General features: G+C 38.2%; 6 protein-coding genes and 1 pseudogene across 7 annotated transcripts; 2 read left to right on the forward strand and 5 right to left on the reverse strand.

Moving 5' to 3' along the window:
• Window positions 1-3093: 3093 nt before the first annotated feature.
• On the forward strand, window positions 3094-8060 carry LOC147865504 (uncharacterized). Its single transcript, XM_087318331.1, has 5 exons — window positions 3094-3356; window positions 3983-4166; window positions 4255-6433; window positions 6523-6598; window positions 6989-8060. The coding sequence occupies exons 1-5, from the start codon at window positions 3183-3185 to the stop codon at window positions 7772-7774; spliced, it is 3399 nt and encodes a 1132-aa protein (XP_087174457.1). The 5' UTR covers window positions 3094-3182; the 3' UTR covers window positions 7775-8060.
• Window positions 8061-8890: 830 nt separating this feature from the next.
• On the reverse strand, window positions 8891-12236 carry LOC147865505 (putative pentatricopeptide repeat-containing protein At3g47840). The gene has a single exon (XM_087318332.1). It carries the CDS (start codon window positions 12205-12207, stop codon window positions 9637-9639), a length of 2571 nt encoding a protein of 856 aa, XP_087174458.1. The 5' UTR covers window positions 12208-12236; the 3' UTR covers window positions 8891-9636.
• Window positions 12237-19414: 7178 nt separating this feature from the next.
• Window positions 19415-23899, forward strand: LOC147865506 (uncharacterized). The gene is made up of 2 exons (XM_087318334.1): window positions 19415-20155; window positions 23059-23899. Exons 1-2 carry the CDS (start codon window positions 19451-19453, stop codon window positions 23701-23703), a joined length of 1350 nt encoding a protein of 449 aa, XP_087174460.1. The 5' UTR covers window positions 19415-19450; the 3' UTR covers window positions 23704-23899.
• An 883-nt stretch (window positions 23900-24782) lies between these two features.
• Window positions 24783-26044, reverse strand: LOC147865507 (Late embryogenesis abundant protein, group 2). Its single transcript, XM_087318335.1, has one exon. The coding sequence runs from the start codon at window positions 25963-25965 to the stop codon at window positions 25021-25023; it is 945 nt and encodes a 314-aa protein (XP_087174461.1). The 5' UTR covers window positions 25966-26044; the 3' UTR covers window positions 24783-25020.
• A 1798-nt stretch (window positions 26045-27842) lies between these two features.
• CIP111 (Cam interacting protein 111) lies at window positions 27843-41157 on the reverse strand. 2 transcript variants are annotated; one of them, XM_087318336.1, is made up of 12 exons: window positions 41009-41157; window positions 38015-38089; window positions 37775-37942; window positions 35841-36002; window positions 34778-35757; window positions 33742-33946; window positions 33165-33375; window positions 31583-31971; window positions 29301-29727; window positions 28863-28943; window positions 28467-28657; window positions 27843-28097 (listed from the first exon to the last, which is right to left on the reverse strand). In XM_087318336.1, exons 2-12 carry the CDS (start codon window positions 38078-38080, stop codon window positions 27975-27977), a joined length of 3003 nt encoding a protein of 1000 aa, XP_087174462.1. In that variant the 5' UTR covers window positions 38081-38089; window positions 41009-41157; the 3' UTR covers window positions 27843-27974. The 2 variants fall into 2 exon arrangements, 1 of the variants encoding a protein (XP_087174462.1); XR_015529658.1 differs by lacking the exons at window positions 27843-28097; window positions 41009-41157 and having other exon boundaries at window positions 28608-28657; window positions 29332-29727; window positions 38015-38155.
• A 3689-nt stretch (window positions 41158-44846) lies between these two features.
• Window positions 44847-45531, reverse strand: LOC147865509 (oleosin G pseudogene; annotated as a pseudogene).
• A 2224-nt stretch (window positions 45532-47755) lies between these two features.
• Window positions 47756-54868, reverse strand: LOC147865510 (26S proteasome regulatory subunit 4 homolog B). Its single transcript, XM_087318337.1, has 6 exons — window positions 54302-54868; window positions 53613-53858; window positions 51009-51178; window positions 49613-49829; window positions 49390-49530; window positions 47756-48012 (listed from the first exon to the last, which is right to left on the reverse strand). Exons 1-6 carry the CDS (start codon window positions 54788-54790, stop codon window positions 47929-47931), a joined length of 1347 nt encoding a protein of 448 aa, XP_087174463.1. The 5' UTR covers window positions 54791-54868; the 3' UTR covers window positions 47756-47928.
• Between the last annotated feature and the right edge of the window lie 17221 nt (window positions 54869-72089).

Raw genomic sequence — 72089 nt, forward strand, 5'->3', positions numbered from 1 at the left:
GAGGGAATATTCATGTGAGGGGACAACAAGTGATTTCTCACTAGAGCTTTTTGGACACCTTCGTAAACTATTAACCATCATCAACCCATAAGCAAGAGTTGGTAAGAGCCCATCTTTGTCTTCTTTCTCTCTTTGAAATTCCCAATCAAGAGCACAACCAAATCAAGATCCAACTACTACAACCCCAAACTTTCCATGAAAAGAAGGTAAAATATGATGTTTGCAAACTAAAGGACAAATCTACTCAAGATAATGATGGTAGAATATTTCAGCTACGTGTGTGAAAATTTGGCACCATTGCTTCCTCAAATATTTAACAGAGCAATGTGTAGTCCATGCAAGTTGGGTGGATCTACCATTGTGATTACATTCAAGTGGAGGCTCAATTGTCCTTATTGACCACTTGGACCATCATGGTTGGGCACACTTTGGCCACAATGTATGAATCCATATTACATACATCATTACTTCACTAAATTGGTCAAGGAACAAGATTTGTGAGACAAAGGGCACACTACTATAAATCGTATTTTCAAGTTAAGTACAATCATAGAGAAAGCACAAAAGTAAAATATATATCGATATTTTCTAAAGTTTCACAAGCATTCAAGAGGATGAGGGATTAGATATAATGGAAGCATGCGAGAATATGCAATGTGAGTGGACAATACAAGTATGCTCAGTATCCCCCACCATACTTGCCCTCTACATTGTATCAAAGGAGGAAGAGTGATTGTTGCTAGACTAGTGGGAGTGATGGTACAAATGATGTCGTGCTCATTTCTGAAAAGCACCTAGATGCTCTTCATGTCTTTTCTAAAGATAGAGATCTCATGTTGTTTAAATACAACAACATGGGCCAAAACTGTTTAGAAATGCTTTAGCTTTGGAGTACTTGTGGAATATCATCATGCGTATATCTACTTTGGGGTTATAGACAATGGGCCATGATTTCCTTGGATGGATGAATTAGGAGTTTGGTTGGCACATTTCCTTTCAAATTGGAGCATAGGGAAGAAAATGTGATTTCATAGAACCATGAACCAAGCTTTAGCTTTTTGATAATACTGGTAGGCCTAATCTCAGCTATATGCATGTTTGAAATTTGAGGTGTGACAAAAAACTATCTTTTTGAGACTGTATCATTCACATCGACAAAAACTACTAGATCAAAACAACCCACATTAAGAATATGACAATGGATTCGACCACCATACAAAATGGCTCTCCAAGTTGATATCATGTGTAATACAAGCCAAACCATCAGGTTCCCATAAGATCATTGACGCAAAGTTACGGGCAACATAAATGGTAGTTGAAACTCTATTTCAAGCCAAGATTAGAGCCAAGAAAAACTTGTTGTAGCTTCAATGGTAATAAATCAAGTTGCAACAAGGCTTATTTTGTGTCCAATGAGACGGTGTGAGAGAGGTTATACCATATGTGTATATGTATATGGCATCCTTGAGAAGAGTCTTGTATTTATACGTGAGTTCTAGAGAGAGGTTGTGTTTTTGTGTGTGAGAGGCATCTTGAAGAGGAGCTTCTTGTATATATATGTATATAAGACAAAACATGATTACAATTATATGCAAATTCATGTTATCCATGCTAGGAACAAAAATAAAAGCTAATGGTTTCCAAAAGATCCATTATAATGAACTTAAAGGCATGCTACGGAATGATTTTGGAGATTGTTTACAAACATGAATTACATAACAATATGTATGGGTTCCATAATGGTGTGAGGGGACATGGTATCTGAGGTTGGTTTGTGTGGTGGAGTGGGGGCTATGATGAAATTCACAAAGTGCATGTGGGTATTGTCGGGGAATATTGACGATCTTTATTGTCAACATTTTTCTGGTGCTCTCTATGGTGATTCGTCAACATGTTTCCAATCGAGACATTGGCCTAAGGAATAAGTTAGTAATGTGTGATTATTTTGTATCCCACGTGTTTATGTAGAGGTTGGTTCAAAATCCTTTTGAAGCTCGAGAAAGCTTTTGTGAAAGTTTCATGGGTCGGACAATTGCTTTCCAAGCCCTATGGGGCATGTAGATGTCCATGTACCTCGATCTCTCTACTCATGAATCCATAATGTGAGAAGTTCATGAAATGATCTTTACAAGAGGCCCACCCTTGTTGGACAAGGCTCCCTTTGGTGTGATCCAAGTCTTTTGGTGTTGGGTTTTAGAGTAGCCATAGAGTCTTTCATATGGAGGGACCTGTTTCGGGTTTCAACTACATCGTCGCCAACAGCAACCAACCAAACCATGGGCATTGGGCCGCAACTATACTTCTCTCTCGTGGCACATTTGTGCTGGTTCATTCCCCATACGACGAGCTTCCGGCTCGAGGCGGAAGGAACGGCACGTATATACGTATCATTAGCTTTTGTATTGGAGAGGCAGGTGCGAATGATGGATGGACATCTTTTTAATGTCCATGGGAGCCCAATAGCGATCAATGAGACGGGAGTGTGACCGGACATTGGGGGCGGGGTTCGGTCGGGACGGGTCAGGTGGAGAGGGCCAAAGGGGCCATAAAAGGGCCTAACTAGCAACTGACTATGTAGGTCATGATGGATGGATGCATGCAATGGTGTCTTGGACGGGCCATCCCATCCATATGGCCATGATGGATGCCCATTTCAACAAGACTCCTATGAATGGCCATAGCCATAGCTAGCCATAGCCATAGCCATAGCCATAGCCATGGCACATAGCTAAGCTATCTGTAGCTCCTCCTCCTCCTATCTTTACTGATTCCATCGCCATCACCATCTCTGTCCTTCCTTCACCATCACCATCACCATCACCATCACCATCACCATCATCATCTTCTTCTTCTGACAGCATATGATTCGATCATTCTGTCTCGTAAGGAACCATAGCTCTCTCTGTATCAATCCATCCAACGTACCCATTCTAGAAGACAGCCATTGCTTCTTCTTCTTTCTTTCTTTCTTTCCTTTTCCTGACACCTGAAGTTAATCATGGCTCGAGCCTTACCACAATAATCATTCATTTTGCAGTCTTACTGCCAGATTATATATTCCTCTGTAATCATTGTCCATGGTGGTGCACCATCATCATCATCATCATCATCATCGCCATTCTCTGTTCTTCGCCATCATCGTATAATAAACGACTACATATACTCTGCTGATACCATTCAAGATGGATACTCGCCGAAGCTCATGGCCATGGCGGAAGAAGACAATCAGTACTTCTTCTTCTTCTTCTCAGAGGAAAATATCGCAGTACCTCTTCACGCACAATGCATCTTTTGATTCGAACTTTTCTGATAATGGTGGCTCAGACAGATCATATTCTGTACACAACAAACACGAGGTAATTCTGTCTGCTTTTTTAGTGTCTGGTTTTTTTTTTTTTTCCTTTTTGTTTTTTTACTAGGATAATAACATCTTCTTCATTCAATACATCTGACCTGCTTTCTTCTTGCTTCCGCCATCGCCAGCTGCTAGCTATATAACTTGAAGCTTTTTTTTATTTGTACTCGAAATTTCACTGTGAACAGAACCAACCTTTTTTTTTCACCATTAAAGATCTATCTGTCTAGCGATTCTCCTTCACTCGTTACTACATAAGTATGGTGGATCTGTTGTACCTTTATGACCTTGATTTACATTCCATCCTTTCCATCATCTCCTTTCTGTTTATAACCATTTTAAGGTTTAACGCAGGGCTTATCTCTGCTAAGAATAACTTATTTTCTACAGTGATCATCTTCAACTTTCTTCTTCATCTCCATCTTTCATCTTCATCTTCATCTTCATTTCCATCTTCATCTTCATTTCCATCTTCATCTTCTTCGTTCTCATTTTCTTTTGTCTTCCTCTTCATCTCCATCTTCGTCTCCATTTTCTGAATTAAATTCTTGTTTATCCTCCGGATTACTGCCTTATAAAGCACCAATTTCTTATCTATTCCATGTGTGTATAACTGTAATTTTGCAGCAAGAAACCCCCGATCAAAGTGCACTGAAGATTGCTCTGCAAGCTATTTCTGTGAAAGATCAGCAAATAGACGAGGATAAAGTAAGGAATCTGACAGAGAAGCTCAATATTACTCTAGCAGAGTTGAAGATCAAACAGGAGACTTTTGGGCAACACTCAAAGGTAGCAGAAGAAGCTCTCACAGGTAAACAAAGCAAATATAGCTATGGCGGAAAATATTAAATCTACGGTTAACCGATGTCATAATTAGATTCTTCCATTTATTAATCTAGGGTGGGAAAGATCCGAAGCAGAGATAGCTTCGTTGAACCTAGAACTAGAAGGATTAGTAAAGCAGAAAGCTATGGCGGAGGCGAGAGTTTCTCAATTAGATGATGCATTAAAGGAATGTATGAAGCAAGTTCGTCAAGTAAGAGAAGAACAACAACAGAAGATTTCGGAGGCCATAGACCACAAAACGCAAGAATGGAGAAAGATCAAAGCAGAACTTGAAGCTCGAGAGTCGGAAATGGCACAGCGATTAATGGAATCGAACGCTCAGAACAGCGTGATGAACAAGTCTCTCCAAGAACGAGGTAAAGCTATGGTGGAACTTCGAGAAGCTAAAGCCAAAGCGGAGACAGAAGTCAAGCTTCTGCAAGTGAAGGTAGAATCGATGGAGAAAGCGATTTCTGCTTCTAAGTATGAACTCCATGTGTTGAAGAAGGAGCTTCATCTCTGCGTTGAAGAGAGAGAGGCGAATCAGAAAGCCATGGAAGCTTCTCAGAGGCAACATGTTGAAGATGCGAGGAAGATGGCTCGCCTTGAATCGGACTGTACTAGGCTTCGAGCTCTAGTAAAGAAGAAGATTAATTCTGCTGCAGGATTATGTAATCATAATTCACCTGCATCTGTTGGACAGATCATGAAAGCGGAGGCTGCAGATATATTCTATTATGGTGGGTCTTCTGCTTCTTCTTCTTCTTCAAGAAAAACTGGAGCTTTCGATCATAACAGTACTAGGCCATGGAGGAGAAGGTCCTATGTATCTGATCAAGGTATAACAAATCTTCACCATCTTCAAGGAGAAACTGTTATTGGAACTGTCAAGGATAGTAATAGTAATAGTGATATAATGGCAATGTCTGAGAGATTAATGGCGATGGAAGAAGAAACAAGAAAGCTTCAAGAGACGCTGGCCAAGAGAAACGCTGAGCTTGAGTCTGCGAGGCAGAATATGCCTACAAGTGTAGGATCAATGATTAATGGAAACGTTGAGGAGCAGTCTGTACTGACTACCAATAATGATCATCTTCCAGGAACAATGGAAATCTCTACACCTACATTACCTATGATTCCTTCTAAACAAGGCGGAAGCTCTGATCAGGACCGTGTTCTGTCTCAATGCGCTGAAACAATCAGCATTTCTTCTGAGAAATTGCATGATGATGATGAGCTGAGCTGTGCCGAGTCTTCTGGGGCCAACAGTGATGGTGCTCAAAATTCTCTACCTTCAATGCAATTTAGAAGTGCAGAAGATCCGCAGAGTCAGAAGGAATTAGTATTGGCCATGCAGATACAGATCAGTGAAGATGGAGCTAAAGATACATGTCATGATACCGATAATATGTTCGATGTTGATCATCACATCATCATGGAAAGAAAGCACAGACTGACTGACCAGGATCGTAGAGCATTACAGACTAATCTAGCAGAAATCAGACTAGAAACGAAGCTGCAATCGGCCAATCTTCTGTGTAAGGATGCTCTCTCGAAGATCGCTAGTTTAGATTGCAAAGACAAAGCTCATGAATTAGTAGACCCTGATGCGCCTGAGAGAATCAGTGGCTCTCGTGATATTGTGATCGAAGCTTATGGAATGATGGTGAAATTGGATGCAATCCTTGACGAGCTACGCATAGCTGTGGCATCTTGCAGTGGAGATAATAGCGACGAAGAAGATGATCACACTGCTGTAAAATATAGCTTAAACCCTAGTTTAATTGAACCTGACCATGGCGATGGCGATCGTAACATTATCAGATTAAACCATAGTGAGGAGGTACAGTTATCGGATAAATTAAGAGAAGCTAAAGATGAGATGGAGAAGGAAATCGCCAATGTGAAAGCACAGCTCACTCTCAGGAAGGAGGAATTAGCAGAAGCAAAGAGAGTTATCATGGAATTCGAAGCCCAGTTATTAGAAGTGAAGAGCAGAAGTACAGAGGAGAAATTAGCTCAACGTCAGGAGGATGAAAAATCCCTGAGACAAGTGGAGGTGGAATTGGATCGATGGAAGAGAGTAGCTTCTGAGGAGAAAACCAGGAGAACAGAGGCAGAAGAAGGGTTGAGGAAAGCAGAGGTTGAGGTAAGTAAGCTTCAGAAAGCCATAGCCACTCTGACAGTGGACCTCACAGAACGGAGGAAAGAATATCAGGAAGGCTGCGAGGCTCTGAGTCAAAAGCTGCAAGGGTAATTGTACTAATTACTGTGCTAATTACACTATTTGATTTGTTCATTTTAACCACTTAATTATGCTGAGGTGCATCAATTTTGCATAGATTTTTGCAAGATCGTGGGGTTGAAGATCGCAACTCTTGCCGATACGAATCGATCGAGCATCAGAGAGTGAGAAAGGTGATTTAAATTTCTGATTAATTACTGCTATATGAGGCAGGCTAAGTAGTAATTAGCCATGTACCATTATTATTGTGGAGTTAATTTGTTTTTTGTGAAATCAATGGACTGAAGTTTAGTTTAAATATTTCCGGCAAATGTAATTTCAAATTCATTGATCCTTGATCTATGTCGACCAGTAATACTCTTTAGTAATCAATAGATTGCGGGAGAATGTTATAATTTCAATTGATTGGCCAACTGAATGATTATAAATTTGATGGTGGATTAAACTCATTTGGAGCAATTCATCGATGCAATGATTTCATTTGGGCAAAAATATTTGAGAAGATCTGACAGAATTGTGTTTATAATTTCGTCCAATAATTGATTAATTATATACTGTGGCAGGATCGAGAGGTAGTGGCGGCAAAGGGGAAGTTAGCGGAATGCCAACGAACAATCTTGATGCTGGAGAAGCAACTCACATCATTAGGAAATAATAACAGCACCAAAAGTAACCTGATTAAGGAATCAAATGTAGCCAGTAATAATACACAAGAGGGCAGCATTATCAACAAGATTAGCTCAAATAATGGCAATCATATGGTCCATAATAACCCCCATGTAATTAACAATAACCATCAATGGCTACATAGACACCCACAATTAGTCGCCGATCAACCAGATAATCATAATAATAATTACAATAGTATTAATCCTCACTTAATCAATCATCAAAAACCTCTTCGTGTTCACTCTGATCACATTGGCTACCGTGGAATGATTAATGATAATAAAAATAAAAATAATAATCAATACTCTGTTGCCGACTATCTCCTCATGGACGAAGATCACCAATTAATCGAACATACTGCACCACCATTAATGCTTGACTATCATCAGATGAATAATAGTAATAATATGAGATCTAATTCAACAGTTCATGAGCGTATTACTTATCACAACATCAATCAAGTAAATTCGACTAATTATACCCATTCTCATAATCATGATCAGCGGAGCTCGAGTCTGCAACTTCGAATGATTAATGCTGACCCCAACCCTAACCCCAAAACTAATTCTAAACCTAACCCTAATAACTTACAGAGATCATCCATAGCCAGCTATCACACAACAGAGTGTAATCCTGGATTTGGAAGCAGATTCTTCAGCAGATCCAACACTAGAAAGTGATTACTATGAAGCTTGCAGGTCTCAGCTAATTAACCTAATTAGGCAGGGTTTCGTGAGCTAATAATCCATCATTTAGTTGTATGAATACGTGATGTGCTGTCTTTCTTCTAATTAATCTCCATGTACCATACACAGCTAGCTCAAATTTACAGAATGAGCTGTACTCCTGACAAATTGAAGCTACACTGTTTCTGTTTTTCTGTTCTCTGTTTCAGTGTTGAAGATGCTCTCTCAAAATGTACGAAAATTCAGCTTTCCCCACTTGAATGAAACAAAGTTCTGCAAACTTTTTGGGGGTTTTGTTTGCTTTCTGCCTTGTATGTATTTGTTTTCATGGGCCAATTAAATATCACTAACTAACTTTTGTTGGTAGGTACACTAAACATTGCTTTTCTGCTCTATGAGCTTTGGTGTAAAGGATAAGGAATTTTTATTTCTATCTAGAGATTTATAACGAAATTTTAATTCTATCTAGAGTTTTATATATGTATCTGAGACATGCCTCCATATTTGGTTGTGATTTCCATGAGGTTAGAGACTTAACAAACCTTTATGCTGACTGATTACATCAATTTGAGCCTTGTCAGTAAACTTTGTAGGCTCATTTGGCGGAAGTGCCCTTGTTATGCAGTATAGTTTTTTCTCTTTAATGCTATGCCTCCACACTTGTGATTGGCATGAGGTTAGGGACTTCATTCACAGCCTTATGCTGATTATATAAAATTGAGTGTTGTCATTTAAAAAATGCTGCATCATTTGGCGAATTTCCCTTGTTAGTGGTTGTGACATTCCTAATAGACTTATTTTTGTATATGAGTAACAAATTCCCTAGCCTTGGTACCTTCCAACTTGCATCTAGCTTCAGTCTCCTGCTCCTGGTTTATATGTGTGGTAAGTTGGTAACACATAGCAGATGCGTAAGTGGCTAGCCCAAAACCTTTCCATTCTTGTGAACTATACTCTTCAAAGTTCTTTTCATAATAAGCCCACGTTTTCCTCCTTCAATGATCTTATTTCACATCAACTCACTTTAGCATGTGGGAAATAGGTTTGAAGGTGCCAATCACTTTCCCCACTTGAAAAAGTTTCATGGTATGGCATCACATTCCTTGACAATGGATGAAAATTTTAATCAGAACATTGTCAAAAGGCCTAATGTAATGCATCAACAAATTAAAAGACTATATTGGTCAGCTCCACCAACCTAGTGCATGTAAGCTAGTTTGGGAATAGAACAAAATCAAACTCACTCTTCGCCAAGAAAGGTCTAGAATTGAGCAATGCATAATGGAAACCATTGTCTTTTGAGGACTTACCAATCAAATGATACATTATAATGACATCTTTAAGGGAAGAGACACATGATGGCACTTTTGAAGGCAACATGGGAACCATGCAAGGATTAACACAAGTTTGGGATCCTGATTATGCTTCTGATTGCCTAAATATTGGCATTTCCACCCCATTTTTATGGATTCGTTTGACATCCCAGAAGGCTCTTGGGGTATATATATGCTTTTTATAAAACAGCAACATATTGAAGTATTAAGCTCCTTCAAATACTTGGGAACTGAGATCATGACATAGCATTAAGTTGTGGCACTATATGGATTGGTATATGGATTTACAGCTTTGAGAATGGTGTGTATATAGTTCCTTTTTTTAAGCATCAGGAGAGTAGAGATTTCAGATAGAAATGTATCACCCTCCACATTGAATGAGAGTGAGCGAATGAACTCCTTTTAGTGCTATGGCATTAGCCAATGCCATGTTGAGAGTAGTATGCATGGGATGTATTGGCATCACATCAAACATGCTTTGAATCATTTTGCAACAGCAGGTTGATATGGATGGATTTGCAACTAACCTACACATGCCTCCTCCTCGAAGTAGATTTGAAACTCGACACTGTCAGCATTTGTTAATATATCCCCAACATAACTATCTTCAGGATCTACGCCAACATGTCCTTGCATCGTCATCATCACAGTCACAGCATCTTGTACCTTCCCCACTGCAGCATAAATACTAGAAAGAACCACATATGGGGAAGGGTTACCAGGATCTATCAGAAACACCTTCTCAGCAATGCGTTGTCCACGCACATAATCAAGAATGTTCCTACAAGCTCCCAACAAAGCCATCAATGAACTAGCTGTTGGCTTCACTGACATTGCATTCAACAGCTCCTCCGCTTCATCTAAACGCCCTGCTCGACTTAGAAGGTCTATCATACAATTATAATGATCGACAATAGGGGTGATACCATACCATTTTTCCATTGAATCAAAATGATGGCAAGCCTCATCAAGACGACCCACATGGCTACAAGCTGAGAGGACACTAATGAAAGTGACGCCCGTTGGCCTTATCATCTTCCATTGCATGCGGTTGAAAAGCTCAAGTGCATACTCACCTTGGCCATTCTGGGAGAAAGCAGTTATTAAAGAATTCCAAAGAACTACATCCTGTTCCGGCATGCTATTGAATATCTTCTTCGCCTCTATCAAACTGCCACATTTCCCATATAAACTTATGAGAGCACTCCCGACAACCTTATCAGGTTGGAATCCCCTATTCTTAAAGAGTTTGTGTACTCTCTTACCTTCAAATAATAGACCCTGATTCGCACACATGCTTAAAATACTAGAAAATGTCAACCTATCTGGTGTTATTCCCTTTTCTTGCATCTCTTCGAAAAGCTCAAATGCAACCTTATCTTTTCCATGCTGTGCATAAACACTAATTATGGTATTCCATGTCACTGAGTTCTTTGGTGCCATTTTCTCGAAAATAGAATGCATGTAATCCAGGTTTCCACACTTTCCATACATGTTGACAAGTGCATTGTCAATCTGGATATCTCCGCTCATGCTAGTGACAATAGTAAGAGCATGAAACCTCTTCCCTTGGGTCAGGGAATCCCGGTTAGCGCTTGCTGATAGCACATTAACAAATGTTGCTTTATCAGCAACAAACCCTTCTTGTTGCATTTGTTCAAAGATTTGGCAGGCACCTTGCAAATGCCCATGCTCGGCACAGGCTCCAATAATAGAATTCCATGACACCAAATTGCAGTCAAACATTTTGTAAAATACCTTCAAAGCATCATCCATACAACCGATCTTACCATATAGACTCACAAGCGCATTTCCAACGGCCACATCTAATGCAAAACCACTGCAAGTTATGCGGGCATGCATTTGCTTTCCTTCTACATATACAAACTCTATGGCACATCCAGAGAGAATACTTGAGAGTATATACTTGTTTGACAACATTCCTTCTTGGAGCATTTGCTCGAAGAGTTGAATTGCACCACGAACGTGGGCATTCTCGGCATAAGCCGAGATCATAGCACTCCATACAACCTCATCTAGGCATGTCATTTTACTGAATATCTTTTTTGCATATACTAAGCCCCCACATTTCCCATACATGTTAATGAGGGCTGTTTGAACCATCATATCAGACTCAACATCACTTCCCATGATCCGACAATGGAATTCTATGCCTTTTCCTAGCACTACTTCACTGCCGCATGCATCAAGGCCATGAATGAAGGTAACCTTGCTTGGAGTAACACCTTGTTGTTCCATATGATGGAAGAGTTGAAGAGCATCTAATCCTTGATTGATCTCTAAGCAAGAAGAAATCATCACATTCCATGCAATGGCATCGAGCTCGGCCATACCATCAAATATCCAGTTTGCATGATCTCTATTACCACACTTGATATACATATTGATTAGGGCTGTATTTGTAGCAACATCTGAGCCAAATGAAGTGCATTGGAAGCGAGAATGCATCCTTTTTCCTTCTGCTATGTCCACATGACTGCAACATGAACTAAATATGCTAATGAAAATGCGTTTGTTTGGCATAACTCCTTCTTGATACATCTGCTCAACTGCTTGTAGAGCTTTGAGACTTGAATTATTGCGAGCAAATGTTCGCAAGATGATAGTGAATACAAATTCATCACGGAAAGGCAAATTGTTGAACACGTCATGGGATTTCTCAGGAGATCCGCAATCGCTATACATAAGGATAAGCAAGCTTCCAAGATAAAGATCTTCTTCCAGACCATTTCTTACTATGTGGTTATGAACACGCTTACCATCGTGCAAGTTCTCTGTTTTTCTGCAATAACGAAGCAATGAAGTGTACGTAGTGAAGTCAACGACAGTGTCAGGATCGTCGAGTCGAGTTAGGATTCTTTTCAAAGAGTGATTATCTTCTGCAGAAAAGGGTCGAGGAAGCTTGGGAGCTCCGAGGGAGAAATCTCGTTTGAGTGATCGGGAGCGATCTGCTGTGAGAGAAGCGAGGAAGCGGGAGGAGCTATGGTGTGGCGGTAGCTTTAGGGTTGGGGTGAGGGCAAGGGTGGAAGAGCGTTGCAGGAGTAGCCTCCCCTGCTCCTTCGTCTTGAGCATAGACAGACAGACGATCACGCCCTACGCCATTTCTGGTTTCAGAGCTTCTTTCTTTCTCTTTATGTAAAAGACTGTTGTATCAGAATCCCCTGTTTTCTTATTTCCCAAAATGCCCCCCCCTCTCCATCAATCATTTGTTTCAGAGTTTCTTCTTTCTCTTTATGTATTTTGTTACTTTCAAAAGTAAAGACTGTTGTATCAAAATCCCCTGTTTTCTTATTTCCCAAAATGCCCCTCTCCATCAATCAACTACACACGCAGTCTTTGTGTTTGTGTTTGTCTCTCTCATGGGATGTGTTCTGTCTAGGGGCATTTTGAGGAAATAAGGAAAATATGAAAATGAGTATAGAAGGGCAAGAGCCTTAGGGGTATCTTCCAAGACATCTCTCTCTCTCTAGGTCTCATAGGTCATATTTGACCTCCGAAGACGAGAATATAATCTATCTATCTATCTCTCTCTCTCAATCTTCGGCATATTAAATTGGGTTTCGAGTTTATGGTAGAAGAACGAAACTCCTCCCGAGATCTCGTTGCCTTCCCCATATGTCCCTCTCCGCCAAATAGTAAGGTTGGGCGAGCCCGCCTTACGACCATCGGCCAACTCTAACAAAGATTGGTGCAATCGCCACAATTTCAGTAAGGGTTAGATTTGCACAACCAAATTCTGATGGAGAGAAAATGAATTCTCTCCCATGTCTTTCTAGAACCTCCCTACAATGTGTCTCCTCTTTGGGTAGAAGGAAACTACTTCCACCAATTGTTAAGTATTAGTCAGAATTCTCACCTCCGATGTTATAACTCGAGTATACCCTTAAAGACTCCTTGCAGAAGTAGGCTAATATAAAGGTCATATCTATAAACTTTTATAATATTGTTAAATAAAGAATAGGGTTCTTCCTATCTGTCTCTACCTCTCTTCCCTAAATATTTTTCGTAATTATAAGCTTTAAGACTAATCATTGTAATCGTTTTAAGCTTATAACGACCTTAAGTGTGGACTAATGGAAGTTAAGTCATTTTGATCATTTCTTGTCTTGTTGCTCTTCTTATATCGTCTGTTCATATTGTGGTAAAGTCTCACTTGATTTAAGTAATTAATTAATCTTGTGTATGTGATTAAGTCATAGAGTAAGATAAGATGTTTCTTTAGTGGTTAACTACACATTAATAGCCCAGAGCGATTCATACTCCTTCTCACTTCTCTCACAAACAAAAGGGTAGATAGTGGTACATTCCTGCACATTGACCTCAAAGTGGTTTTTTTTTCCCATAAAAAATATCCTCCATTGGTATTAAAATTAAAGGAAACTATATACATATATTGTGTTGCATCTGTTCAAAACTAATATAGTCTCTATAGCCTCTTTTTAGTGCATTCCATGAGACAATATTTGAAACCATAATTGTGCTAAATGTTTTCTGCACGGTTTCTCCGTTTGAGCATATCTCGACATTAAACTAGACCATTCAAAAAGACTTCTTGCTTATTTTATGGCAAAGACTTGTTAAGCTTCAAGCATACTTCTCAATAAGATAGTTGTTTGTGTGACCTCCATGTATTACGAGGACATTTGAACATGGAAGTTGTTCCTTTTCTATATATCTCCCATGTTGCCACATGCTTTCAACATACCAGAAAATGTCATCATATTAGGTAAGAGGCCTTGCACCAACATTTGAAGATAGAGTTGTGTAGCATCCTCATTCTTATCATGCTTAGTATAGCCCAATAACATGACAGTTCATTGTATCTCCAACCAACAATAATCCATCAAAAGGCTCTCGGACTTCAATTATTGGTTCACATTTACTGTACCAACAAACGGATCTTTTTCAAATCCTTCTTTTGCATTATCACCATGTAATTCCCCTCCTCTTGTTAGAGACTCTATGCCGAAACAAGCTTTCAAGAAGCAAACAAATCAAGCAAATTTCTTCTACTTGCATTTGTTCCAGACCATAAAACAAATGCTTTTCGAGCCCATAGTCAGTATATCCAGATGCAATCACATTCCATTATTAGACTACATTTGATGTACATATCAATCAAAGAGTCCCACAAGCATTTAGGATATGTGACAGTATCTGGGGTAATGCCATCATTTTGAATCTGTTTAAAACGGTCCAACTTTGTGGCGTTGACCTTATTTAGCATATTCAACAATAAGTGTAGTCCAAGAGACTATACTCAAATAGGAACCTGTTGAAGCACTTTTTAAGATTTTACAAACTCTCCATATTTGGCATGCATTGCTATAAAAAGGAGAGTGTTGTCTCTCTCTCTCACTATATCCATGTTCCACATGTTCTATAGTCACTATATTGCATGAAATTGCATCTTTCACAGAAAGATCATAAAAAATTCCTGTGTTGTTTAGAGGAAACCACATTTGGCCTACATACCCACTAAGGTATTAGCAATGATATTACACTAAGGTCGACATGTATTACAGTACATTGATTGATGTCTCGAGTATCACCACAAACTTTCAAGCCAGAAACAAGCACACATGTATTTGGCAAGATATTATGTGTTTGCATCTCCTTCATGAGGTTTAGTGCTTCCTCACCATGCTCATGTTCTACAAACAAATTATTAATGCAGTCCATAGGATCACATCTTTGACTGGCAAGTTGTCAAAAACTTGACGTGTTACTTAAATCATCCAATTTGGACATACATATCAACCAATGTATTGCCAATAAGAAGATCTTTGTCGAATCCTTTCTTAATTATCTCAACATGCATTTGCTTGATGAATACTAGACTATTATATGATTTCATGTTGCAAAGTAATGGTATAGTGACTTGAGAAACACCTTTTTGTTACATATTCTCAATACAACATATTACCTTCTCAACATCCCCCCATTCAGTTGTTGAGTTTCTGCAAGTATGCTATATTTAGCATAAAAATCATTTACCCAAGTACCACTAATAAGGAGCTCCTTTTCTAATCCCGTGAGGATAATTTCAACATATGTTCATGAAACATCCACAGTGTCTCCATTCCTAACACAAGCTTTCAAGACACAAGCCAGTGTAATGTCATCCAATGGCACGTACAACTCACATTTTCTCATAGCACATGAGTGTCTCCTTATCATATCCATGCTCACTGTCATTTTGCCTTGTGTTCAAAAGGAGTCCATGCTTTCTGGCCAGATCTATGTTGGGATGCATTTCAAGAAACCACATACATCCTGAACCAGGAGCCCCTTGAGCACTTTATGTACTATTCATAGTTTATCACATTTAGCCTACATATCCAAATCGTTACATTTGGCATACATGTCAATGAAAGAAACATTCCCTGAAGCATAACATTGTCTTGCAATAAACTTTTACAAATTATCTCATCATGGATTCATTAAACCTTAGAGATTCCCCAAGGGCACCACATGCTTTCAAGATACAAGTAGTCATAATGCATCACTTCTTAACATTTCAACATCCTTGCCACATTGATAGTGAACTATTTTTGCTTTTCTAATTCACCACATTTAGCATACATATCCATCAAAGCAAAATAATAGCACACCATGAGACAACATCTCGAACTTGAAGCTCCATAAACACTTTATAGGCTTCAGTCTAATCTTTGTAGGTGTTGATTCCCATCTGGCTTTGCTTTTAACCATGTTTTGTGTACCTTCCACTATCTGCTTTGAACCATTTTTACATTGACATTAGCCATGACGACGTTTGCTTTATCACAACCTTAAAAAATGTGCTTTGACCCCCACACCATCTTCACTCATCCTTATCTCACAAAAAAATTCTTCATCAAGTCCGCATCAACCATGCCGATAACCACCACATTCCATATGTTGGCATGTCTACTCAAGTGCTAGCTTCACTAATCTTTATCCCCCACACCATCTTCACACCATCTTCACATGCTTCACCCCCCCCCCCCCCCCCACCACCATCTTCACTCATCCTTATCCCACAAAAACTTCCATATGCTTCAATCCCTACCACCACACCAACATCACTCATCCTAATAATCAACATAAATCTTCTGCGACAACTCAAACTCGCCAATCATCTTGCCATCTCACCGATTTCCATCAAACATCCTGTATAGACAACAAAAATTTAGTGTAAATAATTTCCTCACCTACTCATAATATTTTGCTTCACCCCCCACACCATCTTCACTCATCCTTATCCCTCAAAAGAATTTGTTTCTTAAGTCCACATCAACCATCTTGCCGATTACCACCAAATTCCTATACAAATAATAGCAAAATGATTATAAAATGTTTCCTCATCCCCTCATATATTTGCTTCAACCCCACCAACATGGTCTAACTCAACATAAAGTTTCTCTCGAACGCCACCAAATATGTGAAGAATGGGAGGACCTTAGTGGAATTATTAGGCATGGACAATTTCCAACCATAATCTGCAGGATCCCACTGCAGATCACCAAGTGGCCTAGAGTGTAAAACCCAAATATGAGATGCATAGTTAGCAATTACGGGACTAGGGTCAATAAATAATTTTTTATCCAATCTAGCAATTACTCGCACTGGTAACTGCTTTGCAGCGGACATAATTGGAGACTCGTCATCTACTAATACCAACCTACCATTATCCAACACTTCATAAAGTAGTAGAGGCTTCCATTTTGATGATATAAACGAGCACCTATAAGTATATTAAGTGTCGAAAACACACCGTACCAACTTTGAAAATGATCGAACTGCAAAGTTGGCATTGTGACCTGATACACCATTATGTTTGCCCCTCTTAAGTTAGGTAACCTATTCTTTCAGTCCTGTGCAGATGTCTGCAAAAACTTTATCCAATCCGCAATTGTACGGGATGGACCATTGTCCATTACAACCCAAGATAACCTAGGCCGTAGACCCAACACACATGCAACTTCATCCATAAATAAAGGGTTCCATATCAAAGGTTGACGCATGAATTGAGGATAACTTTTCGGTGGCAAGAAAACAAGTGCTTGACGAATACTTTCCCATGCTCGAAATATTCCATTAAAGAAACTTAACGATCCAACATTAGACTTAGGTAATGGAAAATCTGCATTGAAAAACCATCTAAGACTATCATTCCATTGACCACCTACTGATGGCTTGACCTTATGTAAATGCCGAATCCATAGCTTTTTCTAAAACTCCTCTCCTGGCAATAAACTCCTAACAAACTATTTAGAAAGTAAGGCTTTACTTTGCATAAAAGGATCAATCAAACCTAGACCTCCTTTCTGCTTAGATTGTATAAGAATCGACCAAACTACCTTTGCTACCGAATTGTTTGACATGTTGTTCCCCCAAATAAAATTTCATATTAGACGTTGAACTTTAAGCATTATTGTCCTCGAAAATAGCCATGTAGATGCTATATACCAAATCGAGGACAAACGCACCGAATTAGCTACAACTATACGTCCTGCTAATGATAGCTTTTTCTTATTTCAGTATATTAGCTTATTCCTTAATCTTAACAACAAGGGTGCAACCATATCCTTTGCCTTTAATCCCAAACCCACTCTACAGCCTAAGTACCTAATGGATTGACCTTGAGGTATCTAGGTGAATCTTGAAGAAGGCACATTAACTGGCGGATCTCCCGGAGCAACCCAAAAACCTGATGACTTATCCCAATTTATCAATGCACCCGATGCATCTGAGAAATTGTCCACAGCCTTTTGCACCTGTGCCAAATTTAATTGTGAGGCCTGAACATATAAAGTTGTATCATTAGCAAACTCGCTATCCATGACAGCATACGACACTAGTAGTGCTAACCCTTTAATATTTACATATTGAGAATTTAGATGTACAGAAAATGTTTCAGATACTAGTAAAAACAGGAAAGGAGCAAGTGGACATCACTGTCGTACTGATCTTGAAATCGAAAATCTCCTACCAATATCCCTTGCATGTATCATTGATGGCAATGTACATGGCAACAATGTTGATGGAAACACCTTAGACCCAATTACGTTGTATTAAATGACATTATCTAGTCTCTTGTTATTTCTTCCTCTTTTACAAATATTTTGTAAAATTTGAGTATACTTTTGAAGACCAATAATACATCACTCAAATCCAATCCATTTTTGCTTATTCCATCAATCTCTTCATTCCAGATTTGCAAAAGTTAAAACCAAGTGGGAGGTGAGCCTTAGATGAGTGTACATATATTGTTGTCTTTAAAGAAGACCAAGTCTAATGCTTGGTGTTGTCATAACAATCAATGCAATGACATACAAAGTCTTGATTCGAGTTGGATTATCCCCATTGATTTGGACAAACTTAATATTATCCCTAGTAGGGCTCGATATCGGTTGTACTAAATGCTAGACTCTTTCCATTAGCATACTAATGTATTTATGGATTTGGAGTGCGACTCCTTGGTCTATGTTGGGCATTGGTGTTGCGCAAGTGATGACTAAGTTTTGGTGTATTGGTCAAATTTTGATCTAGGTTAGTTAATTGATGTTTGTACTAATGCCAACTTATTAATGAAAATTCATTGTACATCCATTTGGTGACCTTTTTGTGGAGTTGATTTTTAGAGAGAAGGTTGTAACTTTCACGAGTGGTGAAAGAGGCTTCTATTAGAGAACACGTGGAGTTGTTTCTTAGAGAGAAGGTCATAACTTTCCCATCAGAGGCTCCAAATTGAACGATACTTGGTATATACTGGAGTTATATCATCGAGATCTTTCTGGGTAACATGTTAAATATAGGCTTCTCCTTTACGGACAAGGATATTTTGGGGGAATAACGGATTTAGTCACCGATTTCAGATATGTTTCTTAGAGAAAAGGTCATAACTTTCCCATCAGAGGCCCCAAATTGAACGATACTTGGTATATACTGGAGTCATATCACCAAGATATTTCTGGGTGACATGTTAAATATATAGGCTTCTCCTTTACGGACAAGGATATTTTGGGGGAATAGCGGATTTAGTCACCGATTTCAGATATCATACCCACACACCGACAGATGTGTTTGGTTTGTGTTTGTCTCAAATTCATGATGGGATGGATATCATCATGATTGAAAGGGGGGGGGGGGTTTAAATTGGGGAGGGGCATTTTGGCGAAATAAAGAGGAAGTTGGATCATTCACGAAATCGAAGAAAATTACAAAAATGACCCCCAAGCTTTTCTTGGAAATTACAGAGTTGCCCCTCCCCTTCCCCTTCGTCTCTCTGTTTCTCTCTCTGTATCTCTGTCTCTGCCCCGCCCGAGATATGGAGGTAGCAGCAGCAGCAGCAGCACTCTGCTCTACCTTCACAACAGCCCTTCCTCTCCCCTCCCCGCCCAGAATCAGCTTCAGATCCACCAGAACTATGGCCTCTCCTCCTCCTTCTTCTTCCTCAGTACCCCTTGCCTCCTCTCACACAGCCGTACCTTCTTGGGAAGACCTAGCAGAGCGGCTAGGACCGCACAGAGAGCCCCCGTTCAGGCTCTCGCAAGTGAAAAGAAGAACATTCGTCCAGAAAGATGAGGAGCCAGCCCTAACCTTCTACAGGGATAACTCGTCCTGGTGCCCTTACTGCCAACGCGTTTGGCTGCAGTTAGAAGAGAAACGCATACCGTATGTTGTGGAGAAGATCAACATGAATTGCTATGGGATTAAGCCGGAGTGGTACCTACAGATGATGCCATCAGGTCTGTTACCGGCCATCAAGATTGGGGGCGGGAAGGTCATCCCAGAATCCCTCGATATTATGATGGTAATCGAGGACACATTTCCAGGCCATAAGTCTCTGTTGCCGCGGGATAAGGAATCTGTGGTGAACTCTTTGCTTAAACAAGAACGGAAACTCTTTGGGGCGTGGCTTGGTTGTCTACGTGGAGGGATGTGGGGGTCGATGGATGCTTTCCAGAAATCTCTGGATGCTGTAGATGCCTCTCTTCGGCAATTCGGCGGGCCTTATTTCCTAGGAGAAGAGGTAGGCAATTGCAATCTTGAGTAAGTCCTTCGTGTGCATTTTCCTATTGCATGCCTAATTTTGTTTTCGGCATGCTATCATTACTGATACTTTGGAGAAGTGGTAGCTGTGGCATTTGTTTTTCTATGGTGTATAGTGTATACCTTGTATGCTAATATCTCCAATGCACCACTGTAGAAGTAAGAGTTATGCAATGGCATTGAGATCTTTGTCTGTATTTTTGTCTGTTGTCTAAGTTTGTATCTTAGCATTACCAACAGTTCCGAGCAGAAGAGCCTAGAGGGTAGACATGGCATTGTGATGCTTTTTGTTTTCCTATGATGCCTATGATGTTTATTTTAATATTACCAATATTTCCTAGGAAAAGAGTACTATGTATTGTACAAGAAGAGAGGTTATTTTGGCATTTAGATGGTCCTAGGAAATTTACTTTTTTATTACATTGTCTGGTCTAATTTTTGTATTTTGTATGCTTTTCTAACCTTGGCTAAACCCAAATCTACATATGACCTTATATATGTCTGCAATGCTGTCAAAATTTGAACTTTATACATTAGTGAAACCAAATACACATGTGAATAGAATTTACACTTGTAAAAAGGGAATAAAATATTTTGCTAGAACATCTGGGGATGAGTGATTCTGTTGATAAGATGGAGATATACTAGGAATATTATGTTACATTCATGCTCCCATAGTAACTCTTTGTGTCATGTTCATTTTGTGAGACCATTTTGAGATGTCCTAGGATGTAGGTCCGAACTAGCAATAGAACTGTGTGGGCAAGGGGGTGGACATGTACCTTATTTTGGGTGGGGGAATAAAATCCTATGAATGGGACCAATGTTGCTTTTTGATGCTTGTTTTGACCATTTTTGTCCATTTTGACAATTAAGTAAAAACAAACTTGTTAGTCTTGATGACCATTTATTTGTAACAAGGTCAAAATGAAAGCTTAGAAATTTCCTAGGACCGTAAAAAAGTTCTTTATTTATTTTAAACAGATTTGAGGCATTCTTTTGCGCAGACATCAAGAGAGAACCCTCTTTGAGCACGCTATACCGTTCTTTGTAGACATTGAGAGGGGTCTCTCTTGAGTCTATATCCCTTTTCTCAGACCTCTCTTTCTTGCTCTGGCTTTTGCTTTCCTACCTTGTAGTTCCTTTCCTGCATGGTATCACCCATGCAATCCCATTCATGATCCCTCAATTCTCCTCGCATGGTTCGTTCATTCTCTGCCAATTGTCTGGTGTTGCTCTACTACCCTTGGTTGTCCTGGCGCCTTGTTCTCCACTGCTTGTAGTCTTCTTGGCTGTTTAGCCTGTGTGAGTGAATTGTGATGCCATTATAGTTGAAACCTCAAGGGTTGGTGGCATCAATCTTGTTTCATTTCTTGTTCAATTGTGATTCTTTATGTTTTCCTTTATATTCCCATGTAAATATTGTTCTGGTAAACATTTAGGCAAAATATTGTTTGGTCATTAGTGTTTTTGTCAAATTTGTTGAAGGCCATGACCTCTACATTGGAAGTATGTAGCATAGACAAGTAGGTGCAACTCAAATCCATTATCAATGCTTTCATCTAGCATAAAAAAAGAGTAATACGGAGAACATATCACGTTTCAAGTTTGCATACCTACTAGATGTTTTCCAAAGTCATACAAAAATTCATTCCTCCTTATCTACCTTTATATAATGAATTGATCTGTTTAGGCATAGCCAAATCACACAATTCTTGATATGTAGCAATAGAAAAATCCCTTTTGTAACAAAATACACGAGCTTCATAGTTGTGATAACAGTGTTTTCATTTGAATCATCCAATTGTGACACATGCATTGGAATAAGCATTTTTAGTGCATCATCATCCACTTTGTTTGTTGATAATATGATCATTTGAATTAGCGTGTGTCAAAATAACATCAATTTGCAAATTACTACATCCAAAACCAGTGCCCCGAGGTTCTAGGCTTGCATATTCCTGTACAGTTCATGCATGTTTTATCTCTGTGCATAATGAATCGCAACCATGGAAACTTTTCGCTCTAATCATCATAAAATTTCTTTTTAGTTTTTTTTTGTTGATGGTTTTAGATGTTTGAATCTCTTGAGTTGGATTTTCTATATCTACCCCTCAACTATTTGATATTCTTATGTAAAAACTTCGTGCATATTGATCTCATTGTCAACATTTGATGGTGTTTTCCAAGCAAACATTGCGCTAACAGTTGGTTGGCATAATGCTTAACAAATAATAGATAACGTTTTCTAAATAGTATATATTTGACAGAAACACTATTTTACCTCAATGTTATAAGACTAATATTTATTTGAGAATATAAAAGGCAAACATAAAGAATAACAATTGAATGAGAATAACTATGCGTGTTGTCTTGGACGTCATCATTCTGCAGAAAAGACTCTTGCAACATGGCTATTAATTATCTTGCAAGCTGTACATTTTTGCACTAAAATTTCTACCCACCCTCTAGGTTCATCTTCTTAAATCTGGAAGTGTAGTTCTCTTATTGCTATGTGGACTTAAAAGTTTGGAGTCACCTTTATAAGCTCACTTTATGAGACGAGGACCAAGTTCAAGAGAGATCAGTAAAGACAAATAAATGTTTCGTGGTGGGATTGGGATGTGTTGTTGATTTTTGTAATATCTTTTCTCTTTCTGTAAAAGATACAAGTATTATATCCAGATACATGTGATTGATGTTGCATCCATAAAATATACTAACTTCACATATTTTGTCCTGTCAAATTATGCACAAGATTAATCCTACATTGTGCATCACAGCTAAAGCTTGATATATGGCTTTTGTTAATGTTGACAACGCCACATGTATTGGCAACATTAAATTATCTGAAAGAAAAAATGCACTTGCTTTGGGTTACAGTTTTCACTGGTTGATGCAATTTATGCACCATTTCTTGAAAGAATAGCTGCAAGTGTTCCCTATTGGTTAGGGCCTCGTGTACGAGGAGGGAGATGGACAGCCTTAGACTCATGGTTCGATGCAATGGACACTAGACCTTCATACCAAGCCATAAAATCTGATGACTTCACTATAACACACACTCTGGAGCCTCAAATTGGGAAGTGTAGAGTTCTTCCTGAAGGGGAAGCCTATAGAGCTTTGATTAATGGCAAAGATGGATCTTGGGATTTGCCATTAAAACCAGAAGTAACTGCATGGGGAAGTGATGATGGGACGGGTAAAGGTTTTGCGAAAGAAGAAGCTGCCAGTTCACTTATCAACAACCATGAAGGTATTGTTGGTTTTGGTTTACGAGCCTTTAAGGACCCAGAAACTTCTACAAAAGCTATGGTGGATCTAGGTTTTAGGTATGTATCTCATGCTTTATTGAGTGGTGTGGAAAATGTTGGAGAGCTTCCAGTTGGATTATCTAAGGAGACTGCAGTGAGTTTGGCTTACTTGAGAGATAGAGTTGGGGTTCCAAGAGACCTGACTTATCCTGCTGCAAGACAGTTACGTGCCCATCTGCAATGGCTGGTTAAAGGATTAGGCTCAGATTTGTAATAAAGGTCTGTATATGAAAGTATCCCAGAAACGTTTGTATAATGAAGAGGATTGGACTCATATTCATGGCAAAACTCTGTATTATGGGAATGGATTAGGGTCAGATTTATAACAACATTTTGTATAATAATTATGACATTCATACCAACTGTATGTGTACTATAGGTTATTATTTTATGAAGGACATCAAGAAAGCCTACTTGTTTTATTATTTTATTATTTTATTATTTTATGAAGGTCTACTTGTTTCATAGCTGTGAATGAAGGCAATATAATATGGTTTTACATCAATAACTTTCATTCATGGCCAAGTTCACAAGTTAAGGAAGCTCTATGGTGTTTATATGTCTGCATATCATTGCCGTAAAGGAAATGGTGTGGTTGTTAGAGGGCTTTGAAGGTTAACATGTTTGACCAACAGCTTTGAAGGTGGAATTAAACATGGTAAATATTGCCCACTGGAATATCTAATGACAACACGTGTAGTTTTTTCTACGAATGCATTTCACCTTTTGCTTAGTATTTAACTTTAATATTTCATACTTCACCATTCAAAAGTGCCTTAGAGCAGTCGTGCTCAAAGAGTGCTAAAGAGTCTGTGGTGTATGAGAGATTGTTTAACAAGTGGATAGTGTATGAGAGATTGAAGACAGGAAATGGCGTGACCTCAATAGTCTGTGGATACTTATATGAGAGCCCATCGAGGAAAGGCTATCTTTCCCCTTGGCAACAAGATTTGGGAATTGTAGGCATTCTTCTCGAGTACAATTGCATGTAACAATTATTATGTAAGCACTCATTCTCCCCTTAATGTAAAGCACTTTAGAACAACTTTGTTACTTCAAGTATATTATTCCGTATTCCACATGTCATACTTGCTATGAACACATCACTATCAAATAATGAGAGTATAGAGTTCTACTATATTTTGCTAATGATAAGAACCTTGAATGGTAATCAGCTACAAATATTCCAACAAATCTTGAAGGTTCATTCAAATATTGTCATATGCAACCCTTGATCCCTCTCTTGTGTATTCTCACACAGCACTTATGAGAAAATCTGAAGAGGCAAAGATATAGAATAGATCTGATGTTTGTACCATAAAATAACATTTAGCATTTGTAATTAGTTTGTCTCCTACAAACCTTAGGACTTATTCAACCCAGCAAAAACCTGGTCACGGTATAACATACGATCAATAAACATGGTGGAAACTTGGAAAGTTGCTACCAAGAAGCCACAAATGACTTCGTTTACAAACCTCATGGTATTGAAAGTTTTGAATGACATTTATTTATCAAACTTGTATATATTTTATACGGTCTCATCGGCATCCATGGCTCTTGAACCTGATTTCCTTTTTAAAATTGTCTTACCACCTTCTTTAGAAAATGGTAGATGCATTGGCCCAAAAGGGGTATCAACTTCGAGTTTCCCAGCCATACTATATCCAGCTCCTTTACCACAGATAATTCCCCACATGGCAGACCCAAGATCTTTAGGTCGGAAAGAAATGGGTATCTCAAGAGAACCCACACCTTGTTCTTCAATAGTCGAAGATTTACTCAATCTCGTGCTCGCTATGGGAGTGCCTGCCAATCCGAAGCTATACTCAAGCTCTCTTATACCTAACTTAAACTTGTTCCTATTGCCCACTTTAAGATGCAAAGTAGCTGATGACTCTTCAACTGAAAGTTGGTTGAATTCAACATGATCAACATCAACCTCCGGTTTGTAAGGAACAGGAATCTCGCCCGTTTTCTCGAGGGGCAAGGTGAGTCTGCCGAACACTGGCACATCAACAATAAGCTCGACCTTAACCTTATAAGGGATGACATCACCGGGATGTATGTCATGGTATGTGTCTTTGATGTCTTTATATATGATCGTGGTTTTGATGTTGAGGGTCTCAGATCCATGGGCATGTAGAGTGCCGGCATCGGGGATGGTTCCAGATGCGAGTTTCCGGCCATTGCTTTCGATATCATAATTTATGTCCACCAGGGGTATGGGGATAGGGTTAGGATTTGTAACCATTACATCGACAACCACATCTGCTTGATCTAATGTTATGCTTGGGAGATGGAAACCTGAGACATGAGCAGTAGGCTTACCGAATCCAATGTTTTCCTTGATGAACCCTTTCACCTTTCCAAAGAATCCATGGCCCTTGTCTGATCCATCTTCGGAACCTCCTCCTCCTTCTTTTTCTTCTCCTGCATTGTTGGACCAGAACAGAGCTCGGTCGCTGTCTGCCATGGCAAATCGCCCAAAGTCTTTGTATCACAAGAGAGGTGTAGATGGATTCATGTCAATGGAGACATTTGTTGTGTTAAAAATTGGAGGCATGGTCCCAAACCATATTTAAACTTAATATAGTCACAAAAAAACATGGCCCCAAAACTTAGTATAATGTGCAATAACTACTTGAGGTGCATGAGTAGTCATGCATGACACATTATATATCATTTTGTATTGATATCATAAGTTAAACACACGCCATATGGTATGTAGGTGTATACTAGCGGGGTAAAATTTACAGCTCTATTATTTCGCACAAGAGTTCATAGGAAGGTGGAAGGGGGCGTATGCAATGGAAAACTAATGGTTTAATGCAAACACGTGAAAGGTAACACCTTGTATTTCAGTTGTATGAACATGAAGTATGAATGATCATTTTTGTTGTTGTCCTACTAGAACTTCTATGGTGATCGATACAAATGAGTTATATGAGGCGAATTTTGTCTATTTGACCTGAGTTGCCTATGGAGTTGGTGCATGGTGTAAGTACGTTGGTACTTGGCAATCTATAACACATTGTTTTAGAATAGTTTAACACTCTAGATCCCCCCCTCTTTAAGGCGGGGACTTTGAAATGAATGCACATCTCTATCTAGTCTTTTCATGGCATTGTCCTATCTAAAAAGCCTAGGCTAATGTTTTGTAAAGCACCCTCAATAATAAAACATTATATTATGTCTCTTTTTCTTGTTATTCCTTTTTTACACAGCCTATACCCCTCTGCCCACTCCAACAAGTAGTTTGAGTACCATCATATACTATAGCATGGAAACACTTCAGGATTTTTTTATGCTTAACTTGATATATAGGATCTGATAATGACTGTTGCTCCTCTTAATTAAATCAAACATATTTCACTCATTTAATGCAGACCATACAAACCCAACAATTATCTTTGTGAGTTATTTAGTATGTTGTACCTTTAGACATAGTAATGTATGGGTTACTACGATGACTTTTAACACACAATTTAATGCAACAACATATAGCATTATCAACACAAGCCATGTCGCTCCATTAAGTTATACAATTTCAAATACATAATTGTATGAATCTATATGCAAAATTTGAGAGAATATCTAAAAGCCCCTTATTATATGTTGTATGAAGCTTGATGCATTCACAACCTGTCTTTATCACATAAAAATCTTGTCCTCATAAAGAAGTGGTTTAGTTTCATTGGAAATTTCAAGGAAATGATCCCCACACAGATCCAACATAGATTGGAACCCTCCTACTTTGCACTCAATCTTTATTGACCATCATCTATAAGCAAAAAATTTTAACGTCATACTCATAATTTAATGAGACAAGTTTTCAAATTAAGTCGTTAAATGATCCCTTGTATCATTGCAAAAAAATCATATTGTCTAGTTGAAGGTAACAAAATGGTAAAACAGGAAGCTATGGCAGTTCTAGAGGTAATGATAAAAAGTCCAAGTATAAAAACAGGATAGTTTAGACAAGAAAACTCCTGAGTTCTCATAACAAAAACGAGATGGATTAAGGAATAGCAACCAAAAAAGCTTTCAATACATTATAAATCACACATTCAAATTTAATCATTCACTTGGAGCTTCAGTTAAACATCTTTGACACTCAAACTTGCTTCTTGAAATTTAATCTTAACTTAAGGTTAACTGAACATAGTCCGCATTTAAAACAAAAATATTGAAATTCAATCATCACTCACGAGGTTTGATGCAACTTTTTTGGCACTCTAAATCAGATGTTGAAATTCATATCACGAGGAGCTGTTCTTCGAGATTAAATGAGTCAATGCTTTTGAAGTTTTCAACCTTTGCATACAAGCATTGCAATTATTTCCACCAGTGTTAAGCTTCCTACGCATAAAATAATTTCAAAAAAAATCATCAATATAAACCGAGTGATCCATTCTACAGTTACAAATTGCAAGAGGAACCCAGAGCAAACACTTGCATTCATTGTGGTTTTTTTGGATTACATTAAATAGAACTACGGCTAAATTGCCGATACATGGATTCTGAAACTTCTGAAACACTACACCCCACTGTTTTTAGAGCTGAGTTGAAATGTCGCATGCTTACTTCTTTTGAGTTGAGATCCTCCTGCATATTAATTACAAGACAGTTAGTTCCTTAATAACAAAAGAAACTTAAAAATAACCTAATACTGGAGTCTCCGTTTCCTCAAAAGCACCTAATAGAGGAGTTTCCATTGCCATTTCAGGAGTTGACCAGGGCATACCATATGAGAAAAAAGAAAAAGCCAAGAGCATTTCAAAGTTTTCCCTATCAAAACTTAATGCAGAATGAGAAATATTCTACAATATTGTATACTTCCGATATATTGCAAATTGTCTGGAATATTGTATACTAGTATAACTACCCCTCCAAGAGCAAGAACTCAAAATGATCCATTTTGACTTCCTATTTAATTCATATTTACTCATCATTAACTAAATGGTGGAACCACACCTCTAGAGCTGCCATGGCTGCCTCCCTGCAAACACCTGCAATATCTGCGCCAGTGTAACCTTTTGTTTGCATTGCAAGGTCTCTTCTATCCACATCTAATGCACAAGGCATGTTCCTTGTATGTATTTTGAAAATTTGTAATCTTGCAGTTTCATCAGGTGGACCAACATAAAGTAGCTTATCAAAACGACCTGAAGATTCCCGCAAAATAAGTGGCATCACATCAATATACTGATTGTAATAAACTAAATAAGGTTGATAGTGATTCTTAGGGAAAGATGATCACTCAAGTACTATATTCAATTCTTGATTATGATAAAATTTATGTTATATACTCTCTAATTTGCATGGAAAACCCTCATTGATGTTATATACTATTATCTTTTCAAAACTAACCTGGACGTAATAAAGCAGGATCAATCTTATCAGGCCGATTCGTAGCTGCAATCACAGTTACACCATTCCTCGTGCTTAATCCTGATCATTTGATATTGAATAGATCAAAACTTTAAGATTATGAAGAACTGCTTAAAAACAACACAAATTATTTAGTATTTATCCAATTTGGATTTGTGCATTAGTTCTTTCTAACTGTATAAGGCTTGTAACTCGTTCACTGTGGATATAATTATACAGTTATTAAACCTCTAGGTTAGTTTATTTTTCATCAAGTCTATCATATATTGATGTTAATGTCTATTAGATATTAGTTGAGCATAAATAGCCAACAACATTGTAAGCAAATAACTTCTTGTATTTATTTACAATTATATTAAGCTGAGTTCTTCATTTACTTTTGGCCTTTATTACTTGTTAGAGCTCTGAATTACATACCATCCATCTCAACTAATAGTTGACTCATTACCCTATTGCCAACAGAGGCACCATCATGACCTGAATCTCGTGAGACAGCCAGACCATCTAGTTCATCAAAGAATACAATAGATGGGGAGGCTACTTGCGCTCTCTGAAATAATGAATGCACAGCCTTCTCTGACTCTCCTACCCATTTGCTGAACAATTCAGGACCCTTAACTGCAATGAAATTAAGACCTGCCTCAGTTGCGACAGCTCTAGCCATTAGAGTCTTGCTGCATCCAGGTGGACCATATAATAATACTCCTCTAGGCGGTTGGGTGCCAATCCGAGAAAATGCATCAGCGTGCTTTTGTGGCCACTCAACTGCCTCTCGAAGCTGCTGTTTGGCTTCTTCTTGTCCACCAATATCCGACCAATTCACCTTTGGCACTTCGAGCATAACCTGCCTCAAAATTGGACAAATATACAATGATTACGGTGAACTCTTATTTCAAACTTCAACTCAGAAAATTAGAAAAGAGTTATACTATCTTGGTTTAATGCACAAAACCATGATTTTAGCATACGGTTATATTTTATTTTGAAGAATGGCAGCCCATGTAAATTAATTATCGAGTTGGGTGCTGCCTATGCCAACAGTCCATCTTACCTCGACCATGGTATGGTAGCAATGCTCTCAGAAATAATGATGGCATCAGAAGGCCAGACACAACAGGAAGTCCTAAAATAGGGTCTGATCAGCTGAAATGTGGAATTTCCACATGCACATCAACCAATATTCAGGAAGAACCCTTGGTCTCTAAAGAACAAAAGACAGCAGATTGGCCCAACAAAGGAGGCAAATGATGACTCCACGTACTGTGAGAGGTTATTTCAAATGAAAATCTATGAGGCAGAGAGCTGCTTAAAAAGGCAATCTCAAAGCCCACGAATCTCTCAGAGTTGTAATATATGTAAATGTTACTATTAGGACTACTAGAGGAGATGGATGCATGCATACTCTTAAGCAATGTGGGCGACTGTGAGGCCCCATAGGATAAGCCTCGCCTCTACCAATATATAGAGGGCCTGGTGCTTAAGTTTGTATGGGGAAAACATTATGAGAAATATCTAATGGATTGAACAATTGGATCCATATTGTGTCTCTTTTCTCACTTCCCTCAATGTTTGTTGTTACTCTGCCTCCCTCTCTCATATTCATCCTTAAATCATCATATGTAACTTCATTGTGAATCCATCAGTGGAAGTGTTATTCCCTTGCATAACGGTCCTTAATCATGATATATAGCTTCCATTGTGAATTCATGGGTGGAAGATTCTGCACGATTGACCAAAATGCGACAATGACACTTTTGACTGCAAATATTAGTGCCTTCAAACGATTGCGGAGGATAGAGCAGAGTTGCATGACACACCATAAGAGGATGCTTTTGGTGCAGAATTCCACTCTGTATTTTCAAAATAGGTTTCCCTTAATACAAGACATCTGCCATCTTATCAATATTTTCAATACCCCAGCACTGGCAACTTGATGTGACCATAAGGCGAAATCAATCTCTTCATCAATTTCATCATGTATGGTTCCAGTCTGTGAATACAATCAATCATCTATGCAAACATTTTCAGTAAACCTAGGTATTTGATTCTCGAGAACTTTATGATAAATATAGAGAAGCCAAATGAAATTCCTTACACTGCAAGCATATGAGAGAGCTAGATATGAAAATTTCACATGCCATGAACCTCACTAACACAAAGCTTATACATATCCCTATTCTTGTACTATCTTTTCTAGCTCGTTTATTTACAACTAGGTCTATTTGCCCCCGAGTCCTAACAGGTTACTAGATCTGCAATTATGTGACTCATGAACAAAATACTTCGCTAACACACCCTGGTATCTAAGCATCTAATAAATGATTTTTTGAATTTCTTTAATCTCCCATAACTGTATAAACAGCCAAAGACCATGGCTCCAAATACACACTCATGAACAAAATACTTCGCTAACACACCCTGGTATCTAAGCATCTAATAAATGATTTTTTGAATTTCTTTAATCTCCCATAACTGTATAAACAGCCAAAGACCATGGCTCCAATTACACATTTTTATTTTTGGTGACACTGACCAAACACAGTTGGAGTTTAAACATCAGTCAGAAAATAAAGCAAGTCATGATTAGCACTGTACTTATCAGTACAAATTAACAGACATTAAATCTTTGAGCACCTTGAAACGTTTCTCATCCAGCAGGCTATATATGATAGTCATAAAATATCCCCCATTGTACTCACCTCACGCATTCCACTAGGCCGTACTTTTGTTTTCGCTTCCTCAAAGTCAACCACGGTTATTCTTAAAGGATCACCGGACCATCCCAATTCAGTGGATATATTCAGGTTTCCAAAATCCAATGTAACATCTGACAGCTCAGCTGATACTGAATTCTCGTTCATGCAGTCACTGATCAATTTCTCAAACCTTGTTTCATTTTTAACAATCTCTTGAACGTTACGACGTAAAGCTACCAATGCTGCTTCATTGCATAATGAACTGAGATCGGCACCTACAAAACCATGTGTTGCAGATGCCAATGTTTCAATATCTGCATTTGTCAATGCGTGCCTCATCCTTGAAAGAAGGGATAATAATATCTCTAGTCTACCAGATGGGGTTGGAACACCTGCATAAAACCAGAGAGATATCACGAAATTTTGAAGAAAAATATAAAATTTATTACCAGTTATTTATATCCACAATTCAAGGTTAAATTCTATGGAAAGAATCCAGAAAGGTCATAATATCCTATTCACGGACCTTATCATAAATTTAGAATATTATGCTTTTACATATTGCAATATTTTCAATCAAAAGTAAAAGAGGAAGAAAATTGTTGATACCCATCTTGATTGATGCACAAAGACAATCACATATCCTAGTCTTCTTTGGTGTTATCAACCAGTGCTTCATTGTAGTTAGATGCAAAAGGACCACAGAAATAGTAATGCACGAAATCGCTAACTTTCATTCAGAAAGCAACCTTTACGCGTGAACCGCACTTTTTCATGCCAAGATAGCACAAATCAAGAGGAGTGTTATGTAACATGCATTATTCCAAAATCCAACAATAAGATATTCAACTTACACTCACTCTGAAGTACTTACTACTTACTGCAAGGGAGTGATGACACTCTGCATGCTAAAGACATTATTAGGAGACTGGGTTTTGGACGTGTGAACCTCACTTTTTCATGCCAAGATAGCACAAATCAAGAGGAGTGTTATGTAACATGCATTATTCCAAAACCCAACAATAAGATATTCAACTTGCACTCACTCTGAAGTACTTACTACTTACTGCAAGGGAGTGATGACACTCTGCATGCTAAAGACATTATTAGGAGACTGGGTTTTGGACGCGTGAACCTCACTTTTTCATGCCAAGATAGCACAAATCAAGAGGAGTGTTATGTAACATGCATTATTCCAAAACCCAACAATAAGATATTCAACTTGCAATCACTCTGAAGTACTTACTGCAAGGGAGTGATGACACTCTGCATGCTAAAGCCATTATTAGGACACTGGGTTTCGGAAGTCGGCCACATCTTGAACCTTGTTTTACCACAATAAAATGTAATCCTAGAATACTGACGTGAAGATCATTAAAAAAATTCTCCTACCATATCCTAGGTCTAGATGTCTTGTGGATCTTTGGTTCTTCACCATTGCAAGTCAAAAAGAACAATCACACCCAATATAAATAAGTATCTTTGGTTCCTCTTGACACTACAAGTGCAGCTCAGCTGAATCGATGCAAGCAAACAGACAAAAATCAGTGTTCTCTATTTAACTTCCTACCTAAAATAAACATACCAATTTCAATTTCACGATCAAACCTCCCAGGTCGGCGTAAAGCTGAATCAACAGCTTCAGGCCGGTTTGTCGCTGCAACAACCAACACACGATGTAGGTACTTCTCACTTCCATCCATGATAGTTAATAATGTGGCAACCAATCGCCTTCCAAGATCTTCAGATCCATCTGACCGTTGTGGTGCAATTGCATCCAGCTCATCTATGAAAACCTTTTGAGATATTATAACACTGATATATATTACGGAAAAACTCCAAAATACCAATGAGTTTTTATTCATTCTGCAAATGTCATGAAGTTTTTTCTTTATTTCATTGAATACTCTTGGCCAGCCGCAAAAAGAAGGATTATATGTGCCATTTGAGCAATTGCATGGTAAATTCGTCACCATTCTTTCCATTACATGCACTATTTGAGCAGTTGATGGTCATAGGGTTGACCAAGGGCATTTGAGAAAATAATGAAAATTTATGGGTATTTGGGGAAACAAAGAAAAACTCAGAGGTATTTAAAAGTTTTTCCTTATGTATTATATACTCAGAGATTGAAATTGCTCAAACATGAAAAAAATAAGTACCACAGATGGGGCTTCTGCTTGAGCTGCTGTAAATACTGATTGCAGAGCTGCCTCACTTTCTCCATAGTACTCGGTTATTATTTCGGGTCCATTTATAGGAAAGAATTTAACACCAGCTTCCTTAGCTGCAGCAAGAGCCAGAGAAGTCTTCCCGGTTCCTGGTGGCCCATGAAGAAGAACACCATGTGGGGGCTGCAGACCTAAACTGACAGGATTGAAATTCAAACATATGTATGTTGAGCCTTGAGGTTCTTTCCACATAACAATTCTTATTAAGTTGTAATTGTAAACGTGTTTTCACATATTTTGGTCAGATTGAATTTAATACAACAATGATAAAAATGGAGCTTTAAAACAAAATAGAACTTGGAGATAAGTTATGAAAAGATGTAAAGTTTTCTACGCTATTAATAAAAATTAAAAGAATAAGGAGAAATTTCCCAACCACCCTGGTATTTGGGTAAATAAGAAACTGGCTCTGTTTTGATTAAAAAAGACCAATGCCAACCTCAAGACATTGACTGCAACTACAAGTTGCCCTAGAAACTTAATTTCTTTCGAAGTTTCATGAAGAAACAAAATAGCAGAAGTATGCTCTGAAATGATTCATGAGACTGTAACCTGTAAAGCTCAGAATAGGAAAAGAAAGAAAACAGGGGACTAATAGCTGAGAAATGATCATTCTTGTGACCATGAATAATTGACAAGTCATCACTTCCTAAAGCTATGGCTGCATTCAGTATACATGCCGGTATTGAAGCTTCTCCAATTATTTCCTAAATGTGTACCACAAAATAATAATCCTTTTGTAAATGTTCATCTATACATGCACTACATGTTATGTTCATGTAAGATGTATTAAGCTGTATTTATTTAAATATCTAATTACTTAACGTTTTCTCAAAAGTCTTATATCTCCCCACAGATGCACTGTATTACCATAAAAAAGAGCTATATGCACAAACAAGAAATTCCAAATCTTGATGTTTATTAGAGGAATTACCGTGGATAATTAAAAAGATTGAAATGCACCTACCTTATTAAACGGTCTGGCTGTAGAAGAGAAAATTTTATTATTTCTTTCAAAGTAGATATTTGATCTGACAGGCCCCCTAGTTGTGAATATTCGAGTTGCTTCATAGGTACCATCATATTTTGTGAGGATTGTATGCTCTCTTTCACTTGATCTTCATTATCATTCAAATGCATGTGGTTAACAGCTTCTGTAGAAGGTATGATAAAAACAATATGTGTATTGCTTTCTATATGCAGTATGTTAGGAACTTCAGTCCATGGAAATCCAGAATTCTGCTTAGCTTTATCACAGACATTTTCTTGATTTTTGGATGGAACTTTAGCATCAATAACCTTGAACACACAATACCGTCCACATACCAAGATCCCGACAATATTTCCCTTCATTAAATATCGACCATGCAGCAGTCGACCAGCAAACCTTTGTAATAATTTGGAAGCTCTGCTATTCTCATCAGCTAATATTTCAGACAAAGTAGCCTCATCCTTTTTTTGCCACATATTTTGAGCTAATTCTATCTTTTGTAATAGTTTCAATTCCCCACAACCACCATGTTTACTTTGCGAATGGCTTTGATTCCCCGCGTCACGTTTAGACTCCCTAAGTGAAGATGTTTTCTTGTTGCTTTTCTGAACTAATCTCTGTTGTTCAGGTGTCACTTCCAACTCATCACTCTTTGATGAGGATGTTTTCTTGTTGCTCTTTGGAACTATTCGCTGTTGCTCAGATATTGCTTTGACTAAAATGGGACTTTGAAATGTATCAGCATGCTCATCTTTCACATCAATTGGACACCATCTAAGAACAAGTTCCTGACAATCATGAATATTGGCATCCATTGCTGTTGCTCTATTAGGCTTTAAATTTCCACAGTACTCTAACACAGAAGAAGTTATTGCGATTGTGGAAATGTGTTTCCCGGGCTGTGGACAGCCCAGCGCATAAGCTAGTTGTTTTGATAATCTGACACCATCCTTAAGCTGTAAAGTTATATGTACATTCCATTTCAGCATGTCCGTATGGAAAAGAAGAAATTAATGAGATATAATGCCAAAAACTTTACTTTGCGGCATGGCCATACTGTTGCAGTTACACAGTAGCTTCCAGCTTCATCAACTAAACAGTCATTGCTCACAAAACCAAATTCCCTACTGCAACGTTCCTCCAGATTTTCTACATGGGAAGCTTCAGGATGATCAAACAAAACAGCTTCACACACAAAAACCTGCAATAGAAATATTTGATGTTTATTACATAGTCAAATTACAAGTCCATAAGATGTGCACATAATTCTCAGAAATTCTAAATGTAGACTGATATTAAAATAGAACTTATATAATCTGATCTATGCCAGGAAGTACATAGGAAGCTTCAAGATTGTCAAGGACAATATTTGACACATATATGACCTGCACTAAATATTAAATGTTTATATAATCAAATTCTAAGCTGTGCATATAATTCTCACAAAAACTTTCAATGCAGGTTAAACTGAGGATACATGCTTTTGGTTCTATGGAAGGGAATCATAGACATATAATGACCTGTTTATGAACACTATGAGAAATACAAGCATTGTGAAACAAGAAGACAACAATAGTCTGGGCAAAACGTTACCTAAAGTTAGAAAGCTCCTTCCCCAATCCTCAAACTAGGCTCAACTACTCTCAGTGAATAAATTGAAGTATGAGAATACACCCTTCCGATAAAGTAAATCGCACTATGTTAAGCAAAACAAAACCACAATGAACGAGGCTGGCAGTATCTGAAGTGCTAGCCCAAAGTCTATAATGCAGTCAGTCTAAATTTAAAAATACAAGCAAACAACTATTTTGGAGGTCTGGACTATACCAAACGGTTCTTCAAATGTAACTATATCTTTAAAATCACCACCTTCATAATTTATCAAAATGGGCTTTCAGAAGTTAATGTTAAACCATTTAGAAATATCTTATTGCGAGTTCAAACCACAACATTGATAGATTGAGATTCAATAATTGCAAAACCTTTCAAAATTTTGGATGTGCCCAAAGCCTATAATGCAGTCAGTCTAAACTTAAAAATACAAGCAAACAACTATTTTGGAAGTCTGGACTATACCAAACGGTTCTTCAAATGTAAGTATATCTGTAAAATCATCACCTTCATAATTCGTCAAAATGGGCTTTCAGAAGATAATGTTAAATCATTTAGAAATATCTTATTGCGAGTCCAACCACAAGATTGATAGATTGAAATACAATAATTGCAAAACCTTTCAAAATTTTAGATGTATACCATATCTGTAATAGGCTTCTTTAGGCATGGGGGATAGATAAGTGAAAGAAGTTTCTGATGTTGCGTAACAAGAGGGAATGCAGGGGAAGAGAGACAAGAGTCAAGAAGAGAGAAACTGACTAAATTGATAGAAAATCGACTGTATAAAACATTGAGGAAAAGAAATATAAAAAATCACAAAAATAAATGGCACTGGGTAATAATGGAAATGGAAATATGCCACGCTATGCCATGCTACCCCCTCTACCCAGAAGAGTCTGTAATCCATCTTTACAAGGTACGCCATGCTACTCCCTATACTCAGAGGAGTCTGTAATCCATCTTTACGAGGTTCTCCATGCACTTGTTGTCTACTCAGGAGAGTCTCTCCATGTCCATTGGAGATGGAACCAACACTCAAGAGTGATATGTATGCCATAGCACTCTCCATAGGTATATCTTTACAATGTCTTGTCCCTACTCTAGCTGTGGTGACAAAGTAAATAGTTGACCAATAGCACAATTCAGAAAAAACTCTAAGATATGGATATTGTAGTATGAAATCATCCGCAATGCTGTGAAGAAGATGGGATCTATAGAAGTTCTCTTTGTCCCAGCTCTTGACAACGAACTGCATAAGATCTTTTCCAATCCTAGAACTCTCTGACTGTGTTCAAGTAAAAGAAGAATGCATCCTAGCAATACTGAAAGGAAAGGTAATTTTTCTATAGAGACACTTACTGCAACAAGTTGAGATGTTGAAAATGAACAAGACACCATTGAAGATTCAGGCATCCATAGAGTGGGAGTGAAATCACCATCTGTGATTTCTACCTCGACGACATTATATACTTGTAATGGATATTTTATAGCAATTGTGCTTGTTACAGGGCATTTCGACCTGGGTGTCTGCATCATCAAGTTCTTTGCATCAAATATGGTTCATATGGGCAAGAATATACACGAAATGACATTATATACCTGAAAAGAGCTTTCAATGGCAGGTCCTATGTTTATTCCACGGCTTTTCAACTCGGGCGTCAGCATCAAAAAGTTCTTTGGAGCAAGTCAAATCCATGAGGATAAGAATATTTATTAAGAGAAATTGACGTATATGTAAGCATACAATAGTATATACACACTAATACTCTCACTCACTAATCGATCTATTAAATTATGTGTCTTAAATTATATCTAGGAGAGAGCTTCACCCCATATATTACATATCAATGCTATCAACGTTTACCTTATATAATCTTAAAAGTTAATAACCTTAAAATTGCACTATACTAGCCACTAAAACATATGAAAATGTCCACGGTATTATCAAAGAGGGAAGAAATGTATAACATAGGTTCTAAGATCACATACTCCCAAACATAATGGTATTCTATATTGAAGTGACGTTGGGTGCACTATCACCAAATGGCATGATTATGATTGGGTTGGAAACACCAACTACTTACAACTCATCTACTGATCTCAGCCAGTCACATGGCCTAGATGCGGCAACAAATGTCAGCCAAGAGTTTCTCTTTCAAATACCAAACTACTTCTTACACTTCGTGTGGTGTGATCTAGCTACAATATCTCCTAAAGATTTGTTATGTCCACAATCTTGCACTACTATTCTCCTCTGTGATAATCAAAATTGTGTTTCTATTGTGTGGAATCCAGTGCTTCATGGGCAGGCATCAAACAATTAAGGTCCAATAGCATTATCTTCAGAACCATGTGATCATCGGAGAGCTGCTTCTCAAATGACTGAATGAATATTGCCTGAAGGAAGAGAGCTGCATTGGGCCTAAATGCACTTCAAAGTCTCAACCCTTCTAATGTACTGGAGAAATTTGGATGTAGATAAAGATGTTATATTTTCCTCTGTGAGATCATATGGTTCATATGACTAACATGAAGTATGGCCTATCCCTTCCATGCATAAGTCTCAACCCTTCTAATGTACTGGAGAAATTTGGATGTAGATAAAGATGTTATATCTTCCTCTGTGAGATCATATGGTTCATATGACCAACATGAAGTATGGCCTATCCCTTCCATGCATAAATCATTAAAATCCTTTTCAGTTCGTTGAAGCAAAAACTGAAAATAGAGAATCCCTCGATTAGTAACATATAATGGCTTCTCACAATGGCCAAGATCATATGATTTGACATGTTGGAACCCCCATTGAGTTGCCAGCACAGTTGATTGCATGGGTTCTTTCGACCTACCAGAGATAAGAGAGTTCACTATCTCAAGTAGACCTAATGGCTTGGCAATAGATCATGGAAAATGTAAAACGGATGTCAAAAGGATGTATATTATAAGAACAGGACTGGGCATGCTAACTGCCAATTGGTTGATTTGGATCCTTTCACCTTCCAAAAGGAAGGTACATAAGGGTTGTCAAAAAGTTATTGCATTCTGCACCCATATATGGTAAGTCATATGACAATAGCATACCATTGTACTGATCTTCAAGAGTGGAGATCCCATGAAAATAGCAACTACAGGACAATCATGATTGGCCCTTCATTACTGGACAAACTATATGGGTTGATCTGAGAGTCCAAGTTGAATGTATGGGCAAAGAGAAATGGTTGCCGCCCAGCTCAATACACAAGTATTCACCACGTTGGATCACACATTGACCCTTTGAGCCCTTAATGAGGAAGGAAAAGACCTTGTTTTGTGGGTTTCTGAAAAGCCTTAACATTGTACACATGCTCGGCTCGTGAAATAACTAGAGACCCTTGGAGTCCTAGTAGATATGCAATGGAAAAACAATGGACTATATAAATAGGTGTCAAAAAAAGTCTACTAATGTACCGAATGTCATGGCTTCCACAATTGGAATGAAACAGAATACCCAATATCATAATTACATAGAGAGATTGGGATGCTCAAGAGCATGCCTTGCAGGGACAGCCATATTGATATACTATATGTTGATGGCATTGTGTTGATTTCAGACCCTCCAGAGACTATAAAAACATCTAGATACTTTAAGTTATTTTTTACACGCAAAATGTTTTCAGTAAGCATTGGCAAAACTGAATTAATTGGGCACTAATCAATATTAGCGACGGATTGGTCAATTCGGAATGAATAGATTCATGCTCGCAGCTCAATTAACATAAGTAATTATTAATATTCCTAATCATATGGGTTGGATCAGAAAACTATTCCATATGAATCAATGGACGAGTCTAAATCCCATCTTTGGAAATGACCAATAATTAGAATTTATGAAGTTATGAGTGACCATCTCTTGAATTGGAGGAGCATTGAAAATTTACATCTCTTGATATAGATTCTTATACGTCGAAAGTGGGCATGCATGGGTAATTCACCTCTCATGAGCTATAAGGAACCATTTATATGTTAGGAGTGGAGGGGCATCTATAATAAACATCTTCTGAGTTAGGGGGGACCATTTTATATGCAAAAATGGATGTGAATGGGCAATGGATGTGTTCCAATCAATAAGATGCGCCCAAGGTGGAGGAGCATCAACAAGTGAACATCTTTATATCGATAAGGAAGCATTTTATACACTAGAGGGAACGTGGTATCAACAACAAACATCTCATGATCTATACGGAACCATTGTATATGCCAGATGAGGAACGAGCATTGGCAGCAAGTATATTCCGAGCTACAAAGGGATCATCTTATATGCCATGAGTGGGCTACAAAAAGGAGTGGCAGGGCCTTTGGTAATTATTACTCTGTTTTTCCATAGAACAGAGGCATCCCAACCTATTACATGCCTATGCATAGGTACATGTATCTGAAAATGTATCTGTATATATATGTATATATACATAAATGTCTGTAATAAATTAGAATGTATATAAGTGATACGTATATCAAAGACTGCATAATCTCCTCTCTATTTTCCATATCTAATCTTATGATTCATGAATATAGCCATAGGTTACGTGTGTGAGAGAGAGGGTGTTTGATTCATACCTGTGTTATAGCAGCAGCAGCAAGACGAGGTTGAGGTAGAAGAGTGGATTGGAGTATGGAGGTGTGATTCCTGAAGAAAATAGAACGATAGGAAGAGGATGAAGTGGCTGTTGCCCCCTGCACAGTGCACTTCCTTTCTGTTCAACAGTAGCTACTAGGGGTACGTTTGAACCTATAAACCTATAAACCGAACCAAATAAACAGAAACCGATAAACCGCCAAATTCAAAACCGAACCCAACCAAAACCAAACGAACTAAAACTTTTTAAACCAAACCAAACTGTCTATTTACATTTGAACCGATAAACCGTTAAGCCACGGTTTAACAGTTCAGTTGGGTTTGAGCTGAAACCATGCCCATTGCTATTTAACACCACTAAAATATGGGTAACAAGGTCCAAACTGGAATTCCTACACATACCTAGGTGTAACATTCACAAAATCTCAATTCTCCTTATGGAGGGCTTTTTGTGTTTGACTTTCTGATGGATATGCAGCCCTTGGTGCCCTTGAAAGACAATGTGCACATATACAGTTCCAATAACAAAATGGAGGTTATTTGATAGACTTGTAATCTTTACTCTTCTTTCAGGGTGAGAAACTTGGAACTGGGCCTTTGTGAAGAGATTGGAGAGATTTGGAGAAACGTTTACCCTCAATGATTGCCTGCATGTCAAGGAGCAAAAAATTGATGGCCCACGAGACAAGTTGAGCTGAGATGGGAGAAGCTCCAAAGTTGCCAAAGTACTATTCTATCTACTGCCTTATATACAGCTTATTTGAGGGCTTCTAAAGCTATGATACTCAAGATTGGCTAATATGTCATCAAAACGATTGGCAGAACATGGAGATAATTATTTCGGTATGCTGAAATAAAAAATTGTTTGAATTTCATAATATAAATATAATACACCGCCCCTTTGCTAACAAGAATGTATGGTACTTTACGCAATTTTACTAATCTAGTTATGCACATTTTGGTTTGTCATTCTTAAAGATGAGACAAGATTATAAGATGTATCCTCTAAATTCGAAATATGGATATGCACACACTACTAAGAGAGACTAAACTTTAAAAGACTAATTCATATGTATCACTTGTAAATTTATGTTACAGAAATGAAAATTCCGAAATTAGTCAGAAAACATGGAGCAAAAATCAAAATCAAATAAAAAAAAATACAAGTCACACAAAACTTTTGCTAAAAAAATTATTAAAATTAAAATTATATTGCACAACATGGATAAAAAAAATGTCGCCTAAAAATAAGACCAAAACTAAGAAATTATTTTGCTGAAATCATGGCAAAAGAAATCAATCAATTGGACCATGTTGCTCAAAATGATAATAAAAAAATGTTTTTTTTTTTCCTAACATTCGAATGAATAATTAGGATATAGTGTGAGGAGATATGGTTACGGAGCAGGCAATCAATTCAAAAGATAAGAAGTAGAAAAAATCTTCCAAAAACAGAAAGGAAGTTAGAAACATGCCTTAAGAGACAGACGTCCGGGCGCGAGAGTTGAAACTTGAGAAGCGACTGAAGGAAGGTTGCAGCAGAGAGGTGAAGGAATGAGGGGTTTTAACGAGGCTTTTCCTGCGCAGGGCTAAAACTACAGAAGTAAAGTGTGTGCAAAAAACAAACAAACAAAATGGAAGTATATATGTACATATCGGAGGAGCTTAACAAGCGCTAAGTTCTCCGAATTTACCAAAATAGCCCCCCCCCCCATTTGAGACCTCAATTGCTAACTTCTAAGTTCTCTTCTAGTTTCTTGAAAACGAGACATTGGAAAACTCAAGGCCACATTTAGCTTTTGTCTAGACATTGGAAAACTCAAGCCCACTCTTTCCAGAGGGGCCCGTTTCCTTAGCTCAATAATCTCTACGATCAGAATATAAGTGTGAGAACTTAGAGCTTATATGCAGGTGATTCGCTTGTTTCCAATGTCTTTTAATTCAATTGTCGCAAGCATGTGCGATATGATAGATAGGAAAGGCAACAAAACAGTTGTTTTTGTTTGGATTTGTTGTCCATTGTCAGAGTCTGGAAACTCTCGATGCAAAGCATAGATAGGCTTGTAACAACTACACATTTCATGTTTGATGTATACCTAAGTTTATACCACTAGACCTTTAATCGATTGATCTCAAGAGTCTATACCCAACTTACCTATAAAGTTGCTTTCATGATGATGGTGATTCTTCTTGTTCAATACCTTTATGTGTTAGGAATTCTTGCGCCCATAGTTATTGACTTAGCATGAATGTTATAGAGAACAAACAATGAGCTAAAGGGTCACCATTAATAATGTGGCAAGGCATTACCTTTCATTTTAGGAGACTTCAAGGTGTCTGGATTTATGATCAAAATTTCATTCAAATAGTCTTATTTATATTTCTACAGTTGCATCTCCCGGTTATCTTATGACATGCCTTGGGTATCAAAGTGAGTACTTGACAAAAAAATATCTCCTCATTGGTGAAGAAATGTCTTCGAACTCATATATTATTGTAGATATTGCCTTTGGTGTTCATTGCCCTCTACTTCTCATCAATAAGGCTCCATTCGAAATTTATTTATAAATCCACAAAATATGAGAACTTCTTCAATTTCAAAGATATGAGAATATGAACAAGTATCAAGGGAACCACCTATGAAGGGCTACCAATTTTGTAAGAGCTAATAGAGTCTATCTCAAATTTTTAAGAGCCAATTGAGAGCAATTTCTTACCCTCTCTACCCCCCTCCATAGTATGAGGAGAATTAGTGTAACTTTCACTAGGATCCTACAACTAAGTAGGATAAATGTCGGCATTATCCATGTGTGTGTGCGAAGGGAGATAAATTGACAATATACACCAAAGACAGTTTTTAGCAAAATGGGGTTGAACAATATAATGATAATGCTACAAAATCAATCGTATGATTTAATGCACATATGTGCAAACACATAAGACCAAAACTCTCAACGCATTTGCAATGGAAGTTTCAGAATGCTGGTCAAGACTCAAGACTAGGCTTTCATAGAAAAATTCTCAATGCATTTGCAATGGAAGTTTTAGAATGATGAGAACACTGGGACATCCCTCGGTTTGTGAACTAGGAAAATGTTGTCTTCTATGCATTTAATGCAACAATTCTAACATAAGGTATGATCGTACTTTACATCTCAAAACACATGATTCTTCCCAATCTATAATGTTAAAATGAAATTATAGATAGAAATGGTATTCGGAGAGTGAAGAGGAGTCCAGGAAAATGAGAGAGGTTAAAGATTAACATTTGTTGTGAGTGCAAGCTCTTTAGGTTAAAGATTAGACATTTGTGAGTGCAAGCAAGAAAGAGCTATATATATATCAAAATCTACTAGAGAGAGGTTAAAGATTAACATTTGTTGTGAGTGCAAGCTCTTTAGGTTAAAGATTTGACATTTGTGAGTGCAAGCAAGAAAGAGCTATATATATCAAAATCTACTAGGGGCCCAAAGCTAGACTAATGAGACATGCTTCATCCACACAACACAACTCTTTCATCATCATGGGGACACATTACAATTCCATTGCCAACTCTTCCATCTTACAAATATTACTCCAATAATAAGGAAAAAGTTCCAAATAAATTGATTTAATTTCATAGAAGGGATGAGCGCGCGCACACACCAAAAACAATTGATCTACACACATTGTGATACGATACCCGCTAACCATTTCATAGAAGAGACAAGCGCACACACATACACAAAATTCTAAATGAGAAAATGACAACATAATTATATTATGTATTTCCTTGTATATCACAATTTTATAGCCTTAAGATAATGACACAAACAATAAGAAGAGGCAAATCTTACTTAGGATTTATAACATAATGCAATCTGTATTGCATAGTAATTACACGGATTCCCATTCCTATGTACTCTCTTAAAATGTCCTTCCGTCCATGTGCATGCATTAGACCCCACCATATCCTTTCCGATAATTAATTAAGCATGCATGGATTAATTAAATTATTTATCATTATATCACTATTTATTGTTTCGACTAAGCTCCCGGGGTTTTCGGTTGGGCAACTTGCTCGCGGACTTGTCCGCCCAAATCACGTGCCTTCTGCTTGGTCTGGTCGGCCATCTCTACGGCCTTACGGCGCGCATGCTCGATGTGTTCGCTACCGGGTGGGCGGCGTCCCTGGAAATAGTTGTAAGCCCAGGACAAGACAGAGATGGCCGTGACGCCCACTCCGCTGGCCGTCAAGACCCCAGCCAAGGACAAGAAGAGTAAGATCCCGGCTGGCACGAGGATAGGACTGAAGAAGAGGAAAACCGGGGTCATGAGAAGGAGGGTGATGACAATGCCGGTCACGGTTAGGCCGCCCAACACAAGAGAGATCCCGGCTAGTGTCAACAAGGAGAAGAAGCCCACGATCTGGCTAGATGCCGGACTCCGCTTCCGGATCCGTTCCATTAGACCCTCGGCATGCTCCTTGGTGTGCCGCGCTTGCTCTCGTGCTTGCTCAGCCATATTTTGCAAAGAATCAGGATTTTTTTTACTCCAAAACAAAGAGCTATGGAATGTTGATGATACAAAAATTGATGGGGAGAGGAATAAGATAGTCGATGATGATAGATGGTAATGGCGAGGAAACAATTGTTGGTTGGTCTTTGATATATACTCTAAGGAGTTAAGAAGGGATGATCTGAGTTTCCATTTTTAGTACCATCTTTTTCTTATAATGCAAACATTAAGGCATGAAGTGGCCACATAGAATCACGTGGCAAGATTGCATGTCTCTGCTCAAAGGAGACATTTTTAGAATGTTTCTTACAACCATCACGTGATCAATCTCTCTGGACCATGTGATTTCTTTCATAATGTTAAATGAGTTATGTCCTAACCGCAACAACAACAATAACAAATTGTGCCGAACACATGCACAAGAGTTCAATTATGTCGTGTCCAATCCAGTAATCATATGATGTGACAACAATGTTAAAGACAATCTAAGATTTCATTTACATCCATGCCCCCGTGGAAATCGATCTTTCTTGCATCAACAAAGTTTGTCAACATTCACGCAATTGGCCGCCGAGAAAGCCCTTTATTTGACAATCTTAGTAGTGCTCTCTTAATGTAGCTTTTTGGCAAAATTCCTTTGGCCCTTGCACTACTTCTGAGTGATCATTGATTCTTCATGACATTATACACCAAATGCTCTTTGCTTTATCCACACTCAAAACATACTCAAAGGAACCCCGCTATAGATCATATCTAGTAAAGGAAGATATCTAAATAGATCGATTGTTGTTGGACGTAACATCTTGCAAAGGAATAGAATTTGTGCAATTCTTTTGCATAATTTTGCCTACAGGCTGTTAGAATCACATGCGCATAGGTTTCCTCTCTCATAGACATTGCATTTTGAATGAATGGCAGATATTATTTCTTATGTTACTATAAGTTTTCCCATAAGGGTGGTTAGAATCACATGTGTATAGGTTTCCTCTCTCATAGACATTGCATTTTGAATGGATGGGAGATATTATTCCTTGTTTTGAATGGATCTCAAATATTATTCTTGCATTGGTTTCCTCTCTCATAGACATTGCATTCTGAATGGATGGCATCATGGTAGATATTTTGAATGGATCTCATATATTATTCCTTACGTTACCACTTATGGGAAAATTTATGGGTCAACCTATGATTGCATTCATTTAACTACAAAACTATGTAGGACTCAAGCTTCATTTCCTTATTATATTTGAGTTTTCATATTCACTTGTATCATATCATGTCCTTGTCTCATTTAACCAAAGTAGACATAAATCATAATTGTCATACCACAAGCAAAGGAGATTATTGTTGGTACATAGGGGGATGGATTCACTTTGCATTACAAGGACATCACATGGAGTCATAGAGTTCAAGAACCCCCTAATCATTGTTATGAGTTCAAGAACAACAAAATCTTATGCTTCACTACTACTCATCTTCAAATAAGTACACATTGTAGGAGTTCGCTCCTCATGTACTCTTGATAACATCTTCTAAACACTGATAACCCAAGGTACTAGTTTTGTAGACTTTGATCTTCAATTTGTGCTTCATGTTTAACAATCTCATAATTTGATGTCATGCAAAGTAGCCTCAAATGTGTTTGGATACACACGCTTTACCTGCTAACCCTACTCTTTCTCAACCAGGAATCGCCAAATTAGAATAACTTTAGAACTTGGTTTGATCTCAAACTAATGAGAATTGTTTTCTCTAGACAACCTTACAAAAAATAGAATTTGTAAAATTCTTTGGACATAGTGAACCATTGCATTTATCAATGCACAAAACAGAAAAATGAGTTCCATGTCTTAAAATCTATTTCATTCTTCAGTGGTAAAATAAACTTGCTGAATTTTCCAAATTATTCACAAAAACCTAAATACCCCCATAAACCACTCAAGTACTTACAATGATTCAAAATAATAATATTGAGGCACTTAAACTGCAAAGCTACATACCCACATAAACATATTACGAGATTTCTTCATAGATGCAAATTGCAAGAAAAATTGGTTAAGTCAAATATATATTCCTCATGAGAAATGATGCTCTCATAGTAGAAAAAAGAGTCAAAATGGAATAATTTCCAATAGACAGAAAGGTATTTATTTATGGTTCATATTATTGCAAGAATCATAAACATGCTTTAAAACTTGCTTTCATCTAATCAATTTCTTTCAATCACCTGATTAGCAGAGCTTCTAAACACTAACATTATAGCAGGAAAAAGAAACAAAAAATCTGATTATCTGTGAGCTGCATATTGTTATAATACTCTCAACAATAATCCCATAGATATATTTAGTTTCAACACATTCTGATATTACGACTAAAAACAGTTCAGTCTTGTGAACACCACAGATCACATGTACAATCCCTCGGGTACACCTTCCTTCTTTTTAAACATAACCTTCTCCTTGGCTTTCTTAAAATCAACATGTGTAACCTGATTAAAAAAAAAACAATATTAGCAATGTTCGTTTCACTATTTTCCATTAAAAAAGAAGAAGAAAACATTTGTCATTGACACATGAAAATCATTCCATGAAAAGAACAATGAAATATGATAAAAAAAGCAAGGCAAGACAATAAAGAAAACACATAAAAGATGGAATGAAGAAAAAATAATCATAAAACATATCTTCATACCAAATATGGTGTTTGATCTTCAAAATAACAGGACATTACATAAATAAACGAAATCAGAAAACTTTCAAGAAAAAAGAACACAGCAAAAAGAAACCAAAGGAAGAGAGAACCAAAAAGAAATATAGTTTTCACAGAGAAAATTACAACACTGGTATCAGTGAAGTAACTACAGTTTCCATTTTTTCGGGATAGTTCTCAATGTTTTCTAAGAAGAGTTACTTTGTTTTCTTCTGACATTTTGATTTGTTTTGATCAAATAAAGATTTCGAGAAGTGGAGTCTTCAGTCATTAATCTTTTATTCTTTTGTCTATATAGATTTTGATGTGAGATATTCGTCTGCTGAAATTTGAGGGAAAAGCATCAGCATCTACACTACAAGGCATGCTCTTGGCATTAACATGGGTGAGGTTGCATACCTTCAGTGTTACCCATGAGTAGTGCACTCCTTTGGTGTTACCATGCCAAAGTTGAGACTCAAATTTTAAATGAAATATGATTGCTCTCTTGAGATTTTTAAAATTGCAGAGTATTTTTACTTCGGACAAACAAAGAATATGTAGTATAGGATGATAACATCTAAGCACTGCAAGGTATCAGACAATGGTGTTCAGAATTCTGGAGCACTAGTATGGTATACTTGGAAAACCTGTGTATAGTCAGTCACACATCAATCATGTACGTTTTTTGAATGTATACAATCTGCCATTTTCATCGAGATTAACTTAATAATAGGAGCCAAAAATATCTCTCCCCAGAAAATGTAACGACGGGATTAAAGAACCATCCCCAATAAGCAGGATCATGGCGTACAGCAGACTATGAAATCAATTCAGAATATATAAATATTTTGCATGGAGGAAATAGAACATCCGGGATTTAGAGACTTAAAACTATAATTTACTCCAATGTCCAATATCAGAAATCAGCATGTACACAAACCTGTTTCATAAAAAAAAACTAGCCAAGAACTGAACTGGCAAAATAGATAAACAAAATCCTTAAAAAGAGAGGCAACGGATGACCCTTTTGAGGACTTAGAACGGACGAAGAGAAAATGAAAATGAAAAACGTGAAGAAAGACAGAAAGCTCGGACTGATTGCAAGTCTCAGCAGATATCCTTTACTAGGATTAAAATGAAAAAAGAACAACAATTTCAAACTAAAAAATAATACCTTCATGCGCCTTTCTCTCAATGCCAGCAAGCCTGCTTCTGTACATATTGCCTTGATATCAGCTCCAGAAAACTCATCTTTTGTCATAACAAACTCTTCTAGGTTGACATCTTCGGCTAAGGTCATCCTTGAAGTATGAATCTACCAAACATAGAAGAAAAACACCCAGTGAGCAACAGAAGCAGAAGTTAAATGAAGAAACAAAAAATAGAATATCATATACTTGGAAGATGCGCCTCCTTGTCTTAATATCTGGCAGAGGAAATTCTATTTTTCTATCAATTCTCCCTGGTCGCAGAAGTGCTGGATCAAGGCTTTCAATACGGTTGGTAGCCAAAATGACCTTCACATCTCCTCTTGAATCAAAACCATCGAGTTGATTCAGAAGCTCTAACATAGTTCGTTGAATCTCCCTCTCCCCACCAGAGTGAGCATCATAACTGAAGATAGATGGTAGAACCATTTGTCAGTAGGCATGATTTCATTTAACTGATAAATTCACAAAATAGATGATAAATGAGTCCAGGGTAAAGAATTTTTGAAGTTACAAAAAAGTAAGTTTACTTCAATCAAGCTAATCAAGTAGACAGCAAAAAAAAAGAGAAGTATCGTAATTCACAAAACATTAGCAGGCTAAAAGTTAGCTGAATCTCATGAAAGAAATACGAAAAGAAAAGGTAGAAAACTACTGCACGTGTACCAAAAACAAACAAACTGAGGGTTTGTGGTTGTGAAAAGAACTTTGGCAAGGAGATATCCAAAGAGCTGAAGGTCAATATCAAGAGAATGTGCACACTGGACAAAATCTTCTGTGCATGTAGAAGGGGTGTTCAAATTTTGGCCAAAAACCTTGGTAGGTCAGAAGTATTGCTGTATCTAAACTGCATTTCACCTAGGACGAGGATAGAAACATCCATTCTATGTCATAGCTGGAGGATAGTCATTTCTATGAACCTTACAAGGACATTAAAAGATAAAATTCAATAATGGCTGAAAATTTGAAGAAGAAAAACAAAATTAAAATGTATGTTCACTTGATGCACATAGACCATATAAGCCCATAACGTTCACAAGTTAACATAGATTTGTACCTTTATAAGCCCATAATAGTAACAGACAGAAGAGAAAACCAGAAAAGTTCGGAAAACTGAAAACAGGGTTATACACAAGTGCAGATCTAGAGTACAAGAGAAGTGAATCTCAAGCAGTGTGAATCACCACCAGGTTTATTGCACAGTGGGCAAACTACATTCTATGGGATTCCTAGTCATATAGTCAATGTTGAACATCTATTAGCATTCACATCAGACACTACCTAGGACATAAACCACCAAACTGAGTGTCTATCACAGCCTCAGAGAGCAATATGCAGACTCAGCCATGAAATTAAGTATAAAATTAATTAGAAAATGGATATACAATATATGTAGAGGCAATGAAACAAAATAATGTATGAAGACGTTTGTGTACATGTACGACAATCTTGGAAACATGAGTTCCATGTACAGGCACTGATAATGGGCCATTCTTGTGCCTTGACCTCAGTAAATGCATATACGATAATGTACATAGTGTAACACTACAATTAATTATTTCTTTTTGGGAGTGAACCATATTACCGTTTTGTGCCAACTGCATCAATTTCATCAATGAACACAATAGAAGGTGATAGATCATCAGCTACTCTGAACAGCTCACGTACTAACTTTGGTCCATCCCCAAGGTATTTTTGAATGAGCTCACTCCCGACAACACGCAAGAAAGTTGCAGATGTAGAATTTGCAACAGCCTGGCGCAAAACGCAGTTAATATTTCTTTTTACACAAATAGTTGAGCAATCATGACAAAATATTTCTAGAACATCAATTATCTAAACATGCAACTTGGAAAAAGAATGAAAAGGCAAAATTAGCGTCTCTATAGAGGCCACACAGGCCTATATGACCCAAAAGAGTTAGAAACATAACCTAATGTCTATTTCATTTATACAACAAGACAAGTTCATTTACCTGATTATAAGCTAAATTTAGTATGAAGTTACTAATTCTTCAATTTTCTGTACAAACAACAAGACTCCACTGTCACATTTCATAGGGGCAATTAAAATTTAAACGAGTTTGGATTCTCTTCAGCTGATAAAATGCTTGGAAATGCCCTCGTCTACCGAAAGTCCAGTTGAAATCTTGAGCTTTCCTACTGGACGTATTTATAGAGGCAATAGTTCCAGATAGAAATAAACAATTAAACCTTACTAAATAAAAAAATTCTCATATTCTCATAAATATCTAAATATTAACGGAGCTCCAGTGGTTAATAAAGCAGTATTTCCCCTATAATATTTGCTGCTCCTTACCCCACATTCTATTATTTCTTCTCCATTGTTATTTCAAGCTTATTCCTATACTTACTAATATAGAAGTTAATTTTTATAAATGTTTTCACCTCCAATTTCCATGCTCTCTATTTTGATTAATCGACCATGTTAACAATATGTGCACAAAGACCTTGTAGCTTGAAACAAAATCATCATCGATTTCATGCAGATACAACCAATTCTTCTGAATGAATTGAACAAACCCACACATAACATCCATCTGTAATAATATTGCAATATGTGATTTTATTCATAAACTAGCAGACTGAAACTTAGCTCAGCAGCTAGCCAACTGCACCTTGGCCATAAAGCTTGCTATTTAGCTCTAATAATCTTTCTTGGAGTAAAAGAAATCGTTGCAGAAAAACAAATGCCTCACTAAAAGCAAATATTCTTTTTTTCACATCCCATATGATAATGATAATGCACGGTCATTATTCAAAATGCACTGTGTGAAACTAACGAACACACATGGGTGTTCCGTATAAAGAGAATAAATGTGAAAGGGCCCCCTCATAACACATCATTTGATGATGAATGTAAGGCACCTAAACACAAACTTCAGGCCAGGCCACTCTTAAAACAACTGATGCATGGAAAATGTGCAGAATACAATATCGGCAAAAGGGAGAAATAAAGACAATATGAACTTGATAAACAGACAACATATATTACACCTAGAACAGACCCAAAGAGTACATGGAGAGCAATCACAGAACATCGTGTGAAGTAGACAGACATTAGAGGGACATCTCTCCTCCACTGCAATCTTGACATTTACTGAAATGGAAAAATAAATCAGAAAGGGTGATTGATGCACTTCAATTATGCTCAGAAATGTGAAAACGAACCCGGATTAGTGCAGTGGCTAAAGATGGAAACAAGCACAGCACCACGTTTTTCTCAAGATTGGCAAGATAACTGGATCAAGATACTACACAATTGGGCTTACCAACTGTGTCCCATGATAATAATGAGATCCTGAATGGATGAACCTCTAGGAAAACTGCTGAACACAAACTATGAAGTGGTTCACAGTTTCAGAAGCCGTGGACTTGATATACCCCGTCAACATACTTGGAAAAGGTCTAGCAAGGAGACTCAATTTTGGCAGGGCCCAATACTATGAATTTAAGAACATATGTCACATGAGCACAACCCACAGATATTTCTACGAAAATTACATTTCTACTAAAAGTACGTGATTAAGATTTCCAAAATCGAAAGTAAAAGCAGTTGCATACTTTCAGTAATCTAAAACTGCAGAAGAATCAAATGAAGTACTCAGGAAACAAAGTATGGGAATGTGTCTACAGGTATGCCTCTAGGTATTTCTTGTTCTTTTTTATATGTCATTTATGATAGAAACATTGTAGCTCTTATTAGAACAGCAATGGAGTCATATATAAAAACTATTATAGCACAGTAAGCAACTCTAGATACTTTGCAATAGGAGTATATATGTATTCTAGACACAAATTAATGCTTGCTACGAGCCTCCTAAATGTCCTTACCTAAACGAGGGCAACAGTTGTACATCTTAGTAGTTGGTTGATAGTGCATAACAGACATTAACCTCAAGAACTAGTTTTCATTTTCATATTCTATAATGCCCCTTCAATATCATTTGTCAATACTATAAGTTCAAACCTTTCAATTGTAATATACCACCTATCTTTCTCTAAAGGTTACAATTTTTGCAAATTACAACCCACCCCATCTAGTCAATTGTATGAGAGAAACGTGTCGGATTATCAAATGCACAGACAATTGAGCATTCTACAGAATAAAAAAACGTACAGTAACAAAAATATTAGTTTATTAATCTAATAGGACATGTTTGTTTTACCTTGGCTAATAAAGTTTTCCCTGTACCAGGCTCTCCATACAAGATAACACCCTTTGGTGGTTTGATACCAATATCCTCATACAGTTCAGGATGTGTTAATGGGAGTTCTACTGCTTCTTTAATTTCTTGAATCTGCGCATCGAGGCCTCCTATGTCTGCATAGGACTCGAGTGGAGCCTTTTCCACCTTCATAACTGAAACCATTGGATCAACTTCATCTTGCAGAAGACCAACAACAGAAAGAACCTGGAAATTTGTCACAAGGCCATTAGTATATGTTTGCAGATTTCATGGTTGCTATCTTCTAGTGAAGAATTCAAGTAGTCCAATCTTCATCATACAAAATCTATTCCACAAGACATTAGTATAAAAGAGCTCATTAATGTGCAAAAGAAAAAATCCTGGAAATTTAAAATTCTACCATCTGATTTCGGCGAGTGCAGTCACTTTACAGTGAGTACAATCATAAAATGAAACTTTACTGACAAGAATATTTACAAATGAAGCAAAAATATATACAATTTTACCATAAAAATCCTACATAGTAGAGAAACAATTCTCAAACGTTGTGACTCCATATAGACACATCCATTGAGTAAATATAAATTGAAAGACTGATGGAGGATCTCATAAAACTTCAACACAATATCTGCAGATGAGGAGATGGAAGAAGTGGAGGGTTCACATACCTTATTATGCATAAGGATGGCACATCCAGGTTCAAGCTGGTCTTTATCAACAAAGGAGAGGATATTCACATAATATTCAGGACCCACGGAGGAAGAAACGATGGCGTGATTCTCATCGATGATCTCTTCGAGGCTTCCGACACTCATAGGAGAGCCTCTAAGGTTATCTACCTTGGATCGGTCCTCTTCGTTCTTGTCTTCTTGGGGTTTGAGGCGCTCTTGGTTGGTCACAAACTCTTCCTCCATGAGGAGGTAATCTTTGATGCGTTCAAGCTTGAGGAGGCGGAGCTTACATTTGGTGGCAGGGGTAACAACAGGGAGGCGAGCGGCGGCCTCGGGCCCTTTCTGCTTGCGTTGCTTGCGGCCAACACGGGCGGGAGGCGCCGCGGGCTCATACTTCTTCTCTTTCTTCTCTTCTCCGGAGGACTTCCTGTCGCCGCCGCCGCCGGGGGAGCCTCGCGATCCTGCTCCGGAATGACCTTGCCCCATCTCTCTCTCTCTCTCTCTGCCTCTGCCTCTGTCTGTGTCTGTGTCTGTGTCTGTGCCTGTGCCTGTACCTGTGCCTGTGACTGTGACTGTGACTGTGTTTCTTCCCCTCTCTGTTCTCTGTTCTCTGCCTCTGTTTCTTTCTCTCTGCTTTCTGTTCTCTGTCTCTGTTTTTCTCTCTCTGTGTGGCACACACTCTGTTTCTTCTCTTTAATGAAGAAGAAGAAGATGGAAGAAAGAAAGAAAGAAAGAAGAAGAAGAAGAAGAAGAAGAAGAAGAACCCAAAGAGAAGAGAAGAGTGACATAGAAGGTTTTCACAACATATCTTGTGTGTGTGTGTGTTTCATCATGTAGGTCCACCACATGAGAAGGTTTGGACGACATACATACATGTCTTGCGTGTAAGGCACACATCGGATCGTCGCGTTCTCCGTATTAACACCTTCTGCCTCCACCCTCTTTTTCCGATTGTGGCGAGATCCACCGCCCGTGTTATTAACATGTGATTGTACCCCCTTGGTTTTCAAACGTTAGTTAGAATTCGTTCGGAATCATTGGTTCCAATGCCACTTAGCACCTATCGTGTCCCTCGGCTTGGGTGGTATCATTTTGTGTATATACTATAAACAATGTAATGTTTTTGCGAGAGAATGCGTAAACCCTTCAAAAGAGTCTTTTGTGTCATCATTGTGTGAAAGGGAATAATGCCCCCCAATATGTTGTCTTTGAGGTGATATTACCTCGAATGCAATTCTCTTACACAGAGATTATGATCGAGGGTTCGAGTTGGCATCTGCCCTATTAGCGATGATCTAGGTAGGTATGAATATCCATCGTCCTTGTGTGCGAACCACTTCAATGAACTACTCATTAACCTCTCACCCACATAATAAAGAGATAATTATACTCAATTATAATGCTATCATAGTATAAGGTCACTGTGTCAAGGAAACCTGGCGCTGCTCCTAATATTCCTCCGCACTGCTCCTAATATTTGGTTCTATGCTCTCGTTCCTCGCACAATGTCAACGTTAGTGTGAAGTCAAACACAATGCAATGCATCAAGAAACCTTGATGTCGTGTGTCGCCCTGCAATGGGTAATAAATTTGGGAAGCTATATATAGTGTTCCATTCATTCTTCTCCCTCTCTGTTGCTTTTGTTTGTGTCATGTGCTTTTTCTCACTCTCTATTTCTCCTTGTGCATTCTTATTGTCTTACTCTCTTGCTCTCATGTGTTACCCTCCAATAGATAAAAACATCGGGGAGCTATTTATAAAGCTCCCCCACACTCGCCCTTGCTATTGTTAATCGCATGCCCCTTACTTACTCTTTATTTTTCTTATGTGTTTGCACTTGTTGTTGTTAATCTCATGCCCCTTACTTACTCTCTATTTTTCATATGTGTTCGCACTTGCTATTGTTAATCTCATGCCCCTTACACTCTATTTTTCTTATGTGTTCTTGTAGTCTTACTCTCTTGCACTCGTGCTTGTGCTATTCGAGTTTGAGCTTTCAACAATTCTCACTCTTCAAGAATTAAAAGGAAGTTTCAATTAGTAAACAAAATTTATTAATAGTTTCATTCACAAAACGTTAAAAATATATATACATAATGTTGTACGAAAATTGAAGGTTTAGTCCTCATTGTCTTCGTCATATAATGATAAACTCTCATCATTGTCATCATCTTGATCACTTCCATCCTCACCCCTATCGTCCATACACTCTAGGTTTTGGCCAATTCATTCTTTTCAATCGATATTTGTGGAGTTCTCAAATTAAATTATTTAAGGGGAGAGAGAAAGACTTAGGCTTTTAGTCCTAGGGGGTTTAAATGAGAAAGAACAATTATAAAAGGTTCATAGTTTCACTTTTATACTTCCTCCTTCATTTAAGTAAATTACAATTATGTTCCTTTCACGCTTGGAGGATATAAAGGTTTTGCAATATTACCTTTAAGTTCCTTTACAATGTTACTCTCTCTCTCTCTCTCTCTCTTTGGTAAAATCACGGAATTATATTAATTGTATGTAAAATTCACTTGTTTTTAATGGTTGTCTATCTCTTTTCATAATTAGCTTACCCTAATGGGAAGTTTTTAGACTATTAGCATTATGTCTGGGGTTCAAAACTCATCTTTCTTACCTCTATATTACTCCATATGTACCTTCTAATTTATAAGATACCATTGTGGATTGCAAGGATTGAACCCATGACATCATGGTCTCCATTGAGCTACGCCCATTTGGATTTCTCTATATGTCTCTCTCCTACTTCCACTAGAAATGTTGACGATACTCCTAAACTAAAGCATTAAATGTGAAATGTTCAACGGATAGTAACACATTGACTTTGATACTTACTTCCAACACATTGACCTCTTGAGGAACCAACTTGAGGAATATGATCTCAATGTTTTGTTGGTGTAGGTGCAGATGGGGTGACAATGATGGTACAAATGCTAATATCAATTATGTTGTTATTGTTATTGGTAGGAGAGATTGGCCTACACTCTTTCCTAATGACACTACATATTGATAGATATCTTCGTATGGTAATGCTCAAAATAAATAACTAAATCTCCTTTGTAATCTCCTCACTTGTCAGTTTCATGCTTTGATACAAGTTCCTCACAAACCAAATGAGTATTGAGGTGGTTCATGTTGTATATTCATGATCACTTCGGTTCATATTAACCTTGAACATAATGTAATCATGATTGTAGATGTTCTTGTACATATGCATATGATATTTGTATGGATGTATGCATGCAAGTTTTTACGCAGATGATGTATACATATATGAAAATATTAGTATGTAGTTCTTGCTTGTAGTTAAAGTATGTATGTATGCATATGATATATGTATACATGTTTGCATGTAGATGATGTATGCATCCATGATTGTCAATTAACACTCTTGGAGATGAGGCCGCCAGTATGCGGAATCAAAAACAACATTGAAGAGTGGAAGAACAATGAGTTGATGATAAATTAACAAAATCATGAACAAATTAAAGTCGGGAGTTGTAAGACAACTTAACCAGAATCAAGATTGAGAGAGAGAGAGAGAGAGAGAGAGAGACAAAGAGGCACAAACAATAATTGTATTATTCAAAAGTTACAATACAAAGAATGGCAACCATCATCGACAACTAGGTTACAAAGCTCAGTTATATAGTAACTGAGCTAGGGCAACTACCCTTTAGTCTAATTACATAAATGTCCTACACCTAGTCTGTCCAAATGGGACAGGTGAATACAACCATTATGCACCCATATATTGACACTCCCCTGTAATGCGCGTAAACAACAAAAGAATCCGTAATATAAAACAAAACAATACAGATGATACAAAGAGATGTTAGGACAGATCAACTTATAGCCGAATCGACAATGGCCGAAAGAACAGAGGCTAAATCGGCTGATCCAAGAGTAGAAGCCGAATCGACTATGCTAATTGCAGAATGCCGAATCGTGAGGTGTCGAGGCCAATTGTCCGAAGCCATCTTTGTTGTTCGACTCAATTAGACTGATTTCTCCTTAAGCTTATCTAGTGCCTTAATGACAGGAATCGGTCAACTTAAAGACACTTGGTCATCTTGTTTGCTACATTGTTGTTCGTAGAGATTTTCTTGAGGTCGAGCTTCCCTGAAGTTATGTAGTCCCAAACAAAGTGATATCAAACATTGATGTGCTTTGAGGCATTATGATGGACCGAGTTCTTTGATAAGGTGACAACACCTTGAATGTCGTTGTAGAAAACTGGAGCCGAATTGGAGTTGGCTTGTCTAAACGTGCATGCTAGGCATCCGAGCCATAGTGCCTATTTCATCGCGTCGAACACGGCTACGTATTCGGCTTCGATAGTTGAGGTGGTTGTGCACTCTTGTAGTTTCTACTTCCACGATATTGCTCCATTGCCAAATTAGAAGTAGTCGGTGGTTGACTTTCGGATGTCTAAGCAACCAACAAAGTTCGAGTTGGTCTAGCCGACAATGCCTAATATATTGTTCGGGCTGAAGAGGATGCCATAGTTTTGTGTGCCCACCAGATATTTGAACACGTGCTTAACTGTGTTCCAATGTGATCGGCCAGGGTCGTTCATAAATCTGTCGACAACTCCTACGGCGTGACCTAAGTTTGGCCGTGTCGCGACCATCGTATACATTAAGGAGCCAATTCTCGGTGCGTAAGGTACCGACTTCATGATTTCCCCCTCTGAACCGGATGTCGGAGAATCTCAATGAGACAACCGAAGGTGTAGTAGATTTGGTCGATTACATGTTGAAGCATTCCAAGACACGTTGAATGTAGTTGTCTTGAGACAAGAATAATTTTCGTTGATTCTGGAGCCGATTGATTTTCATGCCTAAAATGTTCCTACCGGACCTAAGTCCTTCATGGCAAACTTCAACCATAGTTGCCGAATGAGATTGGCAAGCTCTCTGGCATGTCGGCCGGAGAGAATAATGTCACCCACATATGGAATGAGGAAGATGGGTGACCCATCTTGAGTTGTTTTTGAGAAAAGATAGTGATCCTCATTGCTCTTGAAGAAGTCAACCGATTAAATGAAGTCGTCGAACTTCTTGTACCATTGCCTTGGTGCCTTCTACAGGCCATATAGACCCTTCTTGAGTTGGTAGACTAGGTGTTCTTGTCCGGCTTCAACGAATCCTTTCAACTATTCCATATAAATTTCCTCTTCTAGGTCACCATGGAGGAAGGCCGTCTTAACATCTAGTTGAATAAGCTCCAAATCTTCGGCTGCCACTATGCCGAGCAAAAATCAAAGGGTGGTCATTTTCACCACTAGTGAAAAGATTTTGCCGAAGTCGACACCATATTCCTGTCGGTAACCCTTTGCTACTAATCTAGCCTTGAATTTCGGGCTAACCGAATTGTATGTCTCTTTCAGTCGATAGACCCACTTACACGGAAGACATTTTGATGCTTCTTCATATGAGGTCAGCTCGTCGGCATCCGTGAAGAAGAGTCCGAGAGAGTATCTCTGTGAAGGTTGCGACAGTCTCTCCGATCTTTGGGGAATGACTAGGCTAGCCGGACTGGGTAAACTAGTTGGATGGTCAGGAGCCGAAACATTCGGCTATGCCGAGTTGGGATGATCTGAATCAATGGTAGAGGATTCGGCTACCCGTGAAGCCGATCTCGTATTCTAGGTTGGGCCGTCTTGAAGAGTCGACACTTCTAAAAACGTTACTCTTCGGACTTCAATTGGCCTTTTGGCTATCTTATGCATAGTCGACTCATTGAAAACTACATCTGAACTTCAGACGACTTGTCTGTTTTCAGGGTCCTAGAGTCGATAGCCGAAATTTTCATCTGGTCCATAGCCAAGGAAAATACATTTCCTAGACTTCGGTTCTAATTTTCGGCGGTTATCTTTTGGCACAAGAGGAAACACTTCGCAACCGAAAATCCTCAGCTTATCATAATTCGGCTTCTTGCCAATCCAAAGCTCTTGAGGAATTTGAAGTCCTAGAGGTCTACTTGGTGACATGTTAATGATGTGTATTGTTGTGAGGCGTTGCCGAGAGACCACTGTGGCATGAGGTCACATACGTCCAAATGGATTAGATCGATCAGACTTGATTCTCTCGGTGCGGCCATAGGATGTGACATCGTGGCTTGCTTGCCATACTAACAATGCTCACAAAACTGGTGGTCCGAGAAGGAGAGCTTGGGGATTTAGCCAACTCTAAATGGGTGGGTGATGTCGACCTTGCTAAGGTGTCCAAAGTTGGTTGTGCCATAATGATGACACAAGGATATCTACCAGAAATAAGTCACCCTCTCTGAGTGTGACATATAGTGGGTACAATGAGCGTACCTTCAGACCTTGAGCAAACAGGAGGTCCCCCCTGTGGAGTGTCCACCATCCTAAGGAGAATCCAACACGAATGTCGTCTTTGTTCAGTTGTCCAACTAAGATTAGCAACGTAGTGAGCTCAAGTACATGTCGGACATTGTGTAGTATAAGGGTAGAGCCACCTGGAAGGTTGAGCTCTACCGTGCCGATGCCAATGATGGCGCAATGTTATGAATTGCCAACATAGACCGAGTCGGAGTGCCAACATAGACCGAGCACTACTGAAATTGCGACTTGTGAGGAGTCACGTGATATGACGTGCCCGAATCAAGAAGCCAAGTCGTTGCCTCTTCAGTTGTAAGCAGAACTTCCGATTCAACTAAGTTCTCAATAAGCAGTATATTCAGGCCGTCAGTCAAAAAGTTCGGTTGATGAGCCAACAAAATTGACTTCCTCTTGTCGGTTGCCCTTTCGATCCGCTCTTTGAGCTTTTTCATTCTTCGCCTTAAGGGCGCAACATTCGGCCTTTATGTGTTTGGGTTTCTTGTAGTAGTTGCATGTCCGATTTTCCCTGGACTTGCTTCGGCTTTGAGCATCTATCAGTTGTCTATAAGAACTTCTTCCCCGGTTGTTTGTTCAGTCATCCGAACTTTGTACTACGAAGGTGTCTTTTGCCAAATCATGAACAAATGATCTTCTTTGAGCGTCTTCAGTCAAAATTGAGCTCTTGGCATCGGAGTAACTCACGGTTGTTCCTGACGCATTGCACATAGTGGTGACAAAAGTTTCCCAAGAGGGAGGCAGACTGCCCATCAATACAAGAGTTGTCATCTCATCTTCTATGGTCATCCCCTGTGCCGAAAGTTGGAATTTATGCTTTCATATTCATTTATATGTGCCTAGACCGAATAAGATTCTTTCAGCCGAAGGTTGTAAAGGCACCGGATCAGGTATATCGTTTTGGCAACGCCCTTTTTCTCATAGGTGTCTGACAATGTTTTCCATAATTCAAAGGTAGTCGGGCATGACTTCACTATGTAGTACATTGATTCAGATAGGTGCATCCAAACAGGGGCTTGAACAATTCGGTCAAGTTTCATCCAGTCATTCGGCTTGAACTCTTTTGGAGCTTCTTTGTATTCCATCGGATCAATTTGACCTTTGACAATCAAGTAATCCTCCAATTGTTCTTTCATGAAGTTGAAGTTGAAGTTTGAACTGTCGAACTTCCTAAGACTCATCTCTGATGAGCCGAATGTGGAGGCCATTTCAATTTGTGTTGGTTGGTCAAGGTTTTGCCCAGAGTTGGTTACAATGGGTAAGAGGGTGCAACGGGTTGGTTCACCAGAACTTGATTTAGCCGAATCATACACGAAATAAATAGGTTAACCGACTAGTCCTGCTTGAGGTGACTACATCCGAGTTAGAATAGAGCCGACTGGTCTATCCAAGTTTGGCCTAGTTGAATTGGGCGTGGATTTGCCGATTAGATTGCCGATTTGAAATTAGGTACAGATAGTACCGATCACAATGTCGATCACAAGTTGAACACAATTAATGTTGATCACAAAGCCGATCCTACTCCGAATGACTACCATGAATGGAGGGACAGATGTGGCTAGTGTTCCCAAATTTTGTCTAGCCGGATGGATCACAAATGAGACCAATTAGAGTGCCAAACACAAATTTAGCACTAAAGGTGTCCATCTTAACGCAGATCCTGCTCCAAGTGGCTACAACAAGTGAAGGGATAACGTCAACTGGCCTGTCCAAATGTAAGTTAGCTAGATAGAGCACGGATGGTGTCGATTTGATCAAGATTCCACTCTGAGCAATTACAACCACAAGGAGGAGTACAATTGGCTAGCCTACTTGAAGTGTGGTTTAGTTCAATGGAGTGTGAATCAACAAGGTGTATTTTCTCTTCATAGGATATGATCTTGAGAGTTTTTTATAAGAAGATTTTAGTTCGAGAGAAATCTTGAATATGTTCCAAAAGTCGGATCAACTAGGAGTCTTCAAGGGATTGAGAACAAGGATGTTGTTGAGGACAAACCTAGTTCCTAATATTCGCATACGTCCAATTTGGTGGACATATGTGAACATTTGCATATGTTCACGTATAATACGCGACATTCATTTGGATTATTTTTAGGGGTTTTTCTTTTCTAATATTTGTCGCAAACCGAAGTCTAAGCAGTGAGAATGAGTGAGAAACACAATTCTTCTCTCTGTCTCTATATGCTTTCTGTATGTCTCTTCCCTCCTCTCTGTGTGTGTAGTGGATAGATGAGGAGCTCCTCTCTGAGCGATACACGCAAAGAAAGTAGACAAATAGCTAGCAATTCCACTCCTCTCCTCTCCTTTCTCTCTCTCTCTCTCTCTCTCTCTCTCTCTCTCTCTCTCTCTCTCTCTCTCTGAGTTCATGAGTATATATTAAGTTTTGGAGAAGGTGAAGCCTCACAATGCATGAGTGACTTTATTGGTTTGGATATACCTATTAGACCCTTGTGGTATGTGGTGATTTAAAAGAGGCTAATTTTTTTCTTTTCTGGATGATTTGGTTCCTCAATCAATGGATTCATTCATTCCACTCCAGGATCTTAGGAGATGTGTTCATAGGAGTATACCATACAATATTTGATTATGGAAAGACTCGCATAGGCATCGCGAAAGCTTCATCATTTTCAATCATCCTTGTATGCAAATGATTGTTATGGTACATAACAATTGTTGAGAGAGCAAGCTCAACTTGGGCCTGATCAGCTAAATAAGCCGAGAGTTGGATTGGATGGAGACCGATCGGCTAGGCCCGAATCGACTGAATAAATTGAAAGCCAAATTGGATGCCTGAGGAATTCGACAGGCCGTTAAGGGAGGACTAGCTTATTCCCTCCCACATGAGTGAAGGGGGAGTTGGTTAGGAATATGTCCCTCATGTGGGAGGAGTCGACTGGTCGGACTGAGAGTCGACAATAGAAAGATCAAAAGTCACCACTACTTTTGTAATATTAACTATGTGCCATAGAATCATATTCTATGACACATAAATGATGAGTTTCCACATTCGCTATGACCGATGAGCTTCGGTAGTTAATGAAGAGAGAGGGTGACTATATAAAGTACCCTTCTCCTACTTTGTAATTCGTCGGTTAATCTCCTTTGTAATATACACCTTCTTGAGTATTCTATTTCCTATCTATCTTGTCTCTCTCTCCTCTCCTCTTCTCAAACACACACACACAACACCATCTCTAACTTATTCCGCTACACAGAATCATGCCACGATTCTTTACATCTCGTTTTAGGGTTTCCACGTTAAAGTACTATGCACTGTGTATTTTGTCCATTTGTCTTTGGTCTATAAATTTCTACCTGTCTAGTTCATCCATCAACAGTTCGTTTCTCTACACCTTTTACATTAGAGCTCTTGCCCTTTTATACAAGTTGGGTGCCGTAAAGGGTTTCTTTCACGTTGCAAGCCAATTGACCATAGACTCTCCTTACATAATAAAGGGTGATTCCCCACAAATTACAACATAACCATGTCTCTTGCATGCATTAGGCTTATGACCAATAATTGAGATTGGAAATACTAAAACCTTATAGGGTTTGTTATAAGTTATAGTAAAAGAAATATGTCAATATTTCCTTCCCTTAACATGATTGTATGTGTATGATATATGCACTACAATTGTATGCATATGATGGTATTGTTAATAATTAGGTAATTAACTAGGGTTAATTAGAGACTAATTATGTGAGTAGTTAAGCAACGGAAGGTTATGTGATATGTGTGTGTATGTGTGTGAGAGGAAGAGAGAGAGGAAGATGCAGGGGGATGATTAACGAGAGTGTATATTAAAAAGCACCATCAAATACAAAAATACCCACAATGAGGTATATATACATCTCATGTGCAAAGGTGCACATGTGTGAGTAGAATATAGCTACAAAGGTGTAACTCCTATATTAAATGAACATGGGAGTGGAGGATCTACAATTTATCCCACTCAAGTACAAAATCCTATTTAAGGCTTTGAGGTTAACACACTAACTAGATTCTATCTAGGTAACTACTAAGTTACGTGTGTTGACTAATTAACTAAATCTAGTTGAGCTTGATATCTCAACAAGCATATATGTATAATTGCATACGTATGATGTATGCATGTAATTATATGCATATGATGTGTGAGTGCAAATGTATGATTTCATGCATGTATCTTAATATATTATACACACACACACACACACACACACACACACACACACATACATACATATTGCATAGATGCATAATGAATATATTACATCTCATTGAGACTTGAGACGGAAAGAAGCAAACTTTTGATTAGTCGGGATCATGCTCCCTCTCTTTCTTATGCTTCTCCTTCTATCGGTGCACTACTTCTCCTCACTTGTTGCACTTGGAATATCAAAAGGGGGATTTTTTTATCCCCTTTTCACAATATTCCTTGTCTAATTCAAAAATTGCAACGCATAACATTAGGATATATTGATTGATGTATAACATCCACATCTAGTTGAAAGTTGACACTAGTTTCCTACACATGATGAAAAATGTTAAGACTAGCATCGCATGATTTTCCTTATGCTATGTGTCATGATTTTGTAAAAACTCCCCAACACTAAGGGGTATGTTTTTAGTGATGTAAAGACATCAATGAAGTAAGAAACAATAAAATACCATAGGAGAATACATCATCCTTACATTAGTTAAGTTAATCCATGTTAATACAAGATTTTGTAAATACTTAAGATAGAATATGTTAAGATCTTTGGAATTTATGAGAGAGGGGGAGGGATTAAGAAGGCTTAAAATAGCCTTAATTGAGAAAGTGAAGAAGACTCACAAAAGAGCACCAAAAGTGACATTAATAGTCTTTTACATTATTTGAACCCTCCAGACTAAAGTTTATTTCTCGTGATCAGTCTCTTGCCCCGTTTTTCTTGTCTCTAGACTCGTTCCTTGGTATGAGCTCCAATGTGATGTCGTTAGGAGGCATGGGAAGCGAAACATATGGCAGGTTCCGTACAAAAGCAGTTAGATGTAAGGAACTATTAATGCCAACTTTAGGTTGTTCTAGGAATTGTTAACGACTTAGTTCAGTTAGGGAGGCCTACAACAAAGTGTCTTTTTTTTGAAAGATTTTCTGAATCAATAGTAGTAAGAAAAAACACGCTACAACTTGAACTTATCTGTTCAAAAGCTTACAACTTTTTATGTACAATGATGTACAATAATCCTAAGACCAAATATAGGAACTTGTACAAGATGTTGGAATTTGTTGACGTACATTGCCATGGTGTACTGATATTCAAGAAAGGGTCCATGGAAGTCGATAGTGCCATTGAGGCCCTTGACCTGACATTGTAAAAAGAGGCAACTTTTTCCATAAGTGAAGGAGCTTCTTCCTTCTCTTATTAATAGTCTATGGAGAACCATGCATATTTTCATACTGACCGCGAACTACTACTAGCAAGTTCTCCCATATCTCGAGTAGTACATATGAGAGATGAAGTTTTGCTACATCATAAAGGCGGTTACATCTACATTTCCATAATACCCATAACGCTACCGTAGTCACTATTTTCCAAACATGGATAGACCGTACTTGCTTTCGAGGTTGCTGAAAGGGACTAACTAATAGCAATATTCTATTGTGTACCACCATGGCCTCGTGGACATCGTCTGCCTCATACAACATCAAGCTAGAGTGTAACACTCCCCCAATTGTTGATCCCCATGAAAACAAGCAAGCAACATTGATTGTTAGGAATAAAGAAAAGACTTTATTCCATACTTGTTGAGCCAAGGTACAAGACTAGAGGACATGCTTGGTAGTCTCCTAAGCTGCATAATAAAAGCCACATTGCCTAAGATTAGGTGCTACATTCCCTTTCAATCAATGATCAATTGGTAATGCCATATGTACTAATAGCCATTTGGAAAGAATAAATTTAGTTGGCCCCTTAAATGACCAAATCCATCTCCATTAGGGTTTCAAATGCAAAGTTGAGACACCCCAGTTAGTCCAATGTTTCTGAGTTGCTGGTACCATTACATTCTGAGAGAGCAATAATGACCTTCCAAGTTTTACTGAGTACTGAAAGAAGGGAACCTTTATGTTTTGTTCCCCCAAGGAGTGTGACCAAAACCAACCCCCTAGATCCCATATTAATCTTGAAACCAACCACGACATATCACACATCCAAACAATGGAATGATACAGATCAAGTTGTCACATTCTAGACTCGAACCAATGCCTATTATCTATCTGTGACACAAGCATCCATTTCTTTCCCATTTTAGCAACCACTCTGACTGGTGCACTTCGCAAGTGTTGTAGATCACTGCAATCAAAGGTATAATGTTGCAATATGTTGTTGTCTAGAACATCAAAATAAGAAACGCACCCATTATGCAAGACACCCTTGACAACCATCAATGTGTCATTTATGAAGCATCCAAACCATATATGTTCTTGCGTGGGTTGGAAGGTTGCAGAAAACGAAGAATATGTCGTTGGAAACGCACCCATTAGGCAAGACACCCTTGACAACCATCAATGTGTCATTTATGAAGCATCCAAACCGTAGATGTTCCTGCGTGGGTTGGAAGGTTGCACAAAACGAAGAATATGTCGTTGAAATGCTAACAATCATTATCTTGGCATCCTGAATAAATTGTAATTGCGCAAGACAATCTGCTGAAATTGATTCCAAGTTCTTATAGATGCAATTGGTCCATTATCCAATTTACCCCAGGCAAGGCGAGTTCTAAGGCCCAACACTTTTCCTGCATTATCCCAAAATAGAAAATTTGCAAGAAGATACCGATTAATTAATGCATCCCACATAAAAGGCTTGTCCTTAAGCAAAAATGACTTAATCACATTTCCTAACAAGAATCTATTGGATGCAAGATCCCGCCTTTGCATTAAATGCACATCATTCAAGAACAACCACTTTAGAGAGGGTGACCAAACACCTCTTGTCTTAGCAATTAACTACATTAGCTAATTCAAGAACATTCCTTTCCAACCTTCTGATTTTGACAACAATCCTATGATCACATAGTTAGTCAAGAGGGCTCTTGACTGCATCAAAGGATATATCAAACCCAACCCTCCATGGATTTTAGGTTGAATCAACACGTTCCAAGCAACTTTGGCTATTGTTGGAGATCCATGTTTCCCGCCATAGGAAATTACGAATCAAGCTTCACACTTTCATTATTGCTGACCTAAAGAATAGCTAAACAAATGTTATAAACCACATTGAAGCCAGTAGTACTAAATTTGCTACTACAACCTGACCTCCAAAGGACAATTGTTGGGCATCCCAATATAGTAGTTTACATTTTATTGACAATAATTCAACCCTATACATGACCTCAATGAGTGGGCATAACTTTGGATGAGATTAAGACAATGTGATACAACTAGACTTGGCACACGAAGGTGGAGAGTCTAAAGACATATAAAATTCTAAAGTTGTTAGCATGTTACTCTGGATTGTTTCAAATTTAGCAATAGTTTGGAGAGGTGCCATGCCTTACAAGTTGGATTTACTTTCATGTAGTAAGCTTCATCTAATTTTTTCATGTTAGTTGCGTCAAGGAAGTGATGCAAGTAATTATCCCTAGATTTTCATAATAAGGAAATGTCGGATGCATTTGATGAAGTTTCCATTTTATCAAAGACATGTGTTGGTGATTGTTATAGTGGGCTAGAGACTAATGCATGTGGCATGATTTTATCTACACTTAAAGATAAATTTAACAGAAAATATGATAATGCAAACTTTGAACCAAATTAACATCAAATAGAAATAGTCATACATTTCTCACACATAGCTTAATGAGTTAAATAAGTGTATTGAAGAGTATGATTTGATTAAATGAATTTTGAGTTGAAAACAAATAATGAGATCGAGGGAGATATTCACACAATATTGAACCCCAAAAAAATCCTTGAGTGGAGATGGTTTGCCTACAATTATATATGTATGAATTCTTCATGTTAAAATTTACAACCATGGCCTAGTAAAATACATTCACAAGTACCTACACTTTAGTTGAACGCAACCACCAAGCTAATTGCAACAAAATGACAAATTGTGAAGAGTAGATGAAGTTTGTTCATGGAGTGAGCATGTACACTTCTTTTTATGTCCACGTAATTTGATTTTCTTTATTCCAAAACTTATACTTCTTGCATGATGTGCGAAGGAGTATACTGAAGTGCCTAATTTCATAATCATACTTGTGCATTGCATCTTCACTTGTAATAGTGGGTCATTATGGACATGTAAAGATAAGCTATTTAGTTGCAACGTGTTCACCTTGAGCTACACTGAAATTGCCAAAATTGAATGAGACCATGCTTACTCTTCATGTGCGTGATATTTTTCAAGCCATTAGCCTCTCTTACCTTTTTTATTTCTCTCTAGGTAGTTGATCATGGCATTTGTAAGAAATGCTTGATGTTTTCTTAAGGTACGACATGGAGGGATAAATTGTTTAGTTAAAGTGGGAATATGTAACTTGACGCTCCTTTGCAAAAGGTTATACTTCTCTAATGACACGTTTGTTCCCAAATGCATTACATGATAATGGTAGTGTTCATCATGTATGTGTTTGTGCGTGCTATAATGTTAAAGCCAAGGGCATTACAATGACGTGATATAGAATTATATTTCTCAATAATGATGACGACTTACCATCATAACTTAGAACACATTTTAAATGTGTCAAGTTGCCAAACTTGCTTCACCAACCAAATGTTCCAACTTATATGTAGTTAATTAGGGTATAATGATATTCTTAGGTTCCAATATCATCTTGCTTTTAGAGGAGTCGAAGATGAGACTAGACAAGACATTCATCTTCATTGAGCACAAAGTAAGTGCAAGCAATAGAAATGTCAGTGGAGTATCACAAGTGTAAATGTCAAAGGTGCAAGACTAAGAGCCATGATTCCATACAATAAATATATCCAAGGAGATCATTTGCAAAAGTAGGGTTCAAATTCCTAGTTGTAGTCTTTTCTTCAACTTAGTTCTACTATTCATAAGCTCTATAAAGAGAATTGCAAGTATTGGAAAAAGCACACACAAACACTAAACATACTAAATGTGGTGTAAAGTAAAAAGCATTTAGTCAATGGAGTTGTTCCCTCTTTTATAATCTTCGGAGAAGAATAAAGTTGATTGGTGGGCGGAAGACTCCGACTAATGGTCAAGGATTCGAAAGGAGTGGTTAGAACTTGGGCACATCATGTGGGCCGATATGACATAGGTGGGAAACATTTTGTGACAGAAGTGTGGCACTTAAAAGGCTATGGAAGTTTGTTGGTGCGGGGCCCAATCTTGCAACTCGATCCTTCATTGACAAACGAGCAAAAAAAGTGAACGGTGTCGAGATTGGAAGCACTTATAAAGGAGATGCATGCAAACAAAAAAAACATGCAAATATAAGGTCGAAACTCGAGCGATGACAAAAGAGCGGATCCACCGAAAAAATGATCATGCCATGAAGTAGTTAGTTTTTTTGGGGGGGGGTGGGGGGGACAAAGGAGTCCATGGGGCAATTTAGGCGATAACGAAACAAAATATTTCTCGAAGGCACGAGGGTTATGCATGAGTTATCGGGGTATAAGTGACGGTCGGCACTTGACACTTGGTGTAGGGGGGGACAAGGAGACTACTCAAATTAATTTGTTTGCGGGTCTACTAGTAAGAAGAAAAAGAAGAAAAAGAAGAAGAAGAAAAGTGGCCTACGAATGAAGTATGTATGTATGTAGTGGAGATAGCAAAGGGTTGTATTATCATCTTGTTTTAATAAGAAACATAGATTTACGAGGAGAAGAAGAAGAAGAAGAAGAAGAAGAAGAGTGGCCGTCAATCACCGTTAAATCAGCCGCCGCTAGTTGGAGACGTTAACGTTGACGGCCCCCTTAGATTTGGTTCTTCGTACTAGGAGTGGCAAAGCAAAAAGAAAGCAGAAAAAAGCAAAAAAGCGGAGGCTGTACAAGAGACAAAAAAAACACAGGCTTGTAGAAATAAAAGTAGGAAGCAAGTAGTAGGAGAAGAAAACGAAGAAAAAGCACAAAAATCACTACTGTGTCCCCTCTGTTTCTTCTTTCCTTCAGTCTATCTGTCTATACAACAAATCGTGTCTCTCTGTTTTTTTGTCCTTCTTCCTTCCTTCCTTCCTTCCTTCTTCCTTCCTTCCTTCTTGGATTATCAGAATTACTTGGAAGATTAACTAAAAAGAAAGATATGCTTGGGAAGCGCCCACATCGCCATATAATCTCTGATTTTGGTAAAATCCACAACCACAACCTTCCTCGACACATCGTGGTCGGATTCGAACTCGTGACCTCCTCCTCCTCCTCCTCGGGCGAATCCACCCACGACCACGCGATAACCAAGAAGAAGACCTTCTTTACGGCCTCGCCCTATCCTTGCCGGAATAACATTAGCCCCCGCTCCGTCCTCCGCCCCCCCCATGACCACAACCCCAATGACCACGGCCCGCATGGAGACTTCCATGCGAAGAAGAGAGAAGAAGCCTATGCCGATCCGCGCGTTCTTGATACTTACAATCTTCGCGCCGGCTTGTTGGCCGAACAAATCTATAACACCATCAATGTAGAAGAGGGCTTCATCGATGACGACGACGACGACAACAGCTGTGGCGGAGACCATGGTAGCATTAGTTCTCCTTCTTATCATCACAATCATCATGGTATCAAGCATAATGTGGGCAACATAATTGTCCACACTTGGCCAATGATGGGAATTGAGCATGTCAATGTGCCGGATGTAATTGTTAATGAGGACAGGAGCCCTCGCATCCCGCTTGCCAATATGAAATTTGGCCACATTAGTAGTGCGAGCACGTGTGATGGGGACACTAGTGTTCACACATGGCCCACTACGAAACTGGACGACAAACCAATCGATAGTGATGATAGCGCTAGAATTAGCATGGGATCGGCCGCAAGAAACTTTGATGGCATTCACGAGGACATGAGACCTGCTCACACATGGCCGGGCACCATCTTCCAAGCAGCCTCTCCACCTAACCATCGGAGTTTGGAGACACCCTTTTCCTCGTGGACGATGTTCCTTGAGCAATGCTTCTTGTGTCGGTCCTCCCTCCAAGGAAAGGACATATACATGTATAGGTAAGCAAAACTTACATTTGGCTTCAATCAATTCTACTAAATGTTTTCAATTCCTTTTTGTACAAGTTGAATATCCAAGATCATCATGTGGAGTATAAGTTTAGGATCCTTTTTTATTACCTTCCTCTTGAATATTGATGTTTTCCTACTTGTCATGAAATTGCAGAGGCGACAAGGCATTTTGCTCGATGGAGTGTCGACACAAGCAAATTGTAATAGACGAGAGAGAATAGACAAAGATCAAGTATC

Source organism: Azolla caroliniana, unplaced genomic scaffold (assembly GCF_043228905.1).
Source record: "Azolla caroliniana isolate FFs.n. ecotype wild unplaced genomic scaffold, voAzoCaro1.0.p SCAF_4, whole genome shotgun sequence".
NCBI lineage: Eukaryota > Viridiplantae > Streptophyta > Polypodiopsida > Salviniales > Salviniaceae > Azolla > Azolla caroliniana.

Excerpts from the sequence above, each read along its gene's own strand:
- CIP111 (XM_087318336.1), bottom strand. The coding sequence starts at position 38,080 with ATGCTGACGCCCGAGTTGAAAAGCCGTGGAATAAACATAGGACCTGCC. Across the intron at positions 37,943-38,014 it reads CCATTGAAAGCTCTTTTCAG|ACACCCAGGTCGAAATGCCC; the intron begins GTATATAATGTC and ends TTGATGATGCAG. Across the intron at positions 36,003-37,774 it reads CAACATCTCAACTTGTTGCA|GTTTTTGTGTGTGAAGCTGT; the intron begins GTAAGTGTCTCT and ends TTTCTATTGCAG.
- LOC147865506 (XM_087318334.1), top strand. The coding sequence starts at position 19,451 with ATGGAGGTAGCAGCAGCAGCAGCAGCACTCTGCTCTACCTTCACAACA. Across the intron at positions 20,156-23,058 it reads CTTATTTCCTAGGAGAAGAG|TTTTCACTGGTTGATGCAAT; the intron begins GTAGGCAATTGC and ends TTTGGGTTACAG.
- LOC147865510 (XM_087318337.1), bottom strand. The coding sequence starts at position 54,790 with ATGGGGCAAGGTCATTCCGGAGCAGGATCGCGAGGCTCCCCCGGCGGC. Across the intron at positions 53,859-54,301 it reads CCATCCTTATGCATAATAAG|GTTCTTTCTGTTGTTGGTCT; the intron begins GTATGTGAACCC and ends ACAAATTTCCAG. Across the intron at positions 49,531-49,612 it reads CAAGGAGGCGCATCTTCCAA|ATTCATACTTCAAGGATGAC; the intron begins GTATATGATATT and ends TATGTTTGGTAG.
- LOC147865505 (XM_087318332.1), bottom strand. The coding sequence starts at position 12,207 with ATGCTCAAGACGAAGGAGCAGGGGAGGCTACTCCTGCAACGCTCTTCC.
- LOC147865504 (XM_087318331.1), top strand. The coding sequence starts at position 3,183 with ATGGATACTCGCCGAAGCTCATGGCCATGGCGGAAGAAGACAATCAGT. Across the intron at positions 3,357-3,982 it reads CTGTACACAACAAACACGAG|CAAGAAACCCCCGATCAAAG; the intron begins GTAATTCTGTCT and ends GTAATTTTGCAG. Across the intron at positions 6,599-6,988 it reads AGCATCAGAGAGTGAGAAAG|GATCGAGAGGTAGTGGCGGC; the intron begins GTGATTTAAATT and ends ATACTGTGGCAG.
- LOC147865507 (XM_087318335.1), bottom strand. The coding sequence starts at position 25,965 with ATGGCAGACAGCGACCGAGCTCTGTTCTGGTCCAACAATGCAGGAGAA.